The sequence below is a fragment of the Panicum virgatum genome, chromosome 1N (genome assembly GCF_016808335.1).
Source record: "Panicum virgatum strain AP13 chromosome 1N, P.virgatum_v5, whole genome shotgun sequence".
Lineage (NCBI taxonomy): Eukaryota > Viridiplantae > Streptophyta > Magnoliopsida > Poales > Poaceae > Panicum > Panicum virgatum.
In genome coordinates this window covers 57,840,039-57,909,969 of record NC_053145.1, presented here as the reverse complement: position 1 = coordinate 57,909,969, position 69,931 = coordinate 57,840,039, and the positions used below count along the sequence as shown (strand labels likewise).

At 48.3% G+C, this 69,931-nt stretch overlaps 5 protein-coding genes, 1 long non-coding RNA gene and 1 other non-coding gene across 7 annotated transcripts; 5 read left to right on the top strand and 2 right to left on the bottom strand.

The window, feature by feature from the left end:
* The first annotated feature begins 34,196 nt into the window (after positions 1-34,196).
* Positions 34,197-37,330, top strand: LOC120656983. The gene is made up of 3 exons (XR_005668049.1): positions 34,197-34,408; positions 36,956-37,133; positions 37,241-37,330. It is a non-coding gene; the product is annotated as an uncharacterized LOC120656983 (long non-coding RNA).
* Positions 37,331-39,719: 2,389 nt separating this feature from the next.
* LOC120653713 lies at positions 39,720-41,247 on the bottom strand. Its single transcript, XM_039931395.1, has 2 exons — positions 40,565-41,247; positions 39,720-39,965 (listed from the first exon to the last, which is right to left on the bottom strand). The coding sequence occupies exons 1-2, from the start codon at positions 41,245-41,247 to the stop codon at positions 39,941-39,943; spliced, it is 708 nt and encodes a 235-aa protein (XP_039787329.1). The 3' UTR covers positions 39,720-39,940.
* Positions 41,248-43,740: 2,493 nt separating this feature from the next.
* On the top strand, positions 43,741-47,532 carry LOC120656982 (ATP synthase subunit O, mitochondrial-like). The gene is made up of 6 exons (XM_039935224.1): positions 43,741-43,982; positions 44,173-44,226; positions 44,724-44,967; positions 45,348-45,460; positions 46,946-47,032; positions 47,117-47,532. Exons 1-6 carry the CDS (start codon positions 43,899-43,901, stop codon positions 47,234-47,236), a joined length of 702 nt encoding a protein of 233 aa, XP_039791158.1. The 5' UTR covers positions 43,741-43,898; the 3' UTR covers positions 47,237-47,532.
* LOC120657861 lies at positions 46,679-46,805 on the top strand. Its single transcript, XR_005668395.1, has one exon. It is a non-coding gene; the product is annotated as a small nucleolar RNA snoR86 (small nucleolar RNA).
* A 1,723-nt stretch (positions 47,533-49,255) lies between the features above and the next one.
* On the top strand, positions 49,256-52,850 carry LOC120656981 (histidinol-phosphate aminotransferase, chloroplastic-like). Its single transcript, XM_039935223.1, has 9 exons — positions 49,256-49,632; positions 49,894-49,977; positions 50,141-50,295; positions 50,391-50,488; positions 50,588-50,696; positions 50,788-50,945; positions 51,649-51,791; positions 51,886-52,026; positions 52,299-52,850. The coding sequence occupies exons 1-9, from the start codon at positions 49,402-49,404 to the stop codon at positions 52,431-52,433; spliced, it is 1,254 nt and encodes a 417-aa protein (XP_039791157.1). The 5' UTR covers positions 49,256-49,401; the 3' UTR covers positions 52,434-52,850.
* Positions 52,851-54,287: 1,437 nt separating this feature from the next.
* On the top strand, positions 54,288-56,408 carry LOC120656980. The gene is made up of 2 exons (XM_039935222.1): positions 54,288-55,075; positions 55,862-56,408. Exons 1-2 carry the CDS (start codon positions 54,469-54,471, stop codon positions 56,245-56,247), a joined length of 993 nt encoding a protein of 330 aa, XP_039791156.1. The 5' UTR covers positions 54,288-54,468; the 3' UTR covers positions 56,248-56,408.
* A 24-nt stretch (positions 56,409-56,432) lies between these two features.
* On the bottom strand, positions 56,433-58,605 carry LOC120656978 (RNA exonuclease 4-like). The gene is made up of 7 exons (XM_039935221.1): positions 58,571-58,605; positions 58,180-58,331; positions 57,959-58,089; positions 57,643-57,812; positions 57,235-57,444; positions 57,006-57,086; positions 56,433-56,915 (listed from the first exon to the last, which is right to left on the bottom strand). The coding sequence occupies exons 1-7, from the start codon at positions 58,603-58,605 to the stop codon at positions 56,687-56,689; spliced, it is 1,008 nt and encodes a 335-aa protein (XP_039791155.1). The 3' UTR covers positions 56,433-56,686.
* Positions 58,606-69,931: the final 11,326 nt, after the last annotated feature.

Here is a 69,931-nt window from a genome sequence, read left to right as displayed (position 1 = left end):
AACCTACCCCACTTAAAATGATTCTTGTCCTCGAGATTCGGCTGGTCCCTAAAGAGATGGGGAAACTCCTTCAGAGCATCTTTGCATTCCCACGTAGCTTCTTCTACCCCATGTCTGCTTCATTGCACTCTGCAAATCCGTACTTCTGAGTTCCTCGTCCTTTTAGTGACAGTGTCTAGAATTTTGATCGGGATCTCCTGGTATTGCAGATCTGGCTGCAAATCTGTTGCCTCCACTGGCACGTGCTCTGTCTCGGGTACCTTCAAACACCTTCTTAACTGTGAGACATGGAACTCCGGGTGTATGTCTGACATTCCTTCTGGTAGTTGGAGTCGGTAAGCTACTTTTCCGACTTTCTTTAACACTTGGTAGAGTCCAATGTACCGAGGGGCTAACTTTCCGTGTACTTGAAACCTTTAGGTCCCTCGAATAGGCGAAACGTTGAGATAGACGAAGTCTCCTGGATTGAAACTTATTTCTCGTCTTTTCTTGTCCGTGTAGCTTTTCTGTCTGGACTGGGCTGGTTTCAACTTTTCACGAATTTCTGCCACTCTTTCTTCTGCTTCCTATATGAGAGCTGGTCCAACAACTGAACGCTCTCCTACATCCGACCACATGAGAGGGGTTCTGCAGTTTCTCCCATAGAGAGCTTCAAATGGCGACATGCCTAGGCTCGCCTGGTAACTGTTGTTGTATGAGAATTCCGCATAGGGCAAACTCTATTCCCAATCTTTACCATAGGTAAGGACACATGCCCTTAACATATCCTCTATAATTTGGTTTATCCTTTCAGTCTGACCATCAGTCTGCTGGTGATAGGCCAAACTAAAATCCAATTTGGTCCCCATGGCCTTATGCAGACTTTTCCAAAACTTGGAGGTGAACTGGATCCCTCGATCTGAAACGATTCTACTAGGTACACCGTGCAGTTTTACTATATTATTCACATAGAGTTGGGCAAGCTTTTCTCCTCCATAGTTGGTCCGTACGGGTAGGAAATGAGCGACTTTGGTGAGCCGGTTCACTATTACCCAAATGGAGTCATAACCTTTCTGGGTCTTGGGTAGTCCTACCACAAAATCCATTCCTATCTCGTCCCATTTCCTGACTGGGATAGGTAGGGGTTGTAGTAATCCTGCTGGCTTCTGATGCTCAGCCTTGATCCTTTGGCACGTATCGCAATGGGCGACGAACTAGGCAATGCCCGACTTTATTCCGTTCCACCAATACTTTTGTTTTAAATCCAAATATATTTTGGTGGATCCTGGGTGAATGGAATATGCCGAGTTATGAGCCTCATCCGTGATCATTTGCCAGAAGTCCCTTTCTTTGGGCACACAAATCCTATCTTTATACCACAAGGTTCCCTTATCGTCCACTCGAAAATCCGGTGCTTTGTTTTCTCCAGTATGTTTGCGGATTTTCATTAAATCCTCGTCCGAGCCTTGGGCCTCTCTGATTCTGTCCTCTAGTGTGGGTTGGACGTCCAGCGTGTGATTGGAGCCTCGAGGGACAATGTGCACATTCAATCGTGCCATTTCCTCTCACAGATGGGCATCCTTGGGTCCACAAGGTTTCCGGCTTGAGGCATTGGCTAGCACGTTAGCTTTGTCAGGGTGGTAGTGAATTTCCACATTGTAATCCTTGAACAGTTCTAACCATCTTCTTTGCCTGAGGTTTAGGTCTGGTTGGGTAAAGATATACTTCAAGCTCTTATGATCCATATATATCTCACACATGTTTCCAATCAGGTAGTGCCTCCAAATTTTGAGGGCATGCACTACGGCCGCAAACTCCAAATCATGTGTTGGGTAGTTCTGCTCATGAGGCCTGAGTTGGCGGGAAGCATATGCAACAACTTTTCCGTCTTGCATCAATACACACCCTAATCCTTGTCGGGATGCATCACAATAAATGACAAAATCCCGATGAATGTCCGGTAGGGTGAGTACTGAGGCGGTTGTCAATCTTCTCTTTAATTCTTGGAAACTCCTTTCGCAGGGTTCTGTCCAAACAAACTTCTTTTCCTTTTTGAGCAGTTTTGTCATGGGTTGGGCTACTTTGGAAAATCCCTCAATGAACCTCCGATAATACCCAGCTAATCCAAAAAAGCTTCTGATTTCACTAACATTGGTCGGTTGCTGGCAGTTGGAAACTGCTTCGACCTTCTCAGGGTACACTGCTACTCCTTCTGCGGTCAGAATATGACCAAGGAAGACTACTCTCTCAAGCCAGAATTCACACTTGCTGAATTTGGCATATAGCTTATGTGCTCTTAGCTTTTCCAAAACCACTCTTAGATGTTGTTCATGCTCTTGAGCACTTTTGGAGTAGATGAGTATGTCGTCTATAAAAACTACGACAAACTTATCTAACTCATCCATAAACACCTTGTTCATGAGATTCATTAAATAAGCAGGTGCATTGGTGAGTCCAAAAGACATCACCGTAAACTCAAACTGCCCGTAACGGGTGACAAAAGCTATCTTTGGGATGTCACCTTCTCTAATCTTGAGCTGATAATATTCTGACATCAGATCAATCTTGGAGAAGTACTTGGCTCCTTTAGTTGATCAAAAAGGTCATCAATTCTGGGGAGGGGTACTTATTCCTGATGGTAACCTCGTTCAGCGCACAGTAATCTACACACAATCTCATACTCCCATCCTTCTTCTTCACGAATAGGACTGGGGCTCCCCAAGGCGATGAGCTTGGTCTAATGAAGCCACTTCGTTGTAATTCTTCCAGTTGCTTCTTCAATTCCGCCAATTCAGAGGCGGCCATCCTATAGGGTCTCTTAGCTATAGGAGAGGTTCCAGGGACAAGGTCGATGACTAACTCTATATCCCTATCTGGTGGCATTCCGGGGAGTTCTTCAGGGAAAATATCTGGGTACTCATTTACTACTAGAACTTCTTCCAAGGACTTAGCTTCCATGCTAAAAACCATTGGGTCTGGTCCACTTCTCTGGGTATGGTAGGTCACTCGTACTCCTTCTGGGTTCGTTAGGTGTACCACCTTGTCAGTACAACCTATGAGACCATTGTGTAGGCTTAACCAGTCCATTCCAAGGATCACGTCTATTCCCTTAGACTTAAGTACTACAAGGTCTACTAGGAATTCTACCCCACTTAAATTGATCCTTACCCATAAACAACCAAGTTGACACTTGATGTCACCTCTAGGCGTTCGGGTTAATAGGGGTGTTTTAGTAGTACCGTAGGTATTTTATGCTTATCCACAAAGCTTGACGATATGAATAAGTGTGATGCTCCAGAATTAAATAATACTATTGCCAGAGTTGAGCTGACTAGGAACTCACCTAGTACCACTCCTTGTACCTCTTGAGCCTCCTGCGCGTTGATGTGGTTGATGCGGGCTCGTCCATAAGGCTACTGATTGTTGTTGTTGCCCTTGTTGTTGCTGCCGATGGGGACACGGTTGGCTCCGGACACCGGTGGCCTAGGTCCATTCACCGAGTTGGAGAAGGCTGATGCAGCAGGCTTATTTTTGGCATATGGGCAGTTGGCAATGTAATGCCCTGTTTTGCGGCAGTTGAAACAGGCCCTAGCATTGTTGTTGGTGGTGGTGACTTGGCTGCCATTGCTCTGCGGGGCCTTCATGGTGTTCTGGCTTCTGAACTGTGTGTTAGGGGCCTGGGAGCCTATCACTTGTGACTGGATCCTATACTGCATTGGGGCCTGAGATCTTGGTGCAGTATAGCTGGAGCTTCTTGGTTTCTGGAAGCAGTCCTGCTGGCGGGCCTTGCTTTCCAGAAACTTACGCTTATTTTCCCTCCTTTCTTCAGCTTTGGCCCTTTCTGTGAGGATGTCCATGTTCATCAGAGTATTGAAGTCTGGGTATATCTGAGGGGTAAGCAAGGTCCAGAGTTTTGGGCTCAATCCCTTCTTGAACATGCCCTGCTTCTTTTCATCCTTATCTACTTCTTCTGGTGCATAGCGGGCGAGTTCCATGAACTGGTAGGTGTATTCTTCCACAGACATGCTCCCTTGTTGCAGTGCACGGAACTCATCCTCCTTACGCTTCATGGTGGCTACGGGGATATGGTAGCGGCAGAACTCTTTCACAAATTCATTCCAAGTGATGGTGGTGGCATCTTCGGCAGCGGTACAGTAATTCTCCCACCAAGCTAAGGCAGTTCTGGTGAGTTGGTGAGCTGCCAGAAGAACTTTGTCTCGGTCTTGGCATTCGAATGGCTCGAGCTTCCTTTCGATCACACGCAGCCAGTCATCTACCTCCAAGGGGTTGCTGGATCCTGCAAAGGTGGGTGGCTTGGTCCTCAAAAAAGTTGTTAGCTTGTCATTCATGGTCTGCTCTCATGGCCACTTGTTGATGAGGGCATTGGCCAGGGCTTCCAGTATGAGGGTCCGATTGCTTATCGCCTGTGCCAGGTCCCCGAAAGGTGGAGGTGGTGGCAGTGACGCTTCTCCTTGGTTTCCTCCTCCATTCTGGCTCACTTCCTGATCATTCTGAAGAGGGTTCTGCCCGTTAGGCTGTCCTCCCGCGCCAGCGGCTGCAGGGGTCTAGTTGTGGGAGGCCCTCGAACCGCTTCGGGAAGCCATCTGTAGATTTGGTAGAGTCATTGTAAGATTGGGATTAAGATTAAATGATGTTTAAGTTGTTTAGTTCGTACTTTTGAGAAGGCATAATCCACTTCTGCCGAAAAGCACACAGATTAATAACAAGCACACAGACTAACAAACAACAAGCACAAACAACTTTATAACTGCAAGGGGGGGTACAACACTGGGGCAAGGCCAAAACACGTACTACACGTCCGGGTACCAAGGCCACATTTAAGGGTACAACTTAAGCCAGAGGGACTGGGGGCTTCTTCTAGGGTGGCTTCGGGACAAGCTACTCGCGGGGCGAGCCTTCTTCGGAGTGTGCCTCCAGGGGAACGAGAAGTCCTTGCTCGCCATTCTCTAGGTTCCCATTTTCCAGGGGTTGTCCAGCAGCTTCTCCTTCAACGGCGGCAGTAGACCCTTCAGGGTTCTCGGGTGGGGCTTGTGGGGTCCCAAAAAGTGGTCCCCATCCTATGACGGGTGTCCTAAGTAGGACATGGTTTTCCCTAATTGCCGAGACTGGCATTCCACTTCTGGTCCATTCTTGCATATGTCGGTCCCGGGCCAGCCTGAGGCTCTCCTGGGCAACCGCTTCGTTGCTAACAGCGGTTGCGGCTCTTGCCTCGGCTTGGGCCGCCCGGATCTGTTGCAGTCTTACCGCGAGCTCTGCTTGCTCGGCCCGGTGGACTTGCAACCTCAGGATGCTAGCTTGCTCGTCAAAGAGCTGATCCAAGGAGGCTAGGTAAGTGTCCACTTGATACAGGGGGTCCTCTTCATGGCGGCGCCGTTCCAGGCTTCTCGTACGAGCCTCCCACACTGGGGTTCTGATGGCCAGAGGAAAGAACCTCATCGGAGTGGGGGCTAGGTTGTGACACCCTAGGTGTCTGCACATTAGTGTTGCATACCTTTTATACATCATGTGCTTGTTTTGCTTGAAAAAGGACCTTTTTGTAATTATAAAAGGTTATATGTGTAATATTGATTTTATGCAAGGTTCTTTCTATAGTTTAATTTGAATTGAATGTGTGATTATAGCTTTTGTGGAGGGTGTTTTTGCAAAATGTGGTGTAATCATTACATGGCAGGAAACTTTTCAAATCAGCCTAAGTTTAAGTTGAAATTGCATTGAATTTGACAAAATTCCTGGAATTCAAAATCCCTCTTATGTTTTCAAAATTAGCTCTTTAATCTTTGATCAAATAAATTTTTGCACAACATCAAAGTTGTAGATCTTGAAAAGTTGAACAACTTTCATGTTGGGCACTTTTTCATTTGAGCTCCATTTTAAAAGTTATCTCTGCTTTACAGTTTGGTCCCTGGAATTTTCAGAAATTGCAAAACAGCCCTTTTCTCCTTCCTCCAGCTCCTTCCTCTGTTTTCCCCGCCGCCGCTGTGCAGAGCGTCGCCCGCCCGCCGTGGAGAGCTGCTCCCCGCGCCACCTCCTGCCTGCTAGCCTCCACACGTCGCGCTGATGCTCCTCGTTGCTCTCCTTTGCTCGCGCTGGTGCCCCCTTGCCGTGCCACGCGCCCCGCCGCGCCCAGAGCTGCCCAGGCGGCCGCCATCGCGACGCCGCCGTGGATAGCCCCGGGCAGAGCCCCAGAACCCCCTCTGTCGCGCGCACGAGCACCAGAAGAGTCCCAGAAAGCTATTCCTCTCCTCCTTTCGCCTTCTCCTCGCTCCCCCACCTCAGAAACGCCGCCGCCGCCCCGCTTGAACTCCGACGAGCTCACCCCCGCCGTCGCCCCGCCACCACAGACCCGCTCCACCCACGCCAACCCCACCATCCGCTCCGCCTCGTCCTAGCGTAGCTTCCCAGCCCCTTCGCCTCGCCCAAACCCCACGGGAACCACCCCGCCGCCGTGCTTCGATCTCCACCGGCCGCCGCTCACCGTGGACCGACCTCCTCCAGCCCTCATTTCATGACCCAAGAGCATCCAGAGAACCGTCTCGGCCTCTACTCCATTTTCCCCAACCTACCCCTCGCCGCCGGTGAGCCCCTCGCCGGGATTTGGCCGGTCAACCACCGTCCCCTCCCTCTGACCCGGCCCAGGGATTTCGGTTTTGAATTCGAGAAAGCCCAGGGGGTTATTTGAATAGCCATAGACTCGGTTGAATAGTGCTCTAAGGACTTCTTTGTAATTTCTACTAAGGATTTCTAGCAGTGAACTTTGAAATTCAGTAGAAATTTGTAGGAAATTCTTAAAATAGCAAATCTTGATGTTATGGAATCCTTGTGTAAAGCTCTATTCAGTAGAATCATAATATGTTAGGCTTTTGTTGAAAGTTTTTGCTGTACAAGTTAATTTATGTCACTAGGTACTTAAGGACTAGATGTTTTATCTTTTTCTTAACTGATGATTCAAGCCATGTCTTGTAATGAAATTTTTATGGTGATTTACTCATGTGACACTAGTATTTCTATAAAACTTTCATGATCAGTTCAAATGTGTAGCTATTTATTTAATTTAATACTTGTTTAGTAGACTTTATTTATGATAAATAGTTTCTGTTCATGATAAATCATGAAAATATTCCTGAGTGTTCATCTGGAGTATCTTAGCTTGTCCATGAAGTTTTAGCATTAGTTCATGAACAGAACAGGAGATAAAAATGAATCTTGCTAATCTTATGTCTGTTTTGTTTATTTTCTCAGAATTAATTCTCTGTAGATAAAATCATTAAAAATTCACAGTAGCTATCTCATTTCTGTGTCAAGCTCCTGTTAAATTTTGACCTTCTTTTTTGCTCTAGTTTGACCTGTATAATTCAAGCTTCTTCTAGGTGTTGTCTGAATGAATGAATTGTTGTGATTAAATGGCTACATGTCTTGGCATGAATTTTACAGGATAGCTTAATCTGTTCATGTTCGGTTTAGGATATTTTTTTCTAAATTTATTTCTGTTTGTGCTTTGAGTTGTTTATTTATTAGCAAACAGTGACTTACTTGTTATAGGGAATCACCCCCACTTGTTTATGAAGTTAGTAAACTTCATTTGTGCTGTTGATCATGATGCCTTGTGTAATTAAATTTGTTATTTAACTACTCTATAAACAATTGCCCATGTGTGTTTATAATACTGTTCTTGCATTACATATAGATACGACTGCTTTGTCGGACGGGACGTACGAGCTGATCCCGGATTCCGAAGGAGGTGATCTCGAAGCTCAAGCGAACACCGCCGTACTAACTGAAGCCTCGGACCAAAGTTCGGAAGAGCCTAGAGCTGAAATAGTTAGTGACTACCGAGAAGGCAAGCCCCGAACATAACCTATATTTCAAATTATTATCATTTACTGTTATTACTTGTTTATGCATTTACAGTTCTTAGGATTTGAATTGAAACCATAGATGCATGATCCTAGGAACCTATATACTGAACAGTAGACTTGAGTTCGACTAATTGCTAAGCTTATAGGACCGGTAAAATTCGAGTGATTGCCTGTCACTCGCGAGTTCTATAGGAATTGCTTGTTTACTTTCTGTTATCAATATAAGGACGACGGACGGGGTTGTGTTCGATTTCATGGCCTTATGTGAGACCCCGTCTGTATTGATGAACTTGCTAAGGTCGCGGTGTGTGGTAGTGCTGGTTAAGTCTTTGAACGTACTAGCCACATGCCGTAAATATGGTACGCGGTAAGCCTAGTAGCCGATTGGACCGGGGAGTGGATATACCTCTCACTCTCTCTTAGGGATAGGTTTTAATTTTATGTTGCGCAACACTACGGCTAGGACGGACAAGGTTCAGCCTTGGAGCCCTGTAGCCGGGGAGAGTGACTCTGTCCACAAGCCGGAAAGAAAGGTCAACGGTTGTTTGGGAACGACCCGACGGTGTTCCAGACGTGTGTGTTAGGTTTGCCTGGCCAGGTTAAGAAATTCGATTCGAATCGTCTGCTTCTCACAGTTTGGGACTGCTTGATCTCTTTGCCACATAGAGTAATAAGAGCAACATTACTATGATTAATCTTGATGTTTGCTTAAAAGATCTACCATGGTTGAATAGTAGTTGCTTACATAGATTGGTTAATCAACTAGAATCTGGGAAGCTAAAATTTGAAAGTAAGGACCTACTCTTTATTGCTTTTCAGCAAAAGGAAACCAGAGCCTCTCAAACCCTGCATAGTCTAGCTAAAGTGGGTTTAGTATACCCGTTGACGGTTAAGTCTTGCTGAGTATTAGAATACTCAGCCTTGCTGTTGAAAACCTTTTCAGGTATGAGTTTTGAGGAGCAGATCGCTAGTTTGACCTATCCCTGCTCTTTGCCTCCTGGCCGGTCCGTCAAGTGGGATACGTCTTCGGCCGGCAATGACTATGACGAGTGATACCATGCTTGGGCTAGCCTGGTATCCTTTTTTGACGTGTTGTAGCCGTCGTGTTTTATCTTCCGCTGTCTAAGCTCTGAACTTAAGTTATGGCTTGTATAACTATTTTATTAAAGTTGGTTTTGTAATAATAGTTTGAACTGGTTTGTAATCTTTACTATGCATGTGTTGTAAAATTGTGGTTGTAATATCTCTGGACTCGCCTTCGTGCGGGGTATGCTTGTTCGATCCGAGAACCGGTGGTTGTATCGGGACGTTACCCGACAGACCAAGAATTGTTCCTTTTGAAGTGCGTTTGAGCTGGTGTTGCCTTTATGGTGATGGCCTGTGCACTTGAGCCGGGATAATTCAGGTGGTTCTGCCACAGCTGGTATCCGAGCTACAAGTGTACACCAGAGGTGTTGGAACCTTAAAAATCATTTTTCGTATAAAATTGGAACAACAAAGAATTTCGGAAAACTACGTTGGATTCGTTAAGGGTTGTGCATAGAACGTAAAGTCCTAGAGAATTTATGGGAATTACTAGGTGGTTAATTATGTATAGTTTATGTTGTCTGACTTCCAGCACTTTACTTTTTGTCAAACCATACTCACAAGCAACTCTTAATTCTTGTAACGACGCACCTACGTTGAGGTAAGATGGTAAGGATCCTCAGTCAGCTGAGGGAGTCTGACCTTCCCGTCGGTGATGCGAGCCGAACGCTGCCCTCAAGCAGTGGCTTACTTGAGGTGCTCCCAATATACCAACGATTAGTTGACTATATTGGAAGTAAAGTGTACTCAGTCAGCTGAGGGAGTCTGACCTTTCCGTCGGCGATGCGAACCAAACGCTGCGCTCAAGCAGTGGCCTACTTGAGCTGCTGCCAATATATCGACCTCGGTCTACTATATTGGGAGTAAAGGAACTTGTGAATACGCCACTGAGTAGCATATGTTAACGTTGGCCATACGGTGGAAATTGTATGGCTGCCGCTTCTATAGTGAGCGGTAATGTTTGGGGACGCTTTCATGAGTGCTGGCATGAAAGGTTCAATGGATATATATATATATGTTACGTCAATCTTCTGCAAGTACACTAACCGCGATTCAATAAGTTAAGAACGGTTAGAATGTATCGACTAGCTATACAGGGAGAGCCGTATTTATCTATGCCACCGTGCTAACCACGTAAGCCCAACGATAGTTGGCAATTGTTTATCTTGTGAGGACGGTCAGGACGTGCATGCATATTTGGTTGATGTTTACTTTGGTTCCTAGTATTTGAAGTTGTTACATGAGCTTTTTAAGGAATTTCTAGTATGAATCCTCATAGATAAGTGTTAGTGTGCTTAAAACATAAGTGGGTTAGATTTTGATTTTAGAAGCATGCTTGATAAATGCTTAGACGTTCTTGGATCAAAAAGATGGTTTTGAGTCATGCCTTCATCCTAAGCCCATCTTGTTGTTATAAGGATCTTTTTATTTCTTAGAATCTCAAATGATGAACCAGTACCGATTGTGGTTTATTATTTTCTGAGTTTGGAACCATATCATCTTTTGAATTAAAATCACCTTTGCTTTACCGCAGTCTTCTTAAAGCTTTATTTGAGAAGTCTTGAGATAATCGTATTACTCACATTTGAATCTTCTTTGATTCAGATGGCGGCTTGTCCCCAGATCTTTTGGGATGAGGAGGGAAATGCTCATACCGACTGCCTGTACTGGGAGGGTTTTCCGAGGATTCTTTAGGATACACTTCGTACCTTCCACTACCCAGATCCACCCCAGTACACGGGATGCCAGTTTTTTGAGGATGGAATTCAGAAGAACAGAGTTACAATGACCATTCCTCAGCACCCTACCTTGGATTGGCCACCGATTGAGATTGAGGTGATTGGCTACCGTCTTGTTGATGCTTTTGAGACAGCAGCTCTCAAAGCAATTACTACTTTTTGTGAGCACCATCCCGAGGAGGTAGCTGCGTATCCTATTGATTTGTTTCCAGCAGTCTGTGCTGGCGATGCAGAGTGGCAGTTCAGGATCACACACTTCGGGCACCTAGTTGGAGATGTAGCGGATGAGACTATTCATGCTGTGACTAGATATATGAATGCTCAGTCTCACTACCAGATACTCCAGCAGCGACACATGGACCAGGTGATAGATTTGGCCCAGAGTTTTCAGCGAGGTCTTCGTTTGAGGGATATTCAGATTCAGGGACTTCAGGATGCCGTTGCTGGGAGGGATCAGGCTATTGCACAGTTTGAGCATCAGACTTTGGAGCATGGTGCTGAGATAGTGCAGCGTGATACAGTGATCAGTTTTCTTCAGGGGCAGGTGAATGAGCTTCAAGCAGATTGGGCTGATGCTTTAGCCCATATTGGTATGCTCCAGGAGCAACTAGATGCTCCAGCTGAGCCTGCAGCAGCAGTTGGGGACCCAGAGGCGGTTGAGGGAGTTTCTGATTTAGATTCAGAGCACGCACTTGCTGAGCCTAACCCTCAACCGGACGACTCTTCTTCCGGCAGTGCCTCTTCTGTGGGCAACCTCGACGACCTCTAGGCGCCTTAGACTTGTCCTAGATAGTTGGTGTTTTCTCTTGTTATAGCATATGTGCATAGGGAAGATGATGTTGTAAAATAGCCCTAGGGAGGAGTACCACTTGTTGTATTATATGTGGTAAGGGTGTAAGATGCGAGGTTGTATGAAAAAGGCTACTTTGGATGTAATATAAGTAGCGACTACCAGTTTGAAAATCATGATCTTCCTTTTTGCCAATCTCTTCATTTGTGCATTTCTAGGCCGTTTGATGAATACCAAAGATGTTGCAAGTTTTGTGGCATGTGTGCTCATCAAATTTTAGCCTATGAAATCTGTGAGACTATATTTTAGTCCAATCACTTCTATAATCTCTGTTGATTAGCAGCTTAGCACAGAACGGTGAAGAGTGAATTGCTAAATTATCTTCTTTACCCTTTTGCTCAGCGTTAAGCACCAATACGATGGAGCATGAAGCCAACTAACAACTGACCAACTCTGAGTTTTATGGGTTGCACAAATATGTGTTGTGCATATTGTGTTACACCGCCTTTAATTAAATTCTACTGATTTTATTTTGATATCCAATGTTTTATCACTGTACTTACCATTGATTTTGGGAGCAAGAGAAATGTATCTAATGTATGTCTTCCATAATTACAGATGGTTGGTCAAACTCGTGGAACGCCTGAAGGCTTCGGCTGTGAGAGTGGCAGTGGATCTCAGCAGCCACCGCCACCACCGTCGAATCTGGCCGAGTTGATGGCCATGCAGACTGAGCTGCTTCGTCAGTTGGTCCAAGGGCAACAAAATCAGCCACGCCAACAGCATGGAGGACGGGATGCTCAACCCGCGGGTTACGAGGAGTTCTTTAGTACCCAACCTCCACTTTTCAGCCAAGCTGATGACCCACTAGATGCTGATGCTTGGCTCCGTACAATCAATTCCAAGTTTGCTCTGTTAGCGGTACCATGTGCTGATGCTAACAAGGCCCACTTTGCCGCCCAACAACTTCGTGGTCTTGCACGTATATGGTGGGATCATTATTGTGAGATGCAGCCTGCTGAACCTGTCATCTCTTGGGAGGAATTCCGAACTGCCTTCGGATCACATCATATTCCTGAGGGACTGATAGAGAGAAAGTTGAATGAGTTCTTGGCTCTAAATCAAGGAACCCGCACTGTTCTACAATATGCACAGACTTTCAATCACCTGTGCCAATATGCGGGCCATCATGCTGATACTGATGCCAAGAAACGGGATCGTTTTCGTCGTGGCCTTAATACCAAGCTCAAGGAACGTCTGAACTTGGTTCAGCCCAATACTTATAATGAGCTGGTTAATATGACCATTACTCAAGAGGACTGTATCACTGCCCATCGTGCTGAGAAGAAGCGTAAGGCCCCAATAGGACCCTCGAGTGCTCAGCCACCGAGGTATCATCTGGTGCAGAACACTCCACCCAGACCTCCACAGAGAAATGCCCCAGTGGGCAGGCTTGTCTTTAGGCCGCCTCAGCAGCAAGGAGGATTCAGACCTCCAGTGCCTCAGCAGCAGCAGCAGTTTGGCCCAAGGCCGAATGCCCCACAGTTCAATCGTGGAAATGGCAGCAATCGGTGCTATAACTGCGGCAGTACTGATCACTTTGCCAAGAATTGCCCGCAATCCAAGAGGTCTGATCCAGGGAAGAACTCCAACCAGAACAATAACAAGGGCAAGGGCAAGAGGCAAATGGTGCAAGTCCGGCAAGGGCGAGTTAACTTCACTACTCTTGCAGACCTTCCAGAAGGAGCACCAGTCATGACGGGTACTTTCTCTATCCACAATAAACCCGCAGTCATATTATTTGATTCTGGTGCCACGCATAGTTTTATAAGTGCCAAATTTGGAGCAAGAATAGGATTGGACTTTTGTCATACTAAGGGATCTTTTATGATAACAACCCCTGGTGGGAAGATAGCTTCCAATCAAGTCACTAGATATGTGCCAATTAAGCTGGGTAGCAAATTGATAAAGACAGATTTGATCCTGTTCAACTTAGAAGGCATGGATGTTATTCTGGGCATGAATTGGATGACTACACATAAAGTACTGCTAGATATCTCTTCCCGAGCTGTCGAGATAGATTCACCATATCAAGGAGCCACCATACTCTATCTGCCACAACGAGAGTGCTTCAACTCTTGTGCCTATGCCACAAAAGAAATTAAACTTGAAGATATCCCTGTTGTGTGTGAGTATGCGGATGTATTTCCAGATGATTTGCCTGGAATGCCCCCTGATAGAGATATCGAGTTTGTTATTGAGCTTCAACCCGTACCGCCCCTATTTCTAAGAGGTCGTACCGAATGCCTCCAAATGAGTTAGCAGAATTGAAAGTCCAACTCCAAGACCTTCTTGACAAGGGCTTTATACGTCCAAGTTCTTCACCCTGGGGATGTCCAGCCCTGTTTGTGAAGAAGAAGGACAACAGTTTGAGACTATGTGTTGATTATCGACCACTCAATGCGGTCACTATTAAAAACAAGTATCCTCTTCCCCGCATTGATATCCTGTTTGATCAGTTAGCTGGAGCCAAGGTATTCTCTAAGATTGATCTACGTTCTGGCTATCATCAAATTAAGATCAAGCCATGTGATATTCCAAAGACTGCTTTCTCGACCAGATATGGATTATATGAATATCTGGTTATGTCTTTTGGTCTTACCAACGCCCCAGCATATTTTATGTACTTGATGAATTCAGTCTTCATGCCGGAGCTGGATAAATTCGTCGTGGTATTCATTGACGATATTTTGATCTACTCCAAGAATGAAGAAGAGCACGAGCAACATTTGCGTATTGTCCTTCAACGATTACGAGATCATCATCTTTCTCCAAGTGTGAATTTTGGTTGGACAATGTGAAATTCTTAGGCCACACTATCTCCAGTGATGGTATATCCATTGATCCAACTAAAGTACAAGAAGTGATGGATTGGGAATCTCCTACTTCAGTTCATCAAATTCGCAGTTTTCTTGGTTTAGCTGGATACTATCATCGATTCATTCCTGATTTCTCGAGAATAGCCAAGCCTATGACAGAGTTATTAAAGAAGGGAGTGAAGTTTGTTTGGAATGATAAATGTGAAAAAGCTTTTCAAACTCTCAAAGCACGATTAACTACTGCTCCAGTATTGGCTACATCGGACAGTACCAAACCTTTTGATGTCTATTGTGATGCTTTTGGTATGGGACTTGGTTGTGTGCTTATGCAAGACAACCGAGTTATTGCTTATGCATCAAGAGCTCTCCGGAATCATGAGAAGAATTACCCAACACATGATCTGTAGTTAGCAGCTATTATTCACGCTCTTAAGCTTTGGAGACATCATCTTATGGGAACTCACTGTAATATTTACACTGACCATAAGAGCCTTAAATATATTTTCACCCAAACTGATCTCAACATGAGACAGAGACGTTGGCTAGAGTTGATAAAGGATTATGATATGGAAGTGCACTATCATCCAGGAAAGGCTAATGTGGTTGCGGATGCACTCAGCCGCAAGTCACAATGCCATTGTCTATCTGTAGAGCCATTCAATGAAACTCTATGCCAGGAAATGATGAAGTTAAATTTAGAAATGGTACCTCAAGGAAGTTTGAACCATATATCAATTGAGCCTACACTTCATGATAGCATCATCATGGCACAATTACATGATGAGGGTATCAAGATCATCAAGGAAAAGTTATCCCAAGGTGAAACAAAGTACAAATGTTTCCGAGTGGATAATAGAGGAGTTTTATGGTTTGAATCTCGACTTGTTGTACCCAAGGATCATCAGCTTAGAAAGCAAATTCTTGATGAAGCACATCTATCAAAGTTTTCGATTCATCCCGGTAGTACCAAGATGTATCAAGATCTTAAACAAAATTTCTGGTGGACTCAAATGAAGAGAGAGATCGCCAGATATGTTTCTGAGTGTGACGTCTGTCAAAGAGTTAAAGCTAGTCACTTGAAGGTAGCTGGTACTCTCCAACCTTTACCCATTCCATCCTGGAAATGGGAGGACATCAGTATGGATTTTATTGTCGGTTTACCCAATACTTCGCAGAAGCATGATTCTATTTGGGTAATCGTTGATAGGCTCACCAAGACCGCCCATTTTATTCCAATTCATACTACTTATTATGCCAAGAAGTATACAGATATTTATCTCGATCAGATTGTCCGTTTGCATGGAGTTCCAAAGACGATCATTTCTGATCGTGGGGCTCAGTTTATTGCACGTTTTTGGGAGCAATTGCAAGAATCCCTTGGAATAAAATTGATTCATAGTTTAGCTTATCATCCACAAACTGATGGGCAAACTGAACGAATCAATCAAATCCTTGAAGACATGTTGAGGGCATGTGCTATTCAATATGGCAAGAACTAGGACAAATGCCTAGCACTAGCTGAATTCTCTTACAATAACAGTTATCAATCCATCTTGCAAATGGCACCATTTGAAGCGTTATACGGTCGAAGGTGTCGAACTCCTTTGAGTTGGTCACAAGCTGGAGAACGCAAAATCTTTGGGCCAGATTTAGTCTCTGAGGCAGAAGAGAAAGTCAAAGTTGTCCAGACTAATCTTAAGGCAGCCCAATCAAGACAAAAAAGTTATGCAGACAAAAGAATAGATCCTTTATAGTTCACGGTAGGGGATTTCGTATATTTGCGAGTATCTCCTACTAGAGGTGTTCAACGCTTCGGTATCAAAGGGAAATTAGCACCCCGATACATCGGACCATTTAAAATCATCGAAACTTGTGGACCCGTTGCCTACCGACTTCGTCTTCCTTCTCAGTTGGCCGCCATTCATAATGTCTTCCATGTATCACAACTCCGGAAGTGCACTAGGGTACCTACTGAGATCCTTGAACCACAAGATATCGAAATTGAATCCGATCTATCTTATACGGAGTATCCAATCAAGATTCTTGACACCAAGGAAAGAAGTACTAGAAGGGAGAAGATTAAAATATACAAGATCCAATGGAATCATCATACTGAGGAAGAAGCTACTTGGGAGACTGAAAATTTTCTCCAAAGAAACTTTCCTGACTTTCTTAAAACAAATTCAGGTATCAAGTCTTTCCATTCGGGGCGAGATTCCTTTTAGGGGGGAAGGCTGTGACACCCTAGGTGTCTGCACATTAGTGTTGCATACCTTTTATACATCATGTGCTTGTTTTGCTTGAAAAAGGACCTTTTTGTAATTATAAAAAGGTTATATGTGTAATATTGACTTTATTCAAGGTTCTTTCTATAGTTTAATTTGAATTGAATGTGTGATTATAGCTTTTGTGGAGGGTGTTTTTGCAAAATGTGGTGTAATCATTACATGGCAGGAAACTTTTCAAATCAGCCTAAGTTTGAGCTGAAATTGCATTGAATTTGACAAAATTCCTCGAATTCAAAATCCCTCTTATGTTTTCAAAATTAGCTCTTGAATCTTTGATCAAATAAATTTTTGCACAACATCAAAGTTGTAGATCTTGAAAAGTTGAACAACTTTCATGTTGGGCACTTTTTCATTTGAGCTCTATTTTAAAAGTTATCTCTGCTTTATAGTTTGGTCCCTGGAATTTTCAAAAATTGCAAAACAACCCTTTTCTCCTTCCTCCAGCTCCTTCCTCTGTTTTCCCCGCCGCCGCTGTGCAAAGCGCCGCCCGCCCACCGTGGAGAGCTGCTCCCCGCGCCACCTCCTCCCTGCTAGCCTCCACACGTCGCGCTGATGCTCCTCGCCGCTCTCCTTTGCTCGCGCTGGTGCCCCCCTTGCCGTGCCACGCGCCGCGCCGTGCCCAGAGCTGCCCAGGCGGCCGCCACCGCGACGCCGTCGTGGATAGCCCCGGGCAGAGCCCCAGAACCCCCTCTGTCGCGCGCACGAGCACCAGAAGAGTCCTAGAAAGCTATTCCTCTCCGCCTTTCGCCTTCTCCTCGCTCCCCCACCTCAGAACGCCGCCGCCGCCCCGCTTGAACTCCGACGAGCTCACCCCCGCCGTCGCCCCGCCACCACAGACCCGCTCCACTCACGCCAACCCCACCATCCGCTCCACCTCGTCCTAGCATAGCTTCCCAACCCCTTCGCCTCGCCCAAACCCCACGGGAACCACCCCGCCGCCGTGCTTCGAGCTCCACCGGCCGCCGCTCGCCGTGGACCGACCTCCTCCAGCCCTCATTTCGCGACCCAAGAGCATCCAGAGAACCGCCTCGGCCTCTACTCCATTTTCCCCAACCTACCCCTCGCCGCCGGCGAGCCCCTCGCCGGGATTTGGCCGGTCAACCACCGCCCCCTCCCTCTGACCCGGCCCAGGGACTTCAGTTTTGAATTCGAGAAAGCCCAGGGGGTTATTTGAATAGCCATAGACTCAGTTGAATAGTGCTCTAAGGACTTCTTTGTAATTTCTAGCAGTGAAATTTGAAATTCAGTAGAAATTCGTAGGAAATTCTTAAAATAGCAAATCTTGATGTTATGGAATCCTTGTGTAAAGCTCTATTTAGTAGAATCATAATATGTTACGCATTTGTTGAAAGTTTTTGTTGTACAAGTTAATTTATGTCACTAGGTACTTAAGGACTAGATGTTTTATCTTTTTCTTAACTGATGATTGAGGCCATGTCTTGTAATGAAATTTTTATGGTGATTTACTCATGTGACACTAGTATTTCTATAAAACTTTCATGATCAGTTCAAATGTGTAGCTATTTATTTGATTTAATATTTGTTTAGTAGACTTTATTTATGATAAATAGTTTCTGCTCATGATAAATCATTAAAATATTCCTGAGTGTTCATCTGGAGTATCTTAGCTTTTCCATGAAGTTTTAGCATCAGTTCATGAATAGAACAGGAGATAAAAATGAATCTTGCTAATCATATGTCTGTTTTGTTTATTTTCTCAGAATTAATTCTCTCTAGATAAAATCATTAAAAATTCACAATAGCTAACTCATTTCTGTGTCAACCTCCTGTTAAATTTTGACCTTCTTCTTTGCTCTAGTTTGACCAGTATAATTCAAGCTTGTTCTAGGTGTTGTCTGAATAAATGAATTGTTGTGATTAAATGGCTACATGTCTTGGCATGAATTTTACAGGATAGCTTAATCTGTTCATGTTCGGTTTAGGGTAATTTTTTCTAAATTTATTTCTGTTTGTGCTTTGAGTTGTTTATTTATTAGCAAACAGTGACTTACTTGTTATAGGGAATCACCCCCACTTGTTTATGAAGTTAGTAAACTTCATTTGTGCTGTTGATCATGATGCCTTGTGTAGTTAAATTTGTTATTTAACTACTCTATAAACAATTGCCCATGTGTGTTTATAATACTGTTCTTGCATTACATATAGATACGACTGCTTTGTCGGACGGGACGTACGAGCTGATCCCGGATTCCGAAGGAGGTGATCTCGAAGCTCAAGCGAACACCGCTGTACTAACTGAAGCCCCGGACCAAAGTTCGGAAGAGCCTAGAGCTGAAATAGTTAGTGACTACCGAGAAGGCAAGCCCCGGACATAACCTATATTTCAAATTATTATCATTTACTGTTATTACTTGTTTATGCATTTACAGTTCTTGTGATTTTGAGACTAACATGTTTTGTAGCTTATCTTTTGTAGTCTCACGTGGAGTTAACACTCTAAGAGAATATTTCTCACGATCAATGTGAACAAACAACTCTATAAGAGTGATTAGATAATTTGTGCTTTCATGCATATTGAGCCATGCTCTATTGAACTTAAATGCTCATATCTAAGTTCATAGGCTATGTGCTCATACATTTGCTCAACCTTGGTGTACCAAGTGCTTTTTCTTCAAAAAAAGACTTACAAGTAGCATATGCAAGTCACTTCCAATTGGTACATGCAAGGTAAACAAAAACCCCCGGAGGTATGCAAGGTTCTAAACTCATTAAATTGGTATATTTGTCATATCCCATTTACTTTAGAGCTACCTCCGTGCATGACATGATCTAAGCTTTCTAGTTATTACTTTTAATTGTGCACTTGATTTTCACATTATCATTTTGTGCACATACTTATGGAAAGCATAGCTCGTGTCATGCTAGTTTCGTGATTTTGTGATCCACTATAGTAAATTTTCAATTGGTATCTTCATTGATATCATACAATTGGATCATGAGCCATGAAACTAACTCCCTAGGCTACTAATATTCTCTTAAGCTATATTGTTTTGCAAGATCTTTGTTGGAGCAAGACCTTTTAGGTGATTTGATTCCAAAGGGGGAGAAATGTGGATCAAAGCAAGGTATTTTCTCAAGGAGGAGAAGCATATCCCAAAGGGGGAGAAATACCTAAGTGAATCAAATCATGAGGGAGAAGTAGCAACATAGGGGGAGGTTCAAAGGGGGGATCATGGTTTTAGGGGGAGGCCAAGTCGTCATTGGATGGTGGTAAACATCCAAGCAAGCGTAAGCGGTTTTCAATTGATTTCAATTGGTATCAAGTGGTTAAATTTGTCAATTTTTGTAAATTTATGCTTGCTTTGATTGTGTTGTCATCAATCACCAAAAAGGGGGAGATTGTAAGGAACATGGCACTATTTATGCCATTTCAAGTGATTTTGGTGATCAAATGACAACACAACACTTGGACTAATATGATTGTTAAGATGACCATTCTCAGGCTTTTAGGTTCAAGTGATGACAAAGAGAAAGAGAAGATAGGCATAGCAAGGCCCGAAGCTCTTCGGATCAGGAGCACCGGAAGAACCGATACCTAAGCATCGGTGCATCCGACGCTTGTCGGAAGAACCGACGCTAGGATATTTGGTGCAGGAGGGAAACGAAGCCAAGTCAGCCTATAGGCACCGGTTGAACCGACGGTCCAAGAAAAGGGCATCGGTGCATTGGGCGTCCTTTGTTCCAGAGACGATGTCAAGTGCCCAGGAGAAGTTTCTTCAGCACCGGTTTAACCGATGGTGCATCGGAGTATGGCATCGGTGCAATGACGTCAGCGCCCAGGAGAAGATTCTTAAGCACCGGATGAACCGGTGATGCATCGGTACAAAGCATCGGTTCAACCGGTGATCACTATGTCAGCTATCAGAAGCTCAACGGCTACTTCGGTTTATGAGTGACCGGATGAACCGACGCTACCCCTGCCAGAGGCATCGGTTCAACCGGTGATACGCAGAATTTCAGCTGACCGTTGGAGCAACGGCTACAAGACTTGGTGGCCTATATATACGCCTCACCCCGGCCATTTGTGGAGTGCTGGAGTTGCTGGACATCCCACACACACCCAAGAACATCTCCAACCACTATAGAGCTTCATTGTACATCATATAGGCTTAAGCACACTTGTGAGAGTGCTTAGTGCTTGTAATAGGGATTAGTTCTTGCGAGAGCTCCCTTGAGAGAAGTCTTGCTGCGGCAAGCAACTTGTGATCCGTCGTGTGACCCTCCGTCTTGGTGTGGAGTGGCAACGACACTTTGTGCGGGGGAAGAGGAGGCCCCCTCCTTGGTGGAGAAGCTCCGTAGTGGACTACGGCCAGGTGACCGAGAGAGACGGTGGCGGTGCACGAGACTCGGTGTCTTAGGGGCACTTGCCTTTGCTTGCCGGCATCGCCTTGGTGGCGAAGTGCAAGACGGTGATCGGAAGAGCCTCGGTGTCCCGTGGACGTAGGCGTTTGTGCCGAACCACGTTACATGACCGTGTCTACTCGGGAGTTTGCATCCCTCTTGCACTTACCTCTTTACTTACCGCTTTACGTTTCCGCATTTACTCTATCTTGCATACCTTTACTTTCCTAGTTAGTTTGATTAGGATTGGCTAGGTTGCAAGTCTTTTAGGGGTAAGTAGAGAGTAGCATAGATAAACCTTAGTCATAACTAGCATGTGTAGGACGTGTTAGGTTTATCTTATGCAAGTAGTTTGAGCCCTAGGTCAAAAAGCGATTAGCGACCCTATTCACCCCCTTCCCCTCTAGGGTCGGACACCCCGGTGATCCTTACAGACGTGTTGTAGCCGTCGTGTTTTATCTTCCGCTGTCTAAGCTCTGAACTTAAGTTATGGCTTGTATAACTGTTTTACTAAAGTTGGTTTTTGTAATAATGGTTTGAACTGGTTTGTAATCTTTACTATGCCTGTGTTGTAAAATTGTGGTTGTAATATCTCTGGACTCGCCTTCGTGCGGGGTATGCTTGTTCGATCCGAGAACCGGTGGTTGTATCGGGACGTTACCCGACAGACCTAGAATTGTTCCGTTTGAAGTGCGTTTGAGCTGGTGTTGCCTTTATGGTGATGGCCTGCGCACTTAAGCCGGGATAATTCAGGTGGTTCTGCCACATAGGTGTCCTTCAAAAATCTGGCACAGATAACGAAGCGCCTTCCTGACGGCCAAGGGATAGATGTCTTGGTGCCTAAACCCCGTGGCCGTCACTCGCCATGGTTGGATGTCAGGGTAGCGGTCACTTCTGGCGATGACCAGGATCACCCTGCAGCGGAGGGTACCATGGTGTTCGTACTCCCTGCTGTAGTACCTTGGGCGTTCCGCAACGCCAAGGCTCTCCAGGGCATTGATCAAAAGGCTGGGGAAGCCAGATGCAGCTTGGCACAGGCTCTGGGACCATCCTTCCTCAGCCATCTGAAAATCAAAGATAGGGTGAACAAGCTTTGCACAAATATTTGGGTACAAAAGAGATAGATAGTCCTTATTATTACAACAGGGTGGGGTACATTTTCCATGGATACACGATTATTAGGATAGGGGCTCTAGCTTAGGTGCGCTACTCTCCTATCATGGGGACTCTTCCTCGATCTGGATAGGGCGCTTCTTTGGTGGAAGACACTGCTCCAATACCTCATCTTCGGTCTGAGTACACTTATCCCAATGGGTTTCTTCGGGTTCTTCTTCAAACCATCCACCTGCTCCTCTGCGAGCCTTGTGGTTTTGCCAATGGGTTTGGAGAGTGGCTACTGAATTCTCAGCTCGTATGGCCCTATTCTGTTGTTCCTCCATCTCTTGGATTGCCTTTTCTGCCCTGCGGATTTAGTGCTTCAGTTGTGCCTCCTGTTCGCGGTAGAGATGATCCAATCCAGTGAGGTAGATGGATAGGTGGGAGACCATATCTTCTAGTTCTTCTTCTTCACTCCCAAGTCCTCTCATCCGGGCAATCCATGAGCATCCTCTTCCTCCAGCGGGCGGGAAAAATCTCATAGGAGTCCGCTGAAGATGATGTCTGTAGACCACACATAGACGTCACAGGGCTTTTCGGGCGGCCTTTCGGAAGGTGTCTGGGAAGCGAAAGCTAGTGGTGGAGATGAACCAGGGTTCCACATCAGGATAGCGGGTGCTCTTTCCCACGAAGATCATCATATCACACCGAAGGGTGCCCCTGGAGTCGTACTCCCGGTAAACGTACTCTGGTGGGTCCACAACTCCGTTGCGTTACAAGCTGAGCAGCAATAACTTAGGAAGGCCGGGCTCTGCATGGCAGATTCCGCCATTCGATCCATTGTCAGCCATCTGGAATAGGGCAAGAATCAGCGGTGAGTGTTTGTGTGGAAAAAAAAGGTTAAGTAAGGAAGGTCCTAATGCGGAAAGGCTTGAAAAAAGGGGTCTCGCTCCTAGGGTCACGTCCTACGGCCAACCTACGGCTCTGATACCACCTGAAGCGTCCCCTCATAAGAGAAGACTTAAATTTGATACAATATCAGTCCCAGGAGGCTGATAACATATTTATTACATCAGATGGTACATCACCGTACTACTCTACGCGGTAATGGGCAGTGAAGCGCCACTATCGCGAGGACAACAACTACAATCCAAACAAGAACGTGAAGCACGAAGAAGTCATCAGCGTCTTGCGCCATACGGATCTCCTGCGGGTGACCCTATAGACAGGCAAGGTTGGGTGCAGAACGGAACCCCTACTCAACGTCCTCGGGAACAAAGTCTGGATCTTCCTTTGTAAAAATTAAGTGAGGGGTGAGTACAGACGTACTCAGCAAGTCCAACCTCACCCACGGAGGTGTTATAAACAGAATACATGCACAGGATGGATCAAGGATAAGGCTAGGGTTTAATTTGCGGAAAGCCAGTTTTTATGCATGGGTTTACTTGAAAAAAAAATTCTTAAAGCAATTCTTTTGTAACCGGGTGAGGTTGATCCACACAGGATCCAAGTTTCAAATTGCTACCGGACTCCTCATCCACCGTAGCACATGGCATAGCTGCCGGACACCTCTCCAAAGCAACTCACGCCAACCCATCTATTTCCAGAAGAAACACTAGTTGTGTGACCAAACATAACTCGCCCAGTACCATGGGCACGGCTATTCGAATAGGTTTTAACTCTATAGAGGTGTGCAACTTTACCCACAAGCGGGGTACCATAGCATGAACACCTTAGTGTCGGTGCAGATCCCAACAAAGCCATTACCCACCTTAGCTAGACCTGACTAGCCAACATGGGATCCACCAAGGGGTCATTGACCTATCACCTAGGTTTAACCGGGGCATAAGTCACACAGAGCTTATCTCTTCTCCTTGGTCACCTGTTGCTCTCAGCTCTCCTGATGGTTATCAGACTAACTAGTGGGGTTTATGCTAAGCCGTTGCCACATACAACGGTCGAGTGGTTTGCACGATGGTAGAGTTAGGCAAGATGACACATCAACTCGGTCCTTAATTGTGATCAGATGGATATCTCGCAACCCTACTCAACCACACAGGTACGAGCACACCTTTTGGCAATTCACACAGAAGTGTGATTCATCTCGTCCTTCTTTTGGTTTCCAAAGATTTCCATATTTTCCCTTCCCACACACTCATACATTTTCCTTTTATAAAACATTGTACCACGTTCAAGGTCCTAAGCATTCTAGCAGCGATTAACATCCAAATAGAACAGATCATATTTAGACGTTAATCTAGATGGCCAAGGAATGGTCATAACAAATCAAGGGGTGGCTATCCAACTGGTTTTAGCAGCAAAACAACATGCAGTTTTGAAAACAGGCCAATATGTTGTGTTTATAAAACTGGGACAAAATATGCATCAAAGGATGAGATTGAACTTGCCGTTCTCAAAGCCTTCCGGGAAGTCCTGATCGAGGTACTGTCCTTGGGGTTCGGGGTCGCGGAACTGGTCCTCGCATACTTGCTCATAGTACTGCTCGTCGATGGGTTCTCCCTTGTTCACACTGTGATCTACGACGCATACAAACAAACACACAATAAAGAAAAAGAGATAAAGGTTTTATTATTGAGCTCGAATCGGGAACAATTAAGATATAGAGATAGGAGTAATATTTTTGGGCGGTTTTCTAATGGCATGGCCGAAATTATCTTAGAAATGGCGTGGTAAAGTTTCAGGTCAATCGGAGAATGTTTGGCGCATGAAATGATAGGTTAAGGCTAAACCGGGGTTCAGGGGCCTCTTTGTAATTATTCTTGGGAGAGAAAGGACTTGGTTGTAATTTCTAGAATTATGAAGGTTACTCTAGAAAATGGCAAGGATCTATCTATAAATATTTTTGTATGGTGGAGGGTTGTTTTGGAATATAATAAAGGAGAGGGTTTCTTTTGCAAAAAGGGCTAGAGAGAGTGGGAGGGCTCTTTAAAGAATAGGAGGAAAGAGAGGGGCCTAAGGGCAAATGTGCCCTTTCTTCTTCCTCCTCCCTCCCGTGGAACAGGGGAGAGGGCGCGGGGTCACCGGCGGCGCCTAGCCGGCGGCCTTGGGGCTCGGTGGCGGCCAGGGTGTGGGGGAAAGGAGAGAGGGAGGTCCGTGGGTTCGATTCCCGGCCGCAGCTCGGGCGGAGGTGGAGCGAGGCGACCTGTCCACGATAGCCAGCGGGTGGCGATGGCCCTAGGCCGGCGTCCTGGAGGTGTGGCGGCGGTCAAGGAGAGGGAGAAAAGCGAGAGGGGGCCAAGAGGATCCCATCCCCTACCTCGGCTCGGGCTGGGGCGCAGCGAGGAGGGCTGCCCACGGCGGCGGGCGGAGGTGGGGCAGAGGAGCTCCGGCGGCGGCGCTGTAGAGCTAGGGAGGAGGCGAGCGGCGGCTGAGGTGGTTGTGGTGGTGAGAGGCGGCTAGGGAGGCCGGTGAGCTCGATGTGGCGGCCTTAATGGCGCTCGGTGTCGTGGCGCGCGGAGCGGTGGCGTGATTCGCGGCAGCACAGGGACGATGCGACGGCTCGGGCAGGGCCGAGCAGCACACCGTGCACGGCAGGCGCGTGGGACGCGTGGGTGCACAGGAGCAGCCAGCGGCAGTCCAATGCTCTACTCGCGAGAGCAGTGCGGCTCGGCTTCGCCGAGGCAGCGCGAGCGGCGATGCGGCCAGGCGACGAGACGAGTCGGGCAGCGGCGAGCGGCACGACGAGCATCCCGGCCGCGTGGTGCGCGTGCGTGCACAGTTGCGCGCGCGTGCAGCGCGTGGAGGAACAGGGCAAGGGGGTACGGCCCGGCGCGGCTCTGCTCGGCGTTGAGCTCCGCCGTGGCTCGCCGAGCCGGCGCGAGCGACGAGGTGGCAAGGGGGCATGGCGGCTCAGCGAGGCGGGACGGGGTGGCAGGGAGGGCGGCCGCGCAGGTGGGGACGGGGGCCGGCGTCGAGCAGCGCGCGGGAGAGCGCGGCGGTGAGGAGAGGGGGGAAGGAGAGAGAAGGAGGAAAAAGGAAAAAGATAAGGGAAAAGAAAAAGAAAGAAAGAGGGAGAGGAAAAGAGAGAGAGAGAGCGTCGACGGAATTCGCGGCGGTGACCGCGCGCCGAACGAGCATGCGCGCCGATCGGCGACACGCAGCACGTTGCACGGAACAAGGGAAAGAAAGAGATGGGATGGCGATTGAATTCGGGTGGCGGGACGGCGAAAATTGCCGGGAAGGATTTTTTGGGAGATTGGGAGCTCGGGCGGGAACGATTTTCGAACGGATTGAGCTCAACGATGAAAAAGATTTTGAAATGGAATTTTTTAGCGAGCGATTTATTTTGGATGAATTTTACGGGTGTTACACAAGTGTTGTCAAACAATTCCCATACCAAGTTTTTGAAACCAAAACTTCTAAAATCGGCGACTAGCTCAAGCGCTCTTGACCGTGAGCACGGCTATTCGAATAGTTTTACACTCTGCAGAGGTTGTACACTTTACCCATACGACATGTTTCGCTTTGACGCCGGCACGGGATCAGCACACATATACACAATTCCTTAGATGTGTCGGCAAGCTAATATGACAGAGCCGTTACATCAGCCGGACCCAAAATATACTACGCGACAGACTGCCGGAGTATCGCGGCTCCGTACATCTGACTGGGTTAGCTACCCCGACATCAATGAGCTCCTCGAGTTCTCGGGCGGCAGCATCCTTTCGGGCCGACAGACTTAATAAGCTAAGGCCAGTGCCCATTTAGCCGTATGGTTGCACTGTAATACTTGGCTAGAATAGTGACAATTACCGGTCCTTAATTTGACATGGGTGATAAATCCCTAAAATGCGCCGGAAACGCATACAGAACCAAGCCATATCCATCATCCATTTTTTCCATCCATTTTATCATCCATATTCTTTTCCTTCATCCTCATACCATCAAAACCGCTAGACCATATATTGGCCCGCATCTACCATAAAGTTTTTATCCTTTAAAAGTAACCATATAAATATATATTCTTTAAAAGACACCAACCCATGTGATGTTAATTAACTACTGCACAAATATTAAGCCAACTAAGCATGTGACTCTGAACTACGCGAGTAACCCATAACCTTAGGGTAACAAGGTATAAAAGGGGTATAAAATAACAAGGAAGTTAAATGAATTAAAATAGGACGTGTCTACCCGACATAAAATGACATTTGGACTCATAAAATCATCATCGCATGTATATATTTGTAGGTTTAGGAATTTAAATAGGAGCAATAATGATCAAGGGGGTGCTTGCCTTGTTGCTGATAGTTCCTACTCTCAAGTATTAGCTCAGCGTCTCGCTCGGCGTCTGGCGCAGTTACGAACGTCTCGTTGTCTACGCGAATCGGACGAACGACAACACATGCAAAAGAACCAAATAAACAGCAATGAACAATCAAATAAACACCATGAGATGATAAAGCATGATTTTTAGAAAAGTTTCAAAAAAAGTATTTAACTTAAAGTTTATTTGGGAAAATTATGCAGGTTTGAAACTTAAAATAGATTAAAAGGTGTGTGTATTTTCCTTTTTATTTTTGTGAAGGAAAACAGCAAGAGTGTAAAGCACGTGTTGATGTGAGCTCTTAAGGTTAAGTGTAATTCAAACGTATTCTGTCTTTTATTTTTCTAAAGAAAAACGGCCGCTTTGCATATATAATTAGAGCTCTTGGTTAGAGCGTATTTCAGCTTTTATTTTTGTAAAGAAAAATGGCCACTTTACTTGATCAGCAGGCTGAGTCACCATGGTACTCATTGTTCACCATAGGGCTTGTCGGAGGTGAAGGCGAGGCAAAGGAGCAAGGTGAGGCCGTGGTGTGGTGACACAGCGACGGCGTGTTTGCTGTTCGGCTTCGGCGTTGTTCTCCGGCTCGCGGCGTCGGCGTCGATCTCCGGCTCGGCTTCCTCGTGCTCGCGGTCCTCGACGTCGTCGTTGCTCCCGGCAGCGGCTTCAGCTCGGCGGCGTCGTCTTGACGTCGCGGCAGTGAGCAAGGCCGGCGCGACGGAGACTTGCGGTACTTCGAAGCTCGGCTGCGGCGGCGTCGACATGGCTGCGGTGTTTCGACGAGCAGGTTGCCGGCGAGGCGGGCAGCTAGCAGCTTGGCTGGGTCGTCGGCGAGGTCGGGGCTACGGCTCGCGGTACTGCTCGTCGTGACCGTTGGCGACTCGGCGTCGGCGTCCGTGTCGGCGTCATCCTCTTCGCGCTCATGGCCGTCGTCTTCGTCGTCTGTGGCAGCGCAGCTCTTGGGCGGCTGGCCTGCTCGTCGGAGAAGAAAAAGAGCAAGAGAGAGAGCTGCTGCTGCTGGCTATGCTGTGTGTGCGTGAGTGTGCATGCAAGGATGAGGCTTGCTGCTGGTTGTGCTGTGTGTGCGTGACAGCGTGAGTGAAAGAGACGTGTGAGAGAGAAACGAGAGTTAAGGATGCTGCTGCCTTGTGGCCTTTTGTCCACCGACGGAGAGAGAGCTGGGATGGAACAGATGCAGCGCTAGCTGCTGCTCCACTTGCTGGCTGGCTGCAGTTGGGATTCCATTGGAGAGAGGGAGGAGCAGAGGAGAGTTAATGTTGCTCTTGGCCTCTTGCCATGCTTCAGTGAATGGGATGAGAGAGAGGAGATTAGCTGCTGCCGATGGAGAGAGAAAGTGCAGCTGAGAGAGGAAAGGTGAGCGGCGTGCTCCGCATGCGCGCGCTGGGGCATCTCTCGGCCTTGAGTGCTCATGTCCAGCGCATGTTCTTGCTCCGGGCGGCGCGGTTGGACGATGCGGCATTGGCCGATTCCAACGCAGCTGCACAGGAGAAGGGGGAGGTCCGAGGCAGCGTACAGGGGCGGTGGAGGACAAGGCCATGCTGTGCTCGTGGTAACAAGGTTCCGGGGAGCAGCGTCGGTCACTGGCGCGGGCGGCCTCTCCGCGGACGGCGCGGGGCGCAGCGACGGGTAGCGCGGGGAAGACGACGGGGCGGAGCCGCTGACGCGCGGGCCCGGGCAAGCAGGGCACTGCTGGGAGGACAAGAGGCGGTGGTCGGGCCGAGCGGCTGGACTGGGCCGGCCCAGGAAGAAGGAGAGGAAGGGTGGGCCGGTATTGAGGGTTGAGAGATTTCATCATTTTTTAAGCATGCTCACAAATGATTTTTTTAATGCACAAAATATGAGAAGATCCAAATAAAAACCAAAACAGACATTGATTTATTTATTTATCTTAACTTTATTTATATTTGAAATTTTGGGCTGTTACACAGCCCATCCGAACCCTCTCGAACCCGCGGAGCAATCTCCGCCTCGCTCGAGGCCTCCCCGCCGGAGCCCGCGACAGCGCCCCGCACCTCAGCTTCACTCGAGGGTAGAGAACCTACCCTCGGGAGAGCGGACCAACTCCGCCTCGCTCGAGGCTACCCCTCGGCAGAAGGAACTAGTGACCCGTCTGCTCACCCGCCCGCTGTACGAAGGCATTAAATGCCAACAACTCCACCGCAATGCCCGGGTCAGACGGCGTCAGGCCACCACTCCGCACAGTGGCTGTGACCGAAATCCTATCCGCTAACTCCGGTCACTGCTCAGCCATCCCCGGCACTGTGGCGCCACTGTGGGAACCTGCGGCACCCTGTGCAAGACGTGCTCGGCACTGCTTCCTCCACTGTGCTGCCAACTCCGTGTACCTTCTCCACTGCAGGACCCTCGATCGGCATGGGCGCGACCCTCAAACGCGGCCCAGACCTTGACCGGAGCACGACTCCCACCTGCAGGACCCTCGAGACGCTGCCACATCAAGCACGGAGGACGGTACCCTCTACAGGAGACGCGCGCAAGGGAGGGGGCCAGACGGCGCGCCGGCGCGGCGAGGGGCCGGGCGACGGGGGTTGGGGGTGGGGGCCTGGGGCGGCGGCTCGGGTGTCACGGGTGTGTCCGTGTGTGACACGCTGAAGGCTGAAGGACAGTAGAGGTTAGGGTTTTTACTTGGACCGGTTCAGATTGGACCTAAGTGGGGCCAAATTTCGATTCTTCGGGGGAACCGAGCTCAAGAACTGAATATACCAAGAAAGTTCGGTTCCTCTGATCATGGAACCTAACAGGACTGAACTTCTTCGATTTCGGTTCCATCGGTTTTGGTTCTCGGTAAATTCATTTCGGTTCTAGGTTCTTGGTTTTTTTTCCCAGCCCGAGAGGTATGGGGCACCGCCCTGGCACCGCTACTGCCTAATTTCTTCTTCTTCTGATATGACCCAGCAGCGCTCCTTCTATTTAGTTCAAAAACAAGAAAAGAAGAGGAGAAGCCACGTCTAACACGAAAATTGAAACAGTGAAAAGCCTCATCAAACATGGGCTGAATCTTAACAAATCCGTGCGCAAACATGGGTATTATCTGGTGGAGTCGAAAGAGGCCCAAATATCTGGCCATCGAGGCCCAAGTGAGTAAAGTACAGCCCATTAGTTAAAACGATCATTAAAGCCCACGTGGCGAAAGTACAGCCCATGAGCCGAAGTGATCAAGAATTTGTGCTCTCTGGGCCGCTCCCGAGAGTCGTGGCTCCCGGGCCCCGGCATCGCCTCCTCGTCCTCTTTTTCCTCGCACTCCTCGAGACCACCGCACCAGCCCCAGCCTCCTTGTCCCGATCTCCGGGGGAGTCTATTCCCCGCATATGCGAGGGGGAACAAACACATCGCAGAAGATTTCTCCCGCCGCTCCCCCGCCATCCGCTACCTCCCCAAGCTTTGGCACCGCCCCCGGCGCCTCCGCCGCCGCCCCCCACCGCCGCCAACCCTAACCAAGCTAGTCGCCACCGTGCCGCCGGCTTCTTCTCGCCCCCGCCGGCCGCCGCCGCCCACCGGGGGTCCTACCCCGGCCGGCCGGCGGCGCTCCCGCGCCGCCTCGCCCTTCGCCGGCCGAAACGTCGCCGCCGCCCGTCCTACGCCGCCCGGCGCCCCTCCTCTTCTATCGCCGGCGGCCATGGAGCTCCCCGAACCCCGGTAACTCGGAACCCTAAAGCTCCGCCGCCTCCCTCCACCACCCCGGCCGCCGGCGACCTCGCCGCCGGCCGCTCCTCCCACCTACCACCCTTCCCCGACCACCCCCACCCCCTCCCCAAGCTCCGGCCGCCGCTTACCTCAACGGAGAAAATGAACAGGAGCCACGGCGCCCTCTTCTTCGATGGATCGATAGGAAATCGAATATGCGATAAATAGATTCCCCCCCATCTCCTCCCATCCCCGCACCCAAGGGTTACGCTCTCCACCGCCGTGGAACAAGCCAACGAACAGGGATGGCGGTGGCGCGGCACCTCAGATCCGACCTCTCCCTCATCCGCGCTCACCTCGCGGCCTCCGAATCCGCGACGGTCGCCCAGGTCCCTGCCCCAACCCCCTCTCCGTGGTTGAAACAGATCCATTTCTCTCGATTTCGATTGGCCTTCCGCGTCCTGTATCCGATCTAGGACTGTCCTGTCTCGTGATGTTTTAAGTTGTTTTGCTGGGGGGTTCTGAGTCATCCTTGTGATGTTTAGGTTCGTTTTGGGGGGGACTGACGTGTTCGTTCTGATGCAGGGTTCGAGAGGCTTATCGTCGCAGGTGGCCAAGCCCACCGGGAAGCAGGTCAAGGTACTTGTATTGTATCCCCTCTGATGCTCGAATGCATTTATGAAATGGGATACGTATGTTGTTTATTATGTTCGTGAGTGGGGATGGCTGACTCTTGTCAATGTATCAGTGGCAATGCGGGGATTATGCAATTATTTCTCTAGTATATCCTGCCTACTGTCGGAAAACCTAATGCTGTACTAGGGTTGGATGGATTGAGATTAAGTGACATTCCCCCGTGACATTCTCGGTGATATTTAGTTGTGGTCCCATACGTCAGTGACTCAATGACACCGAAAATGTCACGGGGCAATGTCACCCAATCTGCGTCCGGGTTGGATGCCATTTGATTTTTTAGTGATTGTAACTATACAACAACAACATAGTCTTTTGTCCCAAGCGAGTTGTGGTAGGCTAGAGATGAAACCCAAAAGACACAAAGATTATGGTTCAGGCACGTTGATAGCTAGTCTCCAAGCGCTCCTATCCAAATCTAACTCCTCAGAGATATCCCAATCTTTAAGGTCTCTCTTTACCGACTCGTCCCAAGTCAGTTTAGGTCTACCTCAACCCATCTTTATCTTATCAACACGCTTTAGCACCCCACTACGCACCGGCGCCTCCGGAGGCCTCCGTTGGACATGTCCAAACCATCTCAATCGATGTTGGGTAAGTTTCTCCTCAATTGGTGCCACCCCTACCCTTTCTCGAATAACTTCGTTCCGGACTCTATCCCTCCTTGTGTGCCTGCAAAACCACCGCAACATCCGCATCTCTGCTACACTCAGTTGCTGGACATGCCGCCTTTTTGTAGGCCAACATTCAGCACCGTATAACATCGCCGGGTGAATCGCTGTCCTATAGAACTTATCTTTTAGCTTTTGTGGTTACTCTCCTGTCACAGAGGACACCAGAAGTTTGACGCCATTTCAACCAGCCAGCTGAGATTCTATGCCTAACATTTTCATCAATGTCGCCATCCTTTTGTAGCATCGAACCTAAATACCGAAAAGTGTCCTTATGGGCCACCACTTGCCCATCGAGACTAACGTCACCACCCTCATGCCTAGATGTGCTGAAATCGCACATCATATACTCGATCTTAGTCCTACTAAGTCTGAACACTTTTGACTCTAACGTGCATCTCCACAGCTCTAACTTCCTATTAACCCCTGTTCTACTCTCGTCAACTAGCACCACATCATCAGCAAAGAACATACACCAAGGGATATCACTTTGTATGTCCCTTGTGACCTCATCCATCACCAAAGCAAATAAATAAGGGCTCAATGCCGACCCCTGATGTAGGTCTATGTTAATAGGAAAGTCAGAGGTGTCGCCACCACATGTCCGGACAAACGTCATCGCATCCTTGTACATATCCTTGATGAGAGTAATGTACTTAGTTGGGACTTTGTGCTTCACCAAGGCTCACCACATGATATTTCTCGGTACTTTGTCCTACACCTTCTCGAGGTCAATAAAGACCATGTGCAAGTCCTTCTTCTGCTCCCTATACCTCTCCATCAATTGTCGTATTAGGAAAATCGCCTCCATGGTCGACCTTCCAAGCATGAACCCAAACTGGTTTTGGGTCACACTTGTCACTCTTAGGCGGTGCTCGATAACCCTCTCCCAGAGCTTCATCGTATGGCTCATCAGCTTAATCACACGGTAGTTAGTACAACTCTGAACATCTCCCTTGTTTTTGAAGATCGGTTTTAAATTTTTAATATACTTCTTCTCCATTCTTCAGGCATCTTGTTTGACCGAAAAATGAGCTTAAAAAGCTTAGTTAACCATACTATCGCTGTGTCACCTAGGCATCTCCACACCTCAATGGGGATACCATCAGGACCCATCGCTTTACCGCCCTTCATCCTCTCCAAAGCCTCCCCGATCTCTGCCTCCTGAAATCTCCTCACAAAACGTCTATTGGTATCGTCAAAGGAGTCATCTAGCTCAAAAGTAGTGCCCTCATTCTCCCCATTAAACAGATTGTCGAAGTACTCTCGCCATCTGCCCTTGATCTCGTCATCCTTCACTAGAAGTCGATATGTCCCATCCTTGATGCATTTGATTTGGTTGATGTCCCGTGTCTTCCGCTCGCGGATCCTAGCCATCCTATAAATGTCCTTCTCCTCTTCCTTCGTGCCTAGTCGCTGATACAGGTCATCGTACGCCTTACTCTTTGCTACACTCAAAGCTGCAATCACTTATTTATGTCATACACAAAGGATGAACTATTGAATGCAAGTTACTTATTTGCTTCTTTGGAGAGAGAGTTTCTTCAAGTTGTAAACTGTATTGTTTGGTAAAGAAACTCCAGGACAAGTTGACATTCAGTGTTTTTTTAGTTTACATTTCTCGGTTTTCCATAAATATATGTGTAGTAAAATGCAGGTTGCTACGTTAAAGTTTCTCCTTTTAATATAATTCGTTGATGCATATTCTGTCATTTGTCCATGCATGTCTAATTGTTTTTCTGACTTTGTCTTTAGGTTCCAGATGCTCTGTATGGTGGCACAGGCAACTATGCTAGTGCACTGTTCCTTACATCAGCCAAAGCAAACACATTGGACAAAGTTGAATCTGAGATTAAAACTATTGTAGAGGCATCCAAGAAGAGCCCGCTGTTTTCTCAATTCATAAAGGACTTGTCAGTTCCAAAAGAAACCAGAGTGAAGGCTATAACTGAAATATTCGCTGAAGCTGGGTTTTCAGATATCACAAAGAATTTCTTGGGTATGCTCCCTGCTCACTCATTTTATATGCCTAATTGAGTTAGCTATATTTTCTTGTAATGTTTTGATTATGCCTCTGTGGGACCGAAGCCGGCGACCAGAGAGGGGTGAATGGGAGCCGATCAAAATTTCGTCGAAATTCGAAATGTTGGCCTATATCCCAAAACCACCGCAGACCCTCGAACCTAGGTCAGCGAGAATAGCTATGAACAAGCTATCTCGAAGCAAAAGACCCGAGTCGCAAAGCGGAAGCAAAAGCGAGAGAAACTTCTCAAATCGAATCTGCTCAGGCACAGACCGGTCTAACCGGTATAGAGGACCGGTCTGACCAGTCAAGCAGTTCAAAAACAGGCAGACCGGTCTGACCGGTCTCGCCAACCAGTCTGACCGGTGGCGTCCAGAAAACCCCGAAAATTCAGTCCCAAAACTGTGAATCGAGAGCAAATCCCGTCCAAATTGGATGAAACTTGGAGGATAGCTTCGTTCCTACCCCAAGAGTGTATCCCCGAGAAATCTCACCCTAAATATATCCATAGCACGAGAATTTTGGGATGAGATCAAAGGGGATGGGGTTTTCTCTAGTCTCCAAGAAATCGAATTTGGACGAGCTAATGATTCCAGAGGGTTCAAGAACAAAATAGAGGCATGGGAATCACAGCAAAGAACTCATGGACTCCTCGCAATCAAGTGCATCAAAAACAAAATCGAAATTTCATCAAACAAGGCACAAAACGAGGAGATGGATTGATTCAAACTGCCCAGAGGGCACGAGGAGGTTAGGGCCTCCTTTCCCAATCAAATCCACAAGAGTTCTCACACAAACAACATTCAAATCTACCCTAAAGAGATGAACAGGGGGAGAGGAACACAGGGGCGGCGGCCTGGAGGACAGAACAATTCACGGACACAATACAAAAGCCGCACTAAACCTAACACAAGTGAAGGGGTATTTATACCCGCGGGACCGGTCAGACCGGTACGCTGGACCGGTCAGACCGGTGCCAGGGACCGGTCAGACCGGTACGCTGGACCGGTCAGACCGGTGCCAGGGACCGGTCAGACCGGTTGGCCTGCAGCACCCCCTGTACACGATCTCATCCGACGGGCGAGGTTCTTTCTTCGAAACGAAGTCTTCTCCGCGATGCCGCCGTCTTGATGAAGATCCAGTCCGCGGTTTTGGAGGGTCCGAGAAACCCGGGTAGGTGGCCGGTTTTGAGAAAACCGCCAAAACCTCACGCGCGGGAAGATTCCCGCCTCCACGCCGTGGCCCTAGACGCCGTTCCCGCCTCGGCCTTCTGACGGCCCTAGACGCCGCCCGACGCCCGTCAACTCCTCGCCCGCAGCGAGGCCCTAGACGCCGTCAACGCCCGTCGCATCCGTCAATCCCGAGACCGATGCCCGTGCCTCCACGACTCGGCGTCTTCAACCGCCGTCCGCCTCCTTGGTTTTGTGGCGCAAACCAAGAAACCCGCCTTCCGTCGCCGCGTGCGCCCTTGATCCAGGAGTGGACGCCACAGCTGCCGCCCGGTCCGAGCTCCAGTCCCGACTGCCCTTCACCGCCGTCCACCACACGGTCCATCGGCCACAGCACCTCCACGGCAACTCCCCGTCGACACTCGACGCCCGTGTACCTGCAATCCAAAGACCAAGCGCACGATCACACCGCACGGTTGACAATTCACTCATCACAAGCAGGATAGAGTACTCAACATTCCTCAGCCTCGATCTCACAAGACATATTGAACCATTTTGTTGTGTTACTGCTTCCAATGATCTTTTTCATATTAACACGGAGGAAATGCTTTTTGTAGCCTTGATCTGTATTATAATGTATTATGAAACCCGTTAGTTGATGTCCTTTTCTCAAGAAGCTGTTTTGAATTTTGAATTTCAATATGTGGTACGTTTGATAAATTTATTAGACAATTTGGTTTTAAGGAAAATAAAGTGCACAATTGCATATACACTAAGTTCAGGGGGAGTAAATTTATCTTCTTGGTGTTATATGTGGATGATATTCTCTTAGCCAGTAGCGATATCAATTTGTTGCTGGAAACTAAGAAGTTCCTATCCTGTAAGTTCCAATGGGATCTTGGGGTTATCTCAGAAAACATATATTGAGAAGTTACTCAGGAAGTACAATATGCATAAGTGTTCAGCTTCGTCTACTCCTATAGTCAAGGGCGATAAATTTGGGACATTTCAATGTCCAAAGAATGAATATGAAGCTATGCAGATGAAGACTATCCCATATGCATCTACAGTTGGAAGTATTATGTATGCACAAGTGTGCACTCACCCTGACTTAGCATTTATAACTCGGATGCTTGGTAGATATCGATCCAATCCTGGAATTGATCATTGGAAGGCCGTTAAGAAAGCCTTGTGTTATATACAAGTCACTAAAGATCTCATGCTTACATATAAGAAATCTGATAACCTCGAAGTTGTAGGTTATTCAGATGTTGATTTTGCGGGATGTGTTGATACTAAGAAATCAAGTATACTGCTTGCATCTCAACTAATGCCTTTTGTATTACTTTGCCAGGCTGCTTATGAAAAGGCCAAGAGGAAGGAGCAATCGTCAAGCCACTCATCAGGAGGTGCATCTCCCAGAGGCTTTCCTGGAGGGATGCCTGGGGGTTTCCCTGGAGCTGGAGGTGCCAGGCCCTAGGGGTTTCCCTGGGGCTGGTCCCGGTAATGTTGATATGAGTAAGATCCTGAATGTAAGTGCCTGACAGCTTGCTGCCTTCCTCATTTATTTTCGTTGTTGAATCACTTTTGATAGCACATGAGTCTTAATTATCAATGATCTACTTTCTTTGTTTACCAGGACCCTGACCTGATGGCGGGATTCAGTTTCCCATAGGTCATGGCAGCTCTACAAGATGGTATGTGTCTGGCTTCCCACACAAATCTTGTGATGCTAGTACTGTTCATGTTCAGCTTCCTGTTTTTTGTGTCCTGGTCAATTCTGGTGCTGCAGAGGTAATCCTAATGTTATACTAGTGTTAGCTTTATGGCATCAGAATAGATAGTGCTAGTGATGGTAGTGCAAGTAAATGCTGAGTTTGGTTAAGAGTTGAGGAGATTTTGTTACGTGAGGTCTTCCCTAACAGTACTAGTTAGCGCATCGACTTGTGTGTTTAATCTGGTAATTTTTATAGTCCATGGTGGTTTGCTTTTTGCATGATCTAAATATTAGGACAACTGTTCCCGATCGAGTGTAAGTAGATCTAGCTAGCGAAGCATGTCCAAGATGAAATCAAGCTTACACTAGTATGTTAAGACATGAAGCTGTGTCGAGCCACCTGTTTTCCTTGCTTATATAACTTACATACATGTTCAATGATTTGACTCGGTTTTTAATCCTTGGTTGCAGTTATTGTAGTGATGAACAATTCTGCCAACTTTGCCAGGCACCAAGCGAATCCCAAGGTGGGCACTATCATAGCAAAGATGATGGCCAAGTTTGGTGGGTCCCAGTGAAGCTTGTGTGTCAGTCAGGTTTTGTGGGTAGCTAGCAAATGCTCGTTGGACAGTCATCAGGTGTTCCCTTTTTGTGCATCTGGGATGGGTTTAGCTTGTGATGAAGAACATGAGTGATTTTTTCTTCTTTTTGTGCATCTGGAGGTGCGTTGAGCTGGTGATGAAAAACACTAATGTGCTCGCTGCGGGAAGTTTGGATCGTTCGTATGTCCCCGTGCTGAATTATGGAATCTCCTTTGTGCTCCGGATAGTGTGTGCTCTCCTCTGCTTTTTCTTTTGTCCGGTGCATATCCCTGCCTGCACGATGTAATTCACGCTCAAGGGAAGGAATAATCCCGCGTGCTTTATTTTCTTTTGCAAAGGAAGAAGACAGCCAGGGATTCTTCTTTCGATCTCTTGTATAATATGCATGTGGTGACTGTACTGGTATTCTAGCTTCCATGGATCATCCATCCATCCCCACTGCTAACCTTTTTTTCTTTGGCATCTCTATCTAGTGGGGGCTATAGTGGTTGGCTGGTGATGCATGGTCAGCTGCCTTCCTCCATCTGGTGCTGCTGCTGCTGCATTAGAAGAGGACAAACAGGAAATATCTCTATCACTATGTCCCTGATCGCGGATGATCCTGAGCAGTCCCCCAGGGACTGCTCCTCCATGTACCGACGACGAGGACGGGCGCGGACTGCTCCCCCAAACACTAATGTGCTAGAGGCGGGGATGTGGGTGCTTACAACTATTCAGACAAAATGATTCACAAGCGTCTCCTCCGCCGTGCTGAGTTATGGAATCTCCTTTGCGCTGAATTATGGAATCCTTAAGTGCTGGTAGTAGCGATACTACAATGGTGTTTTTTTTTCTTATTTTTGGATCAACTAAATAATTACTATGATGCTACCAATCCGGATGCTTGGAATGAATGTGGTTGATTAATCCGCTTATTTGGATGGCTGGCTGGACCTGGGCATCACCAGCCACCACGCCAGCCCCAGCCCCGCTGAGGCGCTGAGCCACCAATCAGTGCCGTGTCTATTTATCGCGCGCACGACTCCATGCAGAGCTATCGTAGCTGTCGTCTTCTACCTCCAGCAGGGAAACAGGGAGCGCCCGCCGGCGAGCTAGGGGAGGGGGAAGGGGCAGGATGTGGCCGGCGAGGGTGGTGGAGGTCGCCGGCGGTCGGGGTGGTGGAGGGTGGCGGCAGCCTTAGGATCCGGGGTTGCTGGAGGTGGCGGCGGCGGCGGCGGAGGACTCCATGGCCACCGGACCTAGAAGAGAAGGTGGGGGGGAGGAATCGACCGGCGGTGGGCGGTGGTGTGTGGGTGGGCGGCGCGGCGGAGCGCCACCGGCCGGGGTGGTGGGCGCCAGCGGCCGGGCCAGGTCCCGGGCGGGGGCGTGGCGCCGGAGAGGTTAAGGGAGGGCGGGGATGCGCCGGCGATGGTTGATGGGCGGACGGCGTGGCGGCAAGAGCAGCCGGCCGGGGCGGAGGACGAAGGGGCGCGGGCGGAGGACGCGGGGCGGGACGGGACAGAGAAGATAAACAGTGCTTCTGCGATTGGATTCGAGGAATAGACCCCCCCCCCCCCAACCAATCAGCCACTCCAGCCCCAGCTATCCGAACAGGGTGGTGGATCTAGAGGCAGAAAGCTGCTGTTATCCCTTTTTCTTATCTTTTCTTTGGTAAAAAGATGGGGCCGTAAACGCGATGGCACCAAACGACAGCAGCGAATCCTTGGTAACAACACAGGCAAGTTCATAGGCCAAAGTGGCTCATCCACACAGCAATGACAATTTAAAGATTGTACTTAAAAAATCTGGACACATGACAAACTTCTTCCTTGACCACACACGATAAACTTAACATAACTTATCCGTTCATACAACATAAAAATAGACCATAAAAGATAGATGCTTCCTAGGCCACAACATGAAACACAGCTCCTCAATCTTGTTGACAAGCAAGACAGGAGCCTTTCTTGTGGAACCATTTAGACGGATGCAATATGGTTGGTCGAGAAGACCACAACCTATGAAGTTGGCGGGAATAGACTCATTCCATATGCTCCCTCTTCTTCCTGCAATAACATAAAATACTGTAGCGGATTAAAAATGATCTAGATGGATGATGTTCAAATTAAACTTGCTTCTGTACTGCGACCAAGACACAGCCTGTTCGGGTGGCAATAACTGGCTGGGCTGGAGCGGGAAAAGGAGGCCGAACGGCGGCTGATCAGCCCAGCCGGCTGCTCCCAGCCATCCGAACGGGGCCAGAAGGCTTAGCATGCAAGGTCAGTGATTCGTAAAGTAGTTGTTTACTTAGGAAAGTATTGCCAAAAAGAGACAACGCTTGAAGGTAAAAAGTAGTACACTTGAGTTCTAACTGCTAGCAATTTCCAACAGCATATAACAGAAGGTATATATTGGCAGCTGTTATGTTCCAATCATAAGCTTCAAGGCTCAAATGCTTAGTAGGCTGCAGGCTACGCTAGTATTATGCAGGTTGGAGAAAGAGGGTACACTACAACATATGAAATGCCAGCGATGCATGATTAAAGCGATGCACACAACTTGCATACATGTGCAGCAATATTCAGTTATGGAACCGGCAGAATCGAAACCTACTGAATAATAAATAGGTGATAGATATAAAAAGGGCAGCAGCAATATTATGTACCTTGACAAATTGAGGAACTTGGGGAACTCACAAGGGATGAAGGGCACGACAGCCATGGACCTATACTCGATCAGGTCAGCGTCATCAGTTTTACGGCCCTCATCCCCATTGATATGCAGAGAAAATGACTCCACGGTCTTGGTGCTCATGTCGATGGAGACCACCCACATCTTCTTGTTGGCAGCATATCCAAACTGGACGGAAAGGAAGTGCGCTACATGTGGCCTGTCGATGTCGACTCGAGGGAACATGAGGATTTGGCGCGGGAGGCGAGTGTTGGCCTCCCAGAGCTCACCGGAGGTGACCGTGTAGTCCTCCTTCCACGCCATGCTGCCGCCGCCTAACATGAGGGTGTGGCAGGTGATGGTGAAACCAGTGCCGGGTTTGAGTGCTGCGAAGGGAATGCCATCATCACGGGTGATATTGACAAACTTGAGCGCACGGCCGCTGTCTACAACGGACACAGCACGGTAGCAGCTGGTGGATGTGCCCTTGCGTATGCCGGAAATAGGCAACTTGTCCAGACTCCAGAGGGAACCAGATGAAGGAGACAGTAGGTTGGTTGGGCAGTTTGGACATGTCACAGAAGAGGATGCCTCGGTGGTAGTCGATCCAGCACAGCCATTTGTCGAAGGGGATGACAGCGTCGGTATACCACCAGCAGATTTGAAAGAGATCAGCATCACCAGGGTCGTTAGTGGACAGGAATTCCACACGCACGGACTCCCATGGGACGCCAAGTTGATCTCTATCTGAGCGCAGCAAGCAGATGTCAGCGAAGACCTTATTGCGGTTGATGGGTTTGAAAAGAGTAAGCTCTGCCACCACGAACTCTTCGCCTCGGCACCAGAAGCCCAAGTTAAAGACATTAAGCAGGCGGGGGTAGCATCAGGAAGACGACGACGAGGAGGTACCCGGCCACTATCGCGGGTATAGTCAAAGGCGGGCTCGGGACAAGTGGGGAGCGCTTTGAGCGAGGAGGAAGGATGCTCATTGGCGTTGAAGATGAAGAAGTTCTGCACCGTTAGCATTGTAGACGTCCGGGTGGCGACGCGAATCAGGGCGAGATGGCGGTGGGTCGCCACGATGCTCAAGGAGTCGCCACCATGCGATCAAGAAATCCCGGCACCGGCAGCTGCGCGTAGAGGCGGGAGATGTGCGGGGGCTCGGCGAGGGAGAAGGCGATGCGGAAGCTGGCGCCCCAGGAGGTGGTGCCGGTCACCCTGATGGGCGCCTTGCTCTCGTCCGGGAAGTCGTCGTCCCTGCGGAAGACGAAGGGCTCCAGAAACACCCAGCTGGGGAAGCCGGCGGCGGACATGGCGACCTTGAGGCAGCAAACTCCTGGGAAATTAAATTCGGAATCCAACCTCTGTGAGGACAAATCGGGGGATTTGTAAGGTGATGAGAGCGAGGTGCCAGAGACCAAAGAGGATTTTAGGGTTACGAATTGGTGGGGGGTGTTGCGGCGGTACGAGGAGTCCTATGTCTCTCTGTCGGGAGCTAAGAGTGGCCTTCCATTCTAGATTTTCGAGAATGGATATTTTAGTCTCCGCATGAAGGACCAAATGAAGTTTATTTGTAAAATCTCTTCAAAGATGGGTATAATTTTTCGCGACGAATCTAATGATAGTAATTAATTGATAATTAACTACAATGATGCTACAGTGACCATCATCAAATCACGCGGTCAAAGGCCTCATTAGAATCTTCAGAGTTTCTGGCGCAGGGTTCTGAATTTGATTTTGTAAACTGGTTTTGTTTGATACTATAATTATCACTATAATTATCGATCAAAGTGTTACTATTTTTTTAAAAAGAACCAAACCAAACAAGGCAGTAGTATCTTGTGGAAGTGGAGGCTCCGAGGCTGGGATGCGTGAAAAGGCCGGCCGCAGAGCCGACTGTCCACTAGGCCCAGGTCGAAAAGTGTAGAGACCTGGATACATACGGCCTATTTGGACTTGGAGTTGTTGATACATACGGCCTATTTAACAATAGTACAAGCATCGTCCACTCAGGCATGGTGCGTTGGACGAACTCTTCTTATTTAAGCCCATTGATACATACGGCCTATTTAGACTTGGAGTTGACGAATCGGCGTACACGACCGCCGACACCAACGATGCTTGTACTATTGTTAAATGTTCAAATTATTTTATCATAAAAAATGAAATAATTTTTTATGATGGAATAGTTTAAGAAAAAATTATTTCGTAACAAAAAATGGTACCATCAATAAATTCATCTGAACCATACTTGTACGTAGGTTTGTTGGGCCGGTTTTATGCTCCAAATATGGAATCCGGTTTTATGCTCCAAATATGGAATCCTGGGGACCGCTTACTACAAGATCAGCTCGGAGTCACGCGCGTAAGCCCAAATAACGCACGTAGGGTGTGTTTGGTTGGATTGTGACTTTTGATAAAGTTGTTGTGGACTATGATTTTTGAAAAAGTAATTTTAACAAAGCTGCTTTAGGATGCTTGGAAGCCCGTTTGGTTGAGCTAATGTGGCTTTTGGAGAAGTCCTTCCCACTTACAAGTAGGTCCCCGATATCATACACATACACGGATTAGACCTTCTTGCTCTCCAATTCTTGCTGTGCCTGGAGAGCACGATGCAGGGGAGGGGCTCACCGGACCGCGGTCGCACTATCGGAGCACGTCCTGCGCCAGCGACGCGCGCGGCCGAGCACGCCGAGAACTCGCGCCGGCGGCGATGCGCGGCCGAGCTCGCCCTTGGGGCGGAGCTCGCGCCAGCAGCTCGCGCGCGGCCGAGCTCGCCATTGGGTCGCCGAAGGGGAGGGCCGAGAGGATGGAGGGGCACTGGAGGGGCGGAGCTCGCGCTAGTGGCTGGCGCGCGACCAAGCACGCCATCGGATCACCGGAGGGGAGGGCCGAGAGGGAGGCGGGGCACCGGAGGGCGCGGAGCTCGCGCAGGCGGCTGGCATGCGACTGAGCTCGCCCTTGGGACGGAGCTCGCGCCGGCCGCGGGCTCGCGCGGCCGAGCTTGCATTATCTGGTGGAGTCGAAAGAGGCCCAAATGTCTGTCCATCGAGGCCCACGTGGGTAAAGTACAGCCCATGAGCCGAGGCGATTATCAAGGCCCACGTGGCAAAATTACAGCCCATGAGCCGAAGTGGTCAAGAATTTGTGCACTCTGGGCCGCTCCCGAGAATCGTGGTTGTGCCCTGTGCTCTCGGCATCGCCTCCGCTTCCTCTTTTTCCTCCTCGTCCTCGAGACCACCGCACCAGCCTCCTCGTCCCGATCTCCTCCCACCCCCGCACCCAAGGGTTTCGCTCTCCACCGCCGCGGAACAAGCCAGCGAACAGGGATGGCGGCGGCGCGGCACCTCAGATCCGGCCTCCCCCTCATCCGCGCTCAACTCGCGGCCTCCGAATCTGCCGCCGTTGCCCAGGTCCCTGCCCCTCTCTCCGTGGTGGAAACAGATCCATTTATCTCGATTTCGTTTGGCCTTCCGCGTCCTGTATCCGATCTAGGACTGCCCTGCCTCGTGATGTTTTAGGTTGTTTTGCAGGGGGGTTTCTGAGTCATCCTTGTGATATTTAGGTTCATTTTTGGGGGCTGACGTGTTCGTTCTGATGCAGGGTTCGAGGGGCTTCTCGTCGCAGGTGGCCAAGCCCACCGGGAAGCAGGTCAAGGTACTAGTATTGTATCCCCTGTGGTGCTAACGCATTTTTGAAATGGGATACGTATGTTGTTTCTTATGTGTGAGTGGGGATAGGCAACTCTTGTCAATGTATCATTGGCATTACGGGGTTATGCAACTATTTCTCTAGTATATATCCTGCCTACTGTCATTAAACCTAATGCAGTACTAGGGTTGGATGCCATTTGATTTTTTAGTTGTAACTATGCAATCACTTATTTATTTCATACAACTATTGAATGCGAGTTACTTATTTACTTCTTTGGAGAGACAGTTTCTTCAAGCTGTAAACTGTGTTGTTCGGTAAAAACTCCAGGACAAGTTGACATTCAGTGTTTTTTTTTAATTTACATTTCTCGGTTTTCCTTTAAATATCTGTGTAGGAAAATGCAGGTTGCTACGTTAAAGTTTCTCCTTTTAATATAATTCTTTGTTGCATGTCCATCATTTGTCCATGCATGTCTAAATTGTTTCTCTGACTGTCTTTAGGTTCCAGAAGCTCTGTATGGTGGCACAGGCAACTATGCTAGTGCGCTGTTCCTTACAGCAGCCAAAGCAAACGCATTGGACAAAGTTGAATCTGAGATTAAAACTGTTGTAGAGGCATCCAAGAACAGCCCGCTGTTTTCTCAATTCATAAAGGACCTGTCAGTTCCAAAAGAAACCAGAGTGAAGGCTATAACTGAAATATTCGCTGAAGCTGGGTTTTCAGATGTCACAAAGAATTTCTTGGGTATGCTCACTGCCCACTCATTTTGTATGCCTAGTTGAGTTAGCTATATTTCCTTGTAATGACTTGATTACCCTTGTATGTCACAGCACGTACTGAACCATTTTCTCGTGTTATTGGTTCCAATAGTCTTTTCCATATTAACACGGAGGAAATACTTTTGGTACTTTGGTAGCTTTGATCTGTATGATAATTTGTCACGTGCAGTATTTTATTTATTGAAGCAGCTTATAGGTTATATGCTTGTTACCAAACCTGTTAATCGATGTACTTTTCTCAAGGAGCTGTTTTGAATTTCAGTATATGGTACGATTGATAACTGCATATTGTTCGTTCCATACTATGTATCTTGTCAGTGTCTAACTTTGTGTTGGTTTATGAAGCTGTCTTGGCGGACAATGGCAGGCTGAAATATATTGAGCGGATTGCTGAGAGATTTGTTGATTTGACCATGGCACATAAGGGGGAGGTGAAGGTTGTTGTCAGGACAGTTATTGTAAGTTGATTTTTCATACCTTTTTTTCCTATTGCCAATTTGCCACTGTGATTATAGTACCTGTTCAAATGGCTCAGTCCCCTTCACATGTTAAAAGAAATGTTTGTGATGCATATGTAGCTTTCTTTTGCTTGACTTCATGACAATACAATATGAATCGTGATGGATAGCATTGATGTGTATTTCTATGGGTTCTTCTTAAGTTTTTTTTCTTTTCTTATTTGGTATATTTTATATTCCAAGCTGAAAATAGCTATACATTAATCATAGAGGCAAAAAGTTTTTTTGGGATAAAAATTGTACGGTGTCTCCAGATTACATATGAAAAAATTGCCAGGTATTTTGTCATTCATATACTAGTCATGACTGGCATTCATATACTATGTCTCCAGATTTGACCACTGTGATTACAGTATCTGTTCGAAACTTCGAATAGCTCAGTCCCCTTCACATGTTAAAAGAAATGTTTGTGATGCATATGTAACTTTCTTTTGCTTGACTTCATGACAATATAAAATGAATCGTGATGGATAGCATTGATGTGAATTTCTATGGGTTCTTCTTAAGTTTTTTTTATTTTGGTATATTTTATCTTTCAAGCTGAAAATAGCTATACATTAACCATAGAGGCAAAAAGGTTTTCTGGGACGAAAATTGTATGTGTCTCCAGATTACATATGAAAAAATTGACTGGTACTTTGTCATTCATATCTTTTGAAGTTGCAAAATAAAGAAGCAATCTATACTAGTCATGACTGGCAGCAGGAAGTGCTGTAGTGCAAAGATCTGAGTGGTCTTGAGCAGGGGTGGAGCTACGTTGTAGCTGCCGGGTGCGGCCGTACCCACAAAATTTTGAAAACCAGCTATTACTTCTAAAGTTTCACCATATCATCCATGTGATCTGAAGTGCCGCACCCCCCTCAATTTCTCTCTAGCTTGCACCTGGTCTTGAGTACTCCATATCAGCGTTTGTCATGCATAATTTTTTTTTGGAGTTGACATGCTTAGTCATACTCTGACCAATTGGAGAGGCAAACCTTGGTAATTTTAACACAGCATTTGTAGCCAGCAAATATAACACTGGCACCTTGTTCCTTTTAGCTGTTTCGTTTGCTAGTGGTTTTTTTGGTTTTCTTTCTTAGTCTTAAATGACTTAGGTGGAATATCTACATATTTTGGTGCATTGGGTTTTGATCCATTGAAGAAAACCAATTTGCAGAGCAAAGGGGCCAGATAAGTGGTGATCTTTGCATTGAAGGTTGGCGAAATCAAACTACACACTGCAGTTCTCCGTGCCGCTCAGAGTTGCTCCATTTTGTGACGGCCTCGAACAAGCTGCTACATTTTTTATCACACAATCACCCAGCAAATTTTGATAACCTTGCAAAATGAGATAAATCATTACAGAATTTAGGAATCTTGCTTAACTCAGATCATCCATAGGTCAAGGTGTCATAGTGCTGATACATGTTTCTTTCCTGTTAGCCACTTCCCGAGAAGGAGGAGAAAGAACTCAAGGAGACATTGCAAGATATCCTTGGGAAGAACAAAACTATTTTGGTTGAACAGAAGGTAACTTACTTGGTCCACGAGCTTCATGCGTAGCCTCAAAAGTAATATATGAAGGAATGTTCCTTAATTGTGTTTTCTCTGCAGATTGACTACAGCATCATGGGAGGACTTGTGATTGAATTCGGGCAGAAGGTGTTTGATATGTCGATCAAGACTAGGGCAAAGCAAATGGAGGCGTTCTTGAGGCAACCCCTTGAAATCTAACTTCCTTTTGGATAAAAACATCATCAGAATGCAGTGGCTGTGCTGCGGAAGGTTTCCTCATGTCTGCAACTGCAACTTTTATCTGGCCTTTGAATAAAATGTTTCCTCTAACAAGAGAATGCCACTGTTTTTATTTTGTCTTGTGGGCTAGAGGCCTGCTGAACAATTTATGTTTATTTCTTGTTACTTGAAGAAGCTTGCACCGAAAACATGATGGATGCCATGAAAAGTTTTTCAGCTCCAAGTCATTGGAATATATGAATTTTTTCCTCAAGAAATGAACTGTTCTTTGTATATTCAGTTTCTCATGTGAAGATTATCGATGCCAAAATAAACTATTCTTGCCTTCATGTGATTATCTCATGACTGTATCTCGGAATGTACTATCTGAATAGTAAGTTTTGATCTTTAAAATAACAGCATGCCAGATCTGTGTGCTTGGACGCCTTGTTTATGTGCTATATGACTATATCCCAGACAGACTTTTTGCCTGCAGCAAGATACTATGCTCCCTTTTGTTTGTATTTCAGAAAGGGAAACAAAGTGTCCGTTCATTAGATGTTGCGCTGCCTTGTGGCTCAACTCTTGCTGTGAACGGGAGCAATCGGCAGTAATCACCATCATCCACGCAACTCATGCCTGTCACACCTCCAATCATTGTGTTGGTTATTATTTCCTTTTGGCGGCTGTTGGCAAGTCTTGGGAGCAGTTCTCAAACCGCACTGCTTTCTGTTTTCTGATGTTTATGTGTTCCAGCAGAAAACATGCTAAAACATGTGCCGTAGTCATGGAATGTGCATGTGTGCTTGCCCTGACGCGTGCCTTTGCTTCCTTCCATGTCTTGATGCGCAGGCAAGGTTGAGAAAAAGGAACGCCTAGCCCCTAAAGTGCCGGGCCAGGGTGTGTTGGCTTGGAAGAATAAACAAAATCGATTCCCCAAGCCACAGCTCAGGGCAGCTCAAGCAACCTTAACCTCTGGGTCACTCTTCCAAGCAACCCACGCAGTTATGGCATGCTAAGCTCCCAGCTGCTTCCTCCATGTCCTCACCGCCTCATCTTCCTCCCTCGTCGTCGCCGTTAGCTGCTCCTTTGGCTCTGCCTCCACGATGGCGTCGTGCGCGGCGGAGACGGGCCTGATGGCCATGGACTGCCTGGTGGTGTGCTGCTGCTGCCCGTGCCTGGTGCTGCAGGTCACCGTGTTCCTCTTCGTCAGGCTGCCCAAGAAAGTGGTCGTCAAGACGAAGCGGATCATCCTGAGGAGATGGCACAGGAGGAGGCCGCTGGCGGCGTCGGCGTCCAAGGGAGCAGCTGAATGCGCGGCCTCGGCGCGCCTGAAGCTGGAGGAGCTGCTCGACCTGGACGACGGTTTTGATCAGGCCGCGTTCGGGGTCGGAGAGGGCGGCGCCGACGGCTGGAAAGAGCGGTGCTTCCCCGTCGACGACGACGACGCCGTGTGGGAGGCGATCATCGAGCAGGAAGGGCTCTTCTGGTTCGGCAGCTTCTGGGGCCGGCCGGAGCAGGAGGGCCCGGCTGCTGGAGGTGACGATCAGATAGCCATAGGTGGAAGCTTCAGGCTACCTGTCGGATTAGAGAGAGTCCGCGAATAGCTAGGCCAAAACGGCCAGATTCACACGACGATGTAAATACGAGGCTTTTCGCCGAGGATCTCATTCGGAGAATGTACATGTCAACGTACCAGGAACAAGGTATGTTCACGGCAGAACGAAAAGAATGTTCAGAAAGAAATCAAACTTCACCCGAGAAATTTGGGATGATATCAGTAAAGCAGCAGGATGGCCGTTGCTGGCTTGCTGCTGTTGGTGGCGGTCAGCCGGTCAATCGGCTGAGGATCTGTCCCGACTTGTCACAACTGACAAGTGATGACGCGTCACTGCATCACTGATGATTGGATCACGTCACGATACGTACACCATCGACCGTGGCTTGTCAGTTGTCACCCGTCGATCGGGTCTCACCATCCATACCGGCACGAATCCTGAAGCGCGTCCAAGCCGTGGCCACCCGTGGGCGGGGGGCCCAAGCGGGTCTCCTTCGGTTCTCACGTGAGGCGCACCTGGCGGCGGGCCCTGTCATCTCACTTGGCCTTCTGCGACACCACCCCCTGGCCAGAGCTCCCGGCTCGGCGGCGCCGCTTCGTTTCGTTGATGGATTGCGCCACCCGGTTCCGCATCCGGAACCCTTCGCCGGCCGCCGCCTCCCACTTCGCCGGCGAGAGGCGGCGCCCGGGCGGCAGGGCGTCCTTCCGGCCCATGTCGTCGGCGGCTCCGGTGGAGGAGCCGGCGGCGTCCGAGGCGAGGCGGCGGCCGTCCGGTGACTCCTTCATCCGGCGCCACCTCAGGACCCTCGCGCCGTACCAGCCCATCTTGCCCTTCGAGGTATGCATGAGCGCCCCACTGTTACTCCGTTAGATTCCTCCCTGTGTTGGGTAAAAGCGCCTTTTGCTATGCGCGCAAGGTGCTCGTGTAAATGCCCCTGGCGAGATTCTCTGGCCTACGTTGAGAACGGAATGCACAGCGCAAATTACTTAGTGCGATTGTGTATTAATTTTCCAAGCTTACTTTTGAAGTTTTGATGTTGCTATGATATTATACTGTGGTAGTAGTTTTGCGTTTGCTGAAAATTTGAGCTCTCATCAGGTGCTATCTGCTCGGCTTGGGCGTAGACCAGAGGACATAATCAAGCTCGATGCAAATGAGAATCCATATGGTCCACCCCCAGAGGTGAGTTGAGCTACATTCTTAACAAATCGGAAGTTGGACTTGGGGAACATGAAACAATGCTAAAAATCTTGAAATTCTATAATTCAGAGCTGTGCTCATTCATTCACTATAATAATAACCTTTCTTCACTGTATGTAACTATAGCATGACCTGTCCTCAATAGGTGGCTACCGCATTAGGTAATCTAAAGTTCCCCTATGTGTACCCTGATCCTGAAAGCCGTCACTTGCGTGCTGCTCTTGCTGAAGATTCTGGACTTGAATCAGAATACATACTTGCTGGATGCGGTGCAGATGAACTAATCGATTTAATTATGAGGTTAGCATCCAGCTCATGTACAACTCATTTTTTAAAGAATAGTTCTTTATCTCAAAGCTGACTTCCTCTCTATTTCCTGAATGGTGCATATGCAGATGTGTACTTGAACCAGGTGACAAAATTGTTGATTGCCCTCCAACATTCACAATGTATGAGTTTGATGCTTCAGTAAATGGTGCACTTGTTATCAAGGGTGGGCAGCTAGTTACTTCTTGGTTCTTACTTTTTTTTAACCTTACATGATTCTGGGATTTATTGTGGTTTCTGTCTACACTGTGCATCTCTAATGTAGTTCCAAGGCTTCCGGATTTTTCTCTAGACGTTGAACGTATTGTTGAAGTGGTTGAACAGGAAAAGCCAAAATGCATATTTCTGACATCTCCAAACAATCCAGATGGCAGGTATATCTGTCATCCATAACTGGAGCTATTCTATTTGGTTGTTGTCCACATTACCATGTTTTGCTGACTTGCTTTGATTCTGTTTGTTCAGTGTAATCAACGATGAGGATCTTTTAAAGATACTTGATCTTCCAATACTTGTAGTGCTGGATGAAGCTTACATTGAATTTTCAAGCCTTCAGTCAAGGATGGCATGGGTTAAGAAGCATGATAATTTGATTGTTCTACGAACATTTAGCAAACGAGCAGGTTTGTGATTTTTGTTCTTTTTTCCTCGAAATATGCAGGAGAGCTGCATATCATTGCATTAAGAAGAGGAAAGGCTAAAATAGCCGAATACGCACACCACTACGCACCCAAAACACAATACGCACCCAAAACACAAACCACTGCCCCAGCCATTGGGGGTTTTTAAACAGACATTACATTCATGCCAAAAAGAACAACACTACTAGGCTGTCGCTAACAACTCCTAGTCAGGGAGCACGACGGCGACCACTGCACTTAGCCCTTTTGCACCTGCGAGCATCCATGGTTCAGCTTCTTCCCGTGCAAGCAAGAGGGCTCTACCAACACTGGGAGCAATCCTTTCAAACACAGCATCGTTTCTGGCCTTCCAAATAGTCCATGCCCCCAAGACAACTAGAGTGTTGAAACCTTGCAGCGTGCGTGTTCAGAACGAACCAACAACTTAACTACTAAGTTGATGCTCCCCCCCCCCCCTCTCATGGCACTGCCTTGTAATCACCTGATTGATTTCCGAACTTTGCTAAGGAAACTAATAATCCAATCATTGATTGTAACTTTGTTAGCTCATATAAGCTGCTACTGCTATATGCCGATCTTCACTTACTGAAGTTATTTGCTCTTAACAAACATATGGAAGGCACGTTCGCTACACAATTGTGACCTGAGAGGTTCAGGAATGTCTTACAAGTTATTAACAATGCAGGTTTAGCTGGTCTTCGTGTGGGTTATGGAGCATTTCCTCTAAGCATTATTGAGTATTTGTGGCGGGCCAAGCAGCCTTATAATGTTTCTGTGGCAGCAGAAGTTTCAGCATGTGCCGCATTGCAGAATCCAACCTATTTGGAGGTACTACTTTTACAAAGTCACTGTAATATTTTTTTTTCACAATTTAACCTTGTCTAACTCAGTGTGCTTCCTGTTGGACATTATACAATGGAAGAATGTGAAAAATTTACTGCTACAAGAGAGGGAGAGGCTCTTTGATCTTCTAAAAGGAATACCATTCTTGAAACCGTTTCCCAGTCATTCTAACTTCATTCTCTGTGAGGTCACATCAGGAAAGGATGCAAAGAAAATAAAGGTTCGTTTTCCTTGTTATTACACATTCCTCATTTCCATCCTGTTCCATTGAGATATCATAGTCACTTCTATTGTGATTTTGATGTCAGAAAATGTCCGAAATTGGAAAATGAAGATTAGTCATCTCTGTTTCTCTTTCCAGACTACAATTGGTTGTCTGGAAAAGAATATCTTATATCTCTGTTCACATTTTCTATGAAATGCACAAATGATTGAAACAGTATGGAATGTACAATATTGTTGATGTGCTTCTATTAATAACAAAAATTTCAGGAAGACCTTGCAAAGATGGGTGTGATGATCCGCCACTATGACAAGAAGGAATTGAAGGGGTATATTCGTATTTCGGTTGGGAAACCTGAGCACACTGATGCACTAATGAAAGGCCTGAATGCACTTCAATTGTGAGCACTAGCACACCTTCACCAGTTATGGAAGCATTGAAGTACTTAACCAATATGTATGCATCAGGCTATAGATGCAGTCTATAAGAGGAGATTTGCATCATTCCAACATCTAAGCCCAAACCAACATGGGCCAATCGGTTTTCAACAACCATTTTGTTTAATAAGTCAAAAATTCGATGGTTTTAGCAAGGTTATCGTGCAGAGCAAGGCTGTAAAAGTTGAATTCCATGTGGTTATTTTCTGGGTTTGGACTGCTTGTTTGGCGGTTGATGGAGAACTGAAAATTCTGTAGGTAAATAAAGGCCAATGCAGCCATGTTTTTGTTGCCTTTGAGAAAAGGTTGTTAGACATTGCAAGCATAAACAAGGTACATGAAGGAAACTGTTGAAAGATGCAACAAGTTTCTATTCATATGCTCCATGACGACAATGCGTAAATGCTGCATGTTTATTTATGGTGCCGTGGCAGCAGCAGGATTCCCACCATGCAGCTGCATCTTGACAGCTTACTGGTACTGGCCGGCGAGCTGGCCTTCCTTGATGTAGTTCTGCCGGGGGAAAACCCTGGCCCTTGAACTATCTCCAGTATGCCATTCAGACCTTCACCACTGCAGAGCGTACAGTACCACATACCAGCGATGTGCCTGGTGGTGGTGGCGCAAGCGTCGGCGACCGCCTGGGCGTCCATGATCGCAATCCTCTTCTTGTCGAACAGGCCTCTGGTATATCAAAGCAACAAGCAATGAGAAGCAAAGCAGCAGAGTGCGGCACGAGTATGTGTTTAGTTTATTTGGCAAAAAAATTTTGAAATGGAATCTTGTTATTTCGGACTACTAAATAAAATTTATTTACAATTTTTTTTGCACGGATGGGTTATAAATCGCAAGACGAATCTAGTGAGTCTACTTAATTCATGATTAATTCATAATTAGTGAATGGTTACTATAGCATCACTTACTGTAGCCTAAACCCTTATTGTTGCATTACTGTTGCAAATTATGGATTAAGTAGGCTCATTAGATTCGTCTTGCGATTTACAATCCATCCGTACAAAAAAATAGACATCATTTAGTACTTCATGCATTGTGCCTAAATGCGTGATGTGATGTTTTTTGCCAACTTTTTTTTGGCATCTGAACACGGCCGCGTGATCTCATAATATTTATCTAACCTATACAGTCTACTCCTCATTGCAAACAAATGGGAGCACATTACTATAGTTGCTATCTTCATTCACATTGTGGCCCAGAATATGAAATGGTCCTCCCTGTCCTGAAGGAAGGATGAAAGGTCCTTTTCTCATGGCTGGATGAAATTAAATGTTGATGGGGCATTTTTTATGCAAACAGGCTCTGCAAGTACCAGTGGCATTGTTGGGGATCATAGAGGACCTGTCCTATCTTTCTGGCAAATCCTTTTCAAATATCAATAAGCAAACAAGTTGAAGTTTTAGCATCTCTTGAAGGTTTGAGCTTGCTGCAGAATGGGTGAGAAAACCGGTGACCCTTGAACCAGATTTTGTCTGACATCTAAACAAAGACAACCACGGATATGCACATGGTAAAGGAGATTCAGGGTTGCATTCAGCTAATCCCAGAGGTGAAATTCAAGAAGGTCAGAGGAGAGTACAATGCACTAGCTCATGAGCTGGCTCAATTAGCAACCTTGATTGATTATACAAGCACTCTTTTTCTTAAAAAAAAGAATTGTTATTTCCGTCCTCTTAACTAGCAGCTTAAAACGGCAAAAAAAAAAAGCATTCGATCCTTTTCGTGTCGTCGCGACTCGCGAGGCGAGAACGCTACACGCGGCCTTCCTGTCCTGTGCCCATATTCCATCCTTGTTCGGCATGGCGCTTCATCAAAAGGCAAACTTTATTCTCGCGAACGCTCTTCCAAATCTCCCCAAAAGCCATTGCTTTCGCGCTCTCGAACCAACAGTGATGGCAGTATCGATGCATGATCCATCGATTATAGGCCCCCGCGAAACCCTGTTATTGCAAAAAGCCCCCTCCCTGGCAGCAGTAGCTCCTTGGGGATGCGCATGCCGCGGCTGCCGCTCCTCCTCAAGATCGCCGCGGCGGCGGCCGCCGGGGCGCTGGCGCTCATTGTCGCGGCGCGCCTCCGCCGGGAGGACGCCGTGGCATCCCTCCGCAGGGAGATCCGCGAGGCACTCGGGGCCCTCGTCGCCGACGACGAGGACGGCGACGGCGGGAGCACCAAGGAGGACGCCTCGCCGCCGCCGCCGCCGTCCGTGCTGGTCACGGGGTTCCGGGCCCACGGCAAGAGCTCGCTGGTGAACACGGCGTGCCGCGCGCTGGCGGCCGAGGACGGCCCGCTGCTGCTGCGCGCGGAGGCGTCGCCGCCCGGCGGCGGGACCGACGGGCCCAGGCTGCGGCGGAGGGTCAAGGCCGTGGTGTCCGGGGCCGACGGCGAAGGAGCGGGGGAAGGCGACGTGGTGGAGCTGCTTGACGCGCCGCCGCTCCCCGAGGCGGTGAGGCTCACGAGGGATGACATCGACGCCGCGATCAGCGGGGGGAACCCGGAGTGCGTGGTGCTCGTGCTGCGCTGCGACGCGCCCGCCAAGGAGCGGAACGCCGCCATTAAGCGCCTCCCGGAGATTTCTGCTGCCGTCAGGAACAAAGGTCAGTCGGCTTCCAGAAGGTTCTAGAACTTCTCGTGGGCTTTGGCGTGTCGCGCAATTTGTACTGAGCCGTCTCCTAGAGAGGCCCAACCCATACAGCCATACATGGAGCATGTAGAGATTGTTAGTAATCGCAAAATTCTTATTTAGGGAGAACGCTGTTGAATTTTCATGTTGAAGTGTCCTTTTGCTTAGTGATTGTAGTATGGCCGTGTTTGGTTACACATGAAAAAAAAATCTTATATGCATGGAGTATTAAATAAAGTCTATTTGTAAAATCTTTTCGAATATGGATGCAACTTTGCGAGCTGAATTTAATGAACCTAATTAATTCATAATTTGCTACAATAACTTTACTCTAATCATGCGGTTAAAGGCCTCACTAGATTCGTCTCGTGAATTTACCCAAGGGTTCTACATGTGATTTTATAATTAGACTTTATTTAATACTACTAATTAGTGGTCAAAGGTGTAAAAAAATTTCGCTCATCCCAAACCAAACACGGCCATATATTGAAATCTTTTTGTTTCTTATGGACACAATCGTAACATCAACAACCTATAGCGAGTCTTGCAAGTAACATTGGCCCTTTTGTTTCTTTAATTTCTTTCACTCCAAGAGAAAATTGATCTGCCTTCACAGAAAAGAAAGTGAAGATTTCTCACTGATACCCCTCAAAAAAAGATTTCTCACTGATGCGATTTTCTTTACTTGACACTTTGATGTATATGATTGTAAAATATTGTCACAAGGCTGAATCTAATTATCCCTAGCATCTATTAACAGGGCTTAATTTGATCATTGTATTGACTTTTAAGAAGGCCATGAAATCAATTAGGCAGGCTGAAGAGCTTCTACGGGAGGTTTCTTTCAGGGCCCGAACTGATTGTGTCTACTTCATCGAGAACTACACTTGGAGCAACAATGGGCCCAACCTCCGCCATCCACCTGTCATCAAGAACGACTTTGAGACGCATTTCACGGTGCTGACAATCATTCGACAGTGTCTTGAGTTCATCAAGCTAAATAGGAGCCAGTCCAAGGACAAGAAGAATGGCCAGCAGGCAAAACCAGATGAGCCCAAACCTAAGAATCCACCAGCAGAAGCTAAGCAATTCCGGAAATTCAATGACTCCAGTGTAAGACTTTTCTTCAACAGCTCAGAAACTTAAATCTTCATCGATTTGCACAGGTATGGTCTACTGCAGGCTAACGTAGATATACTTGTATAGCACTGAGATAGTCTGACATGCTGCACAGAATGTACTATCGTCCATTCGTTACATGAAGATACATGTCATTTTTATCTGCCATTGGCGTATAGTTGATGTAATTCTGGTTTTCTCATGTTTCTGGCTTCATAAAGCATGGGGGAAAACCCCTTTTGCCATATAATATCATTAAGATAATAATATCACTTCTTACATCTCTAAATCACCAATATTTATAAGAAAGCATTACATGTATATAGAATCCCTTGTTTATATGTTATAATTAACCCCAGTATAGTCAAGCCGCAAGCAACTTGTACATCTAAAGATTATTGTCATAGACGGAATATGAATGGACCAACAATGTTGGCCTGCCTTATTCGCTTTATAGCCAATCAATTTAGTAATCCAGGCACCAGCAATAGTAGTCTGATGCTGAAAGTGCAAGGAGTTCTTCTGGGCTCATCCTCTCCAGCTCTCTCTGCCTCCAGGCTGGGTAGTTGTTCTGGACCTCACCTGAACCAGAGTTATAATCTCTCGGGTGAGCTTGTGATCGCATCCTGATGTACAGCCTCATTGCTGCCACACAATCCTCGTAGGGGTCCTGAATGCCTGTTTGAATGTCATACCTACAATAGGATGCAAAAACAATCTATTTAGCATTACACAAATATTAAAGAGTAGGTTGATTGTGTACATTAGCCTAGCTAGTGACATACCCCAGATATGCTTGTGTAAGGTATTTCAGGGAGTTACTCAGCTTGCTAGTCTTCATCAGAGGCGGGTATTTTGCAGTGTCCCTGCACATGTATAATAATGTGTCAAAAGACAACTGACGTGGAAACTTTGACTCCTGATTCCTGAACCATAGCTCAGTAAACAAGATCTATATATGTTAGAAAGAAGAAATACTATAAAACAATGACTTAGCTATCTTGTGCTCCTCACCTGATCATGAATGCTGGGTACTCCAACCCTAGGCGCTCAAGATCATGGTCCAGGCCGTGGCCAACCAGAATCTTTGCCCTCCCATAATTCCTTGGGCGTAACTTCCACAGTGGCTCCCCATTGCACAGGATCTCTTGGATCCTCCTTTGTGCAACCTTCAGTGGCATTGCATCCCTCAAGTACTCTGGCCTTATCCCAGTTACTTCATACCTGAACACACAAGTAATTGGTCATCTCATTTTCAGAAAGCAGTCCATCCAAATCTCTACTATCTAGTTTCAAGCATAGTGTTCATTGAATGATCGGTAATGCTTTCTTTCTGGTTTCGCTGGCCTGCTAATTTATCTTCTACCGTCATCTAGACATGGTAGACAATTGGTCTGGAGAAGTGATGGAATGAAATGTTACCTGTAGTTGGTAACAGGAGCTGTAGGCTTGACACAGGTCTGGAAGATGATATTCTCGTCTTCTCCAATGAGGCACACCATTGCACAAAGGTCCACTGAGCCGTCACTCCCTCCTCCAACCATTTTACAAGCCAGAGCAACCGCACGGCCAGTTATGCTGCCCCTGGGCATCTGGGACCGCATGGAAAAGAAAACAAATGTTAGAATCTAGTATCAACCAAAGTCAGAACAAAGGGAAGTCTATGCATCCGAGTTCTGAAATGGACTGAATATACTGTATACATGAATGAATAGAGTAGAAATCAATAAACCATTACCGGAGCAGCACGGGTGTATTGGCAGGCAGCACGGTGATATCTGACGGCGGCGTTGCTGTCAAAGATGTTGAGGCAGATGCTGCAGCCGCGAACGCTGAAGACCCGCGCGCACTCCACCTTCGGCAAAGGCCCTGAAGATCGAGAACAAGAAGAGTCAGAAACCACACTCGTTCAGCAGTAAGCTGCTATATTTTCCTCTTGGCAAATTCATTTTTGCATACCGATGAGATGCTCCCTGAGTGACTCGAAGGAGCGGCAGTGCTTGCCGCAGACGCCGCACCTGGGCTCGTGCACCGAGTGGTAGTTCACCTTCATGTGCTCCACCAGGTGCTCCATCCTGTTGTACTGCCTGTAGCAGGCCGCGCATTTGTTCCTGACCATGGAGGACATACATGCATATGCTTCATTTTGATGCATAGATTAACCTATAGCCTTCCTGGTTACAGGACGACGTAGGATCAAATATAATGCAGGATCGACTGTAATCTGACTTGTTTCATGGTTGCAAGAAATGGACAAGGATTGGTAATTGAGGTGCCTTAGCTTGAGAGGTGTGGTATAGCTTGATATCAATGCTGAAAACTGAAAGAATAGCATATCTTATCATCTTACCTCAAGGTCTCCGAGGACTCCCTCCTGCTGTCCATGACTCAGATTCCTACACTTGGGTCAAGGGTTCCTGAGTAGAGATCGAGCTCGAGGCTGGCCAGGATAGGCCGTGCCGGGAGGCTATTTATAGGCTGCCTAGAGAGATAGAACCTTCACGAGGGAAGACCCGCAGCCTTGGCAATCTGGAAAATAAAAGTTGCAGTTATCCTAAGCTAAGTGCCTAGATCTCCCTTTTCTGAGCGTGCTAAGTACCTAGCTAGTACTATGGTACCTTGTCGCTTTCAGGCCTTGACGATGGTTTGAGAGAAAATACACCTGTTCACTACCTAGTGAGCAGCAGCATTATTTGCACTATCAAAATATTTTTTCCCATTAATTTTTACCTGAACATTATTGCCGGCATTCATTAGTAAGCAGAATGGAGTTTGACACGCTGCACTATCGATAGTCATAGGCAGTTATCAAAGAAGAGTACTGGCTCTTCTTGTTAAGTAGGGCCGTGTTTGGTAAACTGTCGCGTCAAGTTTACACAAAAAGACGAACGTCCGCATGGAGTACTAAATAAAGTCTATTTGCAAAATCTTTTCAGGGACGGATGTAACTTTTTGAGATGAATCTAATGACGGTAATTAATTGATGATTTGCTACAGTGATGCTATAGTAATCATATTCTAATCACGCGGTCAAAAGCCTCATTAGATTCGTCTCGCGATTTACACGGGGTGTGTGGAGGTGGTTTTGTAATTAGACTTCGTTTACTACTCTAAATGTTTGGTCAAAGATGCAAAAAGTTTTCGCGAATTTTTTTTCCACCTCAACCAAACACGGTCTAGATTTTTTTTTTCCGTCTTCGTTTTCTATTGTGAATCAATGGGTCAGGAACACGGCCTTTGGGAACAAAAGAGAGCTGTACAAAAGATCCAAACACCTCTGGAATTACCACTTTGTCATTAGCCAGCTTCAGTACGTAGTTGCTGAAATCCTGTCCAAACTTCTGCTCATAATCAAGGGATTCACAAAGCTCTTCCTCTATCTTACTCGGGTGGCAGTGCTCGTGCCTTCTTCTAAAACAAAGGCTGGAGAACTATGAACTACTGCGGATTTTTTTTCTCTCCGAATCAGTTCAAAGTTCACAAATAATGCCGTGCCTACCGAGAGCTACGTACACGTTTGCTCGTCCAACAGTACAGACCTGACGCCATCTTTGGCCCATCGTATGCTCACAGCTCTGACGTGATGAAGAACACTATCAGATTTGATCATTTCACGTCGTGATCGCGTTCTTTCTAGGTCAAGATTACAGTGTCTGCCGGCCGGTCCTCTCAAAGTTCGAATTTACCGTATTCTTCATCCTTATTGCTGCGCATGCAGTTCAACTTGCCGGCAACGGTAAACGTCAGGCCGTTAGGTCTGCTTGCAAGCAACGCTCGCTGAGATCCTGCGTCCATGGAGGCTGGAGCTTCTTGCTAGCTAGCAGTCCCAGCACCTTGTTGGCCACTAGCTAGCTACTTCCCTTGACCACCACGGGATCGGAGCCGCGCGCAGGTTCACCACGAACTCGGAATTAAAGCGGCGGCCGTTCGTGCATATCCGGCCGGCTGGTCGGACCGCCGGAGAAGACGGGAGATGCAAAGAGGAGGAGCCGTACGTGCATGCGAGAAAGCAAGGGGGCAACATGGACGGGCATTCTCCTGCCGACGGGGCTAGAGGGTTCGCTTCGTCATTCTCAGCCGGGACGATCATGGGCGAGAAAGGAGGAGATTCCCGGTCAAAAAGACGGCCGTGGAAAGGCCGGTGGCCGACGGCGACCACCGCATCTCCCCCCCGCCCGGGATGGCTAAGAAGATATGGCGCTCCATCTCTCGTCCAGCGGCGGAGCGGCACAGGCGAGCCGGCCAGTAGCGGCGCCGGAGGCCGGAAGCTGTTGGCACTCCCTCACACACACAACACTCTCTACACTCTCTTGGTTTGCAGGCGGAGGAAGAAAATGAGAGGAAGAAAAAGGACTCAGAAAGAGCACATGAAGTGGAACTGCTTAAAATTCTGAGCTGCAGCTGCTCTCCTATTTACAGACACACTGGTCAAAGTGAGAATTTACAAGGCATGGCTCTACAGTACAATGCAGCCATGACTATTATATGTACAGACATCTACTGCTACTATGCTGCAACTTGCAGCGGCTACTATGCACAACAGTCTTTTGCCGTCCAAGAGTAAATGGCAGGCTTGACTGAGTACAAGCTAGTGCTACTACTACTAGGCATGGAAAAAGCAAGCATGAGCATAGGTAATTATCTATCAATTCTTCCCCTAATTACGCTGCTCTTGCTTGATCTCCTCAACTCCAATCTTGGTCCTCAACTCTGTGAGTCGAATGCGCCCAAGTGATTTGGTGAAGATGTCCTCGAGCTGTCGAGCTGTCTCGACATACTCGAGCCTGATCTGTCCACCATCGACGCAATCACAGATGAAGTGATACTTGGTGTCGATGTGCTTGCTCCGGTCGTAGTGGACGGGGTTCTTTGCTAAGGCGATGGCAGACTGGTTGTCCACCATCAGGACGGGTGCCCAAGCTTCTTCTCCGGTGAGCTCTGCCAGCAGCCGCCCCAGCCAAACTCCCTGGCAACATGCCGTCACCGCCGCAATGTACTTTGCCTCGCAAGTGCTCAGCGCAACGACATTCTGTTTCATCGATTGCCAGGAGATCGGGCACGCTCCAAAGAAGAAGAGCACACCAGTCGTGCTCCTTCGTCCATCAACGTCGCCCGCCATGTCGCTGTCGCTGAACCCAATCAGCTCCAGCTCTCCTCTGCTCCTCCTTGGGTAGACGAGCCCGTAGTCGCGTGTCCCTGCCACATAGCGGAGCAGATGCTTGACCGCGGCGAGGTGATCCTCCCGCGGCTCCGCCATGAACCAGCTCACGTACCCCACGGCGAACCCAGTGTCCTGTTGCGTGTGCGTGAGGTAACGCAGTGCGCCGACGATGCTCCGGTAGCTCGTGGCGTCCACCAAAGGGGCAGTGCTGTCCTTTGACAGCTTCTCCTTCTCCTCCATGGGCGTCTGGCACGCCCTGCACTCGCCCAATCCGCTCCGCTCCAGCAGCTTCCTCGCGTAGGCGCTTTGGCGGAGCGTGATGGCATTCCCAGTCTGCTCCACCTCAATGCCGAGGTAGTAGGTGAGCAGACCGAGGTCTAACATGCGGAACATCGACTTCATCTTCTCCTTGAACGCGTCGATGTCCCGCTACTCAGCTCCGGTGACGATGAGGTCGTTGACGTCCACGCCGACGATCACCACGCCTCCCTTCGACCGCCGTGTGTAGAGGGCGTGCTCGGTGGCACACTTAGTGAAGCCGAGCGACGCGAGGCTGGCGTCGAGCTTGATGTTCCATGCGTGCGGTGCCTGACGCAGCCCATACAGGGCCTTGCGCAGGCGGAGCACCCTGTGCTCCTCGCCAGTGATGACAAATCCCGGCGCCTGCTGCACGTACACCTCCTCGGCGAGCTTTCCGTTGAGGAATGCCGATTTCACGTCTAGGTGATGGACCTTCCAGCACCTCACCGCCGCCAGCGCCAACAGCAAGCGCACGGACTCCATGCGCGCCACCGGCGCAAAGACTTCCTCGAAGTCGATGCCCTCGCGCTACACGAATCCCATGGCAACGAGCCGCGCCTTGTGCCACACCACCTCGCCGCGCTCGTTCTGCTTCACCTTGAACACCCACTTGAGCCCAATTGGCCGGCAACCAGCCGGCGGATCCACCAGCTCCCACGTGCGGTTCTCCTCCACCGCCGCCATCTCCTCTAGCATTGCCGCCCGCCAGCGTGCCTCCTATTCTGCTGCGGCAAAGTTTGGTGGCTCCTCTGCGCTGCCCAGATGCAGCTCGAGGTCGTCCAGCACATGGGCCGCCTGCCCGGGTGGACTCCCCATGCCAACGATGTCATCCACCTGACGGAATCGGAGTGGCTCGCCGGAGTAATCGGCGTCGATGTTTGGGGAGGCGCTCGGCGGAGGCGTGACAAAGCGAATCGACGAAACGGTGCTTGTTGCGGCGGAGATCGGAGTCCCCTGCCCCGCTCTCGAGGGTGTCACCTACGCCTCGCTCGAGGGTGTCACCTGTGCCACTCTCGAGGGTGCCCCCTGCGCCTCACTCGAGAGTGCCCCCTGTGTCGCACTCGAGGGTGTCCCCTGCGACTCGCTCGAGAGTGCCCCCTGTGCCGCTCTCGAGGGTGCCCCCTGCGCCTCGCTCGAGGGTGCCCCCTGTGCCGCTCTCGATGGTGTCCCCTGTGACTCGCTCGAGGGTGCCCCCTGTGTCGCACTCGAGGGTGTCCCCTGCGACTCGCTCGAGGGTGTTGCTTCTCCTTCGTCATGAGCCAGCTCCCCCACACCGGAGTACACCATGTACTCGACGGTGAAAGAGCTGCTCAGGCCGCCTGGCGTCGCTTCCCCATCGCCGGACTCCCAGCCCCAGCACGCCGCCTCGTCGAAGACGACGTCGTGGGACACGACCACCTTGCTGCTGGCCGGGTCGTAGAGCCGATAAGCCTTGCTCCCGCGCTCGTACCCTAGGAACACCATGGGAGTGCTCCTGTCTTCTAGCTTGGCGAGGTTGGGCTTCGTCTTCTTCACGTGCCCGACACAGCCGAATGTCCTGAGGAAGGACACGTCCGGCTTCCTCCCATGCCAAGCCTCGAATGGCGTCGTGCCCTTCAGGCTCTTGGTGGGCGTGCAGTTCAGGATGAACACCGCCATGCTCACCGCCTCGCCCCAGAACGCCGCCGGTATCTTCTTGGCCTTCAACATGCTCCTAGCCATTCTGCTGCGGCGAGTACGGCGCCGTGAGGTGGCGTTCAACGCCCTGTCCCTCGCAATAGAGGCCGAACTCGACCGAGGTGAACTCGCCGCCGCGATCCGTCCGTAGCACGCGTAGCTTCTTCCCCATCTCCGTCTCCACCTGCGCCTGGAACTCCTTGATCACCGCTGGCGCCTCGTCCTTGCTCGACAGTAGGTGCAGCCATATGTAGCGGCTATAGTCGTCCACCAGGAGCAGGAAATAGTATCGTCCGCCGTGCGTTGCCGGCGTGATTGGCCCGCAGATGTGACGGAATCGCCAAATTAAACTCTAAATTAAGCGTACTGGCCGTCATTTGAACACATCGGGCGCATTAGCTTAATGGTTTAATTTGGCAATCCTTTCTCAACCCACGGCCTGATCGAAACAACACCAGAAGTCCCACGCGAAGGTGGGTGCAAATGGTACAAGCATGCCAAAATACTTGAAAATATACAAGGATGACAACCGATAACGAGAGTTTTACAAATTTAGTTCAAAACATAAGCTCACGTAATTTACATAAATTACATAATTTATAAATTTTATATAGCGTAGCCGAGCTCAAATAGAAAAAAAAACATACAACTACATTACTTCACTGGTTCAGTTCTAACACCACCAGTCAGACCGGTACATCTCACCGGTCAGACCGGTGCTACCTGGCCTAAGCAATCACCGGTCAGACCGGTCGAAACAAAACTGAGGGCTGCACACCCTGCCCTCAAGTGTGCAACCCGCCAAATCCCTAATCTAAGGGTCTCTATCCACCACTTCCCACCCATCTGTATCTCTGCGGATAAATTTGACGCTGCAGAGGCAGAAATCGACGTCTGGGTGCCCTGAAATAAAATATGGTGGCAACAAACCCTGAGCAACTAATACTCAGCAAGACTTACCCGACCCGTGGGTATAACTTAGCCCACATACCTAGACATGCAAGGCTTTTGACTGGTGGTTATTTTACAGAAAAGCAACTAAAATAATTCCTTACTTTCATTATTTTAGCCCCAAATTCTATATATAAATTAACTCTAATCTAATATTTGCACGAACCAACTATAACAAACATGGTGGTGCAATCAAAATAATTCAATATGTTCAACACTATATACAGATAGCTCACATTCTAACATTTTGCTATGATGCAGCAAAGAGATCAAGGCCCTCATAACCGCGACACACGGCGAATCGATTCGATTTAACCTTGCAAGGTAGACCTAACCAACACGGCACGCGTATGCCCCATCGGACCACACACACCAACCCTTCCCCTCCCCGCCTCAAACTACAGAACCACCCCACCTTCATATAGTCAGCCGAGCTCAACGTGAGACCACCAAAAGTAAACATATGCATCCCGTTTCTCCGTGACTACTCGACTCGCCCTAAGGGGTGGTGATGCAATTCTGTACTTTCGAAGCGATGCAGTACTAGGCTTACCGGTTTCGACTACCTCCTACTCCCGGCATGCGGTTAGTACAGTTCAATCCCCGATCAGCACTGCCGACAATGACCGGTCCTTAATCGACACAGACGAGGCTAAGGCACCTAGAAACCCTGCCCTGCTGCCATCCCTAAACATCCTCATCATTTCCCCATCCGGTCTCAATTTCCGTATCAAATTTAATAACACATGTACTGGAATATAAATATATCTTATATCTCGCGAGTAACCGGAAATTACTCGACTTCTAAACACCGTATATCTCGTGAGTGACAAGAGATCACTCGTCTTTTCTACCGAGAACCATTAAGCATAGCACTCCTATCGTCCAATGCATTCTAGTATAACTCAGGGAAAAACCTAGGGATCATGCAACTAGGATTTTCAAACAATTTCTAAACCTAATGCACAAGTAATAGAGACATATAAAGATGTTATAAGTTGAAATAATAAGATGTGCACCGGGGCTTGCCTTGAGTCTGCTGCTCAGAACTGGGGTGAGCTGGGCATTGGACCAACTCCCCACGATCCTCCTGCTGCGGGGCTTGCCCCTGCGGCTCCTGTGGCTCCGCAACCACCTCGTATATCACCTCCTCCGCGGCGGCTGCTACATGTATGCATATACATATGACATGAGAAAGGCATGCATGATTTATAAAAAGTACAAGTAACCATTAACCACATTAATTTCTAACCATTTGCACCAACTAACCCCAATTCAACCCTCTCAGCTCTGCTAGCACCGGTCAGACCGGTATACCAAACCGGTCAGACCGGTCTGGCCTGTGCGCGTCTCGATACCAAAAATCTGTAGTATCCGGACGTATTCTCGGAGTATCCGGACTCCCAAGTCCGGAGAATCCGGACCTAAACCCGGAATGTCCAGACTACCACAAACCCGGAGTATCCGAACACATGGCCGGACTATCCGGACCCCTACCGGTCAGACCGGTCCCTCCGACTGGTCAGACCGGTCCTATCCAGACCAAAACTTAGGATTCCTTGGCGCGGCGAAAATCGCCCACCAACTCCAAACCCTTTCTAGGAACTAGTTCAGGGTACATGTGAATGCTTTTGACCAGAGGAAATCACCTAGAACTCCCTAGGAAAAGAGATCGGCCGACACAAGTGTATATACCTTGAGTGAGCTCCTTTGTGCATAAGAACTTGAATCCCGGCCACCCCAGAGAGGAAATCGTGAAGAGAGTGACCCACCACGCTGATTTGATCCTTCCTTGGACTTGGAATCAAGTGGATTGGCGGATTTGGGGCTTGGCGGGAGGGAGAGCTCGGAAGGGGCGAGCTGAGCACGGGGTGGTGAGGATGAGTGAGTTGTTGGGAGAGAGAAAGAGTGATTTAAATGATGTGGGGCCCAAAAACGGTTGAAACCCAGTTCAACCGGTCAGACTGGTAGCTCCGACCGGTCAGACCGGTCCGGCCCAAACTGACAGGAAAATTTTTGGGTTTAGTGATTTGTCATGTGAGTTGAACTAATGACCATGGTTAACTTAATTACCGAGGATTAACATATGGGTGTTACAGCAAAGGTCGCCGTGGACGATCTCAAGGGTATCGCCAGCGCGGTAGCTCGCCTTCTTGGGGAACGGCAGCCTCCTCTGCTTCCCGGCAAGGCAGCTGTCGCACAGCTCGCCGGCATGCTCGATCAGTGGCAGCCCTCGCACCATGCCTTGCCGCGCCATCTTGGCCAGAGCATCGAAGCTCAAATGGCCGAAGCGCGCATGCCAGCGCCACGCCGCATCGTCGCACCTTACCGCCAAGTACACCGGGCGCGCAATGCACAGCGCCAAGGTGTAGAGGCGATTCCTACCGCGCTCGACCTTGGCGAGCAGCTTCCGCTCACGATCCCTGATCCGAAGCACGCCGCCGTCGATCAGCACCTGGCAGCCTCGCTCGTCGAGCTGTCCAATGCTGACGATGTTGCTCCGGAGCTTGGGGATGTAGTACACATCCGCCAGCGCCTTTTGCTCGCCATTCTTGCACTGGAACACGACCGTGCCGCGCCCCTGGATGTCGACGCCAGAGTTGTCCCCGAACTTCACGGTGCCGACGACTCCGGTGTCGAGCTCGGAGAAGGCCGCGCGGTTCCTGGTCATGTGGTTGCTCGCGCCGGTGTCGAGGTACCACAGCTCCTCTGCCTCCTCCTCTGCTCGCCCGAGGTTGACCCGCGTGCGCGGCTCGTCGAGCTCGTTGCACCCGTCGTGGTCCTCTGCCTCGATGTTGATGGCACAGACCTGCGCCATGAGCAGCGCAGGCTTTTCCACATCATCCTGGGCGAGGTGCGCCCGCTCCTGGCGCCGCGGCTCCTTGCAGTCGCGGGCCCAGTGCCCGATCATTGCCGCAATTGCGGCAACGATCCTTGTCGGCGGCACGATCTCTGTCGTCCTTGCCGGCACCCTCCACCTTCCGCCGTGGCTTGCCGCGCCGCCTTTGCCGCCGCTGCGCGAAACAGAGGAGCCCCCCTGTTTCCTCTCATGCAGGCGTGCTGCCCACTGCTCCTCCGTGAGCAGTAGCTGGCCGCCGGCAGTCGTGCGGGCGGGGGCCTCCGCGCGGTCCTCGACTGCCTTGAGCCCGCCCGGTGACGTCCTCGATTGAGAGCGTGCTCATGTCAAGCAGCGTCTCGATTGAGAGCGCAATCTACGCGAACCGGGGCGGCACGACCCGCAGGTACTTGGCCAATGCTTCCTCCTCTCCGATGTCTACGCCAACCTGTGCTAGCTGGCTTACCAGTGAGGTGAGCCGCAGCGCAAAGTCCTCGATGGTCTCTCCATCGCGGAACGCGATCGCCTCGTACTCCCGCCTGAGCTGCTACGCCTTCGCCTTGCGCACGCGGTCGCCGCCCAGCTGCATCGTCTCTAGGCTTTCCCACGCCTCCTTGGCGGAGTCCTTGGCGCCGAGCGGGATGACGTACTCTGCCGGCACGGTCTTGGGATGGCCTCCATGGCCGACTGGTCGTCTTCTTCGTCAGCGGTGCCCACGGTCACCGCCGCCCACAGGCGCCTCGCCTTGAGCATCACCTTCATCAACACCACCCACTCGACGTAGTTCATGCGACTGAGCATGGGGTACTGCGCACCGCCGACGTCCCGCACCGTCTTCTTCATGACGTACGTCGTCTGGCGCCCACGGCCACGCTCCTGAGAACGCCCGCGCCCATGCTCACGATCCAGAGAAGCCATGGCCACCAAGCTCGAACACTCAAGCTTCTGATACCACTTGTTGGCACTCCCTTACACACACACACAACACCCTCTTGTTTGCAGGTGGAGGAAGAAAATAAGAAGAAGAAAGACTCATGAAGAGCACACGAAGTGGAGATGCTTAAGACTCTGAGCTGCAGCTGCTCTCCTCTTTATAGATACACCGGTCAAAGTGAGAATTTATAAGGCATGGCTCTACAGTATAATGCAGCCATAACTATTATATGTACAGTCATCTACTGCTACCATGCTGCAACTTGCAGCGGCTACTATGCACAACAGTCCTTTGCCGCCCAAGAGTAAATGGCAGGCTTGACTGAGTACAAACTAGTGCTACTACTACTAGGCATGGAAAAAGTAAGCATGAGCATGGGTAATTATTTATCAGATGCTAGTCAAAGGAACCCGGCCGGGGCGACGGCGACGACGGCGGATTCCCTGCACGCCCGGCATCTAGCCGATCAAGCTCGAGCGGCACGGTGACGACCACGACCGGTGCATCAGGATCTATCAGCCCGTTCGGATGAGCTAATAAGCTCTGGCTGGGCTGGAAGCGCTGGTCCAGCCGGTCGGCAGCCGAACAGCTGAACGCGGCTGGCAGCTCTTCAGCCTAGCTTCCTTCCCGCATCACTGGATGATGCTGACACCAGCCAACCAGCGCCCTATCCAGATTGAATAGGGAATACCAGATTGAATAGAGAATACCAGCCGATTCCAGCCCAGCCAGCCCTTTTCACGGCATCCGAACAGGGCCACATTCTTCTGCCTCCGTCCCCCAGGCCTGCTCCTCCTAGTCCTCGCGCTTGCTGCTTTGCAATTGCAATGATAAGTAGGTATAGGGCCCATCGATCGCTGCTGCCTCTGCTTTTGCTCGATCAAATGCGTCAGCGTCACCTTTCCTTCCTGTCACTCATCTCATGTCTGTCGGCAGGCTTCTTGCATTGCAGCTGTGGGAGTTTAGCAGTTCCATGATGCTCTTGCTTTTCGATGATTAAGGAACTTTGGGATCTTAATGATGGGTATCATCTTCTATTTGTCTCCACATGCGCCTGTCGGAGCTGTTGCTTGGTGTGTAAAAACTTCAGCTAAACATGAGTTCTTAGACAATTTCTTATTTGCCTCCAGTTACAAACTTACAATAAGATGGCTATAGCCAAATATTTCTGACGACGTACCTTCAACTTCTCTTCATCCTCACGAGTTCGCTTCTCAAACTTGTTGCCAATAGTGCCAAAGTAGATCTTTTCTCGGAGAATGGTGACAAAAAAAAAGAGGAAAACAGTGGTTCAAGGCATATCCAGTGCTCCATGATGCGGGATGAGGTGCTCTGATGCCCCAGTCGATAAGATGCACATTCAAAAGTATACAAGAAAGATTTGACAGAAATATGAATGGGTACGACATGCAAACTTCTATATGCATATTAGATTTGAACTTGAACAAATTGTTTTGCAAGGCGAAACAAATAAGAGAATTTCATAAAAGAATACTAATAAGAGAAAACAGTATATGAATAATTGTATGTTACGCCATTACGGATCATACATGAACATGTATGGTGCAACCTTGCATACCTTGTCCATATTTTTTTCCTGGAGAGTTTGAAGCGATTTTAGAGGATTTTTGTGAGAAATTTGTCTAGGCCATATTACATTTCTATGATTTTGTTTATAGCTAGGAGAGTTCAAAGCAAATAAAAGTTACTCGAGTGTCAAATAAATGGGTAGGGAACAAGTCTATATCAAATAATTGGTGACGACCCAAACAAATGAAAATATTCAAAGTATATTTATCAAGAAAAAATCAGTCATAGTGGTGGCAGAAAATAACGTGAATTAACGACAAACTAGCTAGGATGATGCATGACA

Coding starts and splice junctions, on each gene's coding strand:
- LOC120653713 (XM_039931395.1), bottom strand. CDS start 41,247: ATGCTGATCTCTTTCAAATCTGCTGGTGGTATACCGACGCTGTCATCC. Junction 39,966..40,564: donor AAGTTCCTCAATTTGTCAAG/GTACATAATATT, acceptor ATGTTATTGCAG/GAAGAAGAGGGAGCATATGG.
- LOC120656982 (XM_039935224.1), top strand. CDS start 43,899: ATGGCGGCGGCGCGGCACCTCAGATCCGGCCTCCCCCTCATCCGCGCT. Junction 43,983..44,172: donor AATCTGCCGCCGTTGCCCAG/GTCCCTGCCCCT, acceptor GTTCTGATGCAG/GGTTCGAGGGGCTTCTCGTC. Junction 44,968..45,347: donor TGTCACAAAGAATTTCTTGG/GTATGCTCACTG, acceptor TGGTTTATGAAG/CTGTCTTGGCGGACAATGGC.
- LOC120656981 (XM_039935223.1), top strand. CDS start 49,402: ATGGATTGCGCCACCCGGTTCCGCATCCGGAACCCTTCGCCGGCCGCC. Junction 51,792..51,885: donor AGAATCCAACCTATTTGGAG/GTACTACTTTTA, acceptor ATACAATGGAAG/AATGTGAAAAATTTACTGCT. Junction 52,027..52,298: donor AGGATGCAAAGAAAATAAAG/GTTCGTTTTCCT, acceptor CAAAAATTTCAG/GAAGACCTTGCAAAGATGGG.
- LOC120656980 (XM_039935222.1), top strand. CDS start 54,469: ATGCGCATGCCGCGGCTGCCGCTCCTCCTCAAGATCGCCGCGGCGGCG. Junction 55,076..55,861: donor TGCTGCCGTCAGGAACAAAG/GTCAGTCGGCTT, acceptor ATCTATTAACAG/GGCTTAATTTGATCATTGTA.
- LOC120656978 (XM_039935221.1), bottom strand. CDS start 58,605: ATGGACAGCAGGAGGGAGTCCTCGGAGACCTTGAG. Junction 57,445..57,642: donor GCTCCTGTTACCAACTACAG/GTAACATTTCAT, acceptor TTGTGTGTTCAG/GTATGAAGTAACTGGGATAA. Junction 57,087..57,234: donor TACCCAGCATTCATGATCAG/GTGAGGAGCACA, acceptor ATACATGTGCAG/GGACACTGCAAAATACCCGC.